We start from the raw sequence: 72,089 nt of genomic DNA on the forward strand, positions 1-72,089 counted from the left end.
TTATTATTATTTTATTATTTTTCTCTCTGCTAGATTATGTATTGCATTGAATTACTGCTGCTAAGTTAACAAATTTCACATCAGATGCCGGTGCTAATAAACCTGATTCTGTTTCTGAAATGTGACTATTTTATATGTGCGATATAAGTGGAACTTTTTTGCTGCTGAATTTCTAAGAGTTAACTCGCTAAATCTGATTCAATTCCCTGTTGTCCAGGTTAAAACAACACATGCGGCTTTGTGTGCAATTCTTTCCTTGGTCAGGATGACTTCTCCCTCACTAGTGGGCCACCGTACTGTCCGTGATTAAGTCTGACAGCTGGAATAACAGCCTGTGCCCAAGTGATTAATCAGCCAGAACAAAAGAGCAAATCAGACCTCACTAGCCACACAGTGCGGTCTCCGTGGATCATTCTGACAATGCTCTGTTTTCTTTTCCTGAACTTCCACAGCTGTTTTGTGGACTTCAGTAGGATGCTGCTCATCGCTGGGTATTGAGTGGAGTGGGTGTACGAGCAATGCCTTACGTTTGATCATTAAGGAACTGATGCTTGCATTACTGACCAAGTAGCAAAATTAACATCAAAGCAAATTTATTATCAAAGTACATATATGTCTTAATAGAGGTGTACAAGATATTAGGAACATAGATCGAGGGGATAGCCAGAGAATCTTTCTATGGTGAAAATTACTAATACATGGGGACTTAATTTTAAGGTGATTGGAGGAAACTATAGAGGGGATGTCAGAGTTAAGATTTTACACAGAGAGTGTTGGGTACGTGGAACGCCCTGCCACAGGTGATGGTCGGGACAGATACAGTACATTAGGGACATTTAAGAAACGCTTGGATAGGCACATGGATGATAGAATAATGGAGGGGTATGTGGGAGGGAAGGGTTAGATTGACCCTGGAGTAGGTTAAAATTGTGAACTGGAGGGCCTATACTGTTCTGTGTTCCATATGTCATCAAATACCTCACTGAGGATCATTTCCTTGCAGCTATTTACAGGAATATATACAATAGAATTTATGGAAAAAATCTATACATAAATTGGGTGGAGGGGTGGAGATGCATCTCTACCAAAGGAGGTGTGAGGTGCTCCTTCCCTCTGCTAGCCTGCAGGTCACCCTTGGGTAAGGTGCAGCACCTGCTTAGCCCCCCTGATCAGGGTCATGTGAAGCCATGGGAGTGTTAAGGAATATTCTGGAGTTAGGTTATATAACAAAGTATTCACTCCTCAATACCTGAAGCCTGGACTGACACCTTGCCCTATTGTCCTGTTTATTATTTATTGTAATGCCTGCACTGTTTTTGTGCACTCTATGCAGTCCAGTGTAGGTCCGTAGTCTAGTGTAGCTTTCTCTGTGTTGTTATTTTTTATTACGTAGTTCAGTCTAGTTTTTGTACTGTGTCATGTAACACCATGGTCCTGAAAAAACGGCAGTTATGGTCGAAATGACAATAAAAGTGACTTGACTTGACTTGGCTTCAGTGACCAATCTTTCGACCTGAACATGGACTGAGGATTAAATTTAAAATGCAGCCCCAGACAATAGGTTTCTAGAGATGTGAGCAACAGATAATTGAAAAAACAGACAGTGCTGATTAATATTCATTTTGGGTGTCTGGAGTGTGGGTGCGAAGAAGGGGGTGTGGCAGTTATATGTAATTCAAAGGTAGCACTGTAGATACATCGTAAATATAGAATTGTCCTTTGATCTTTAGCATATAAAATGCCATGTATTATTGAGGTGAACAGACCTCTTCCTCTGAAAGGGTCTCAACAAGATGCCTACTGATTGTTTTTTGTTGAATAAACCACTTCTGCATCCACTAGCTTCAGTCTCTCTGTTGACTTTGTTCACGTTGCAACAGGAGCAGGTGGTGGATGGTCTTATGAGCAGCCAGTGCATATGGTTAGGCAACCACTGACACCAGGCAGACAATCTCTGAAGAGTATTGATAATGGCTGGGGTCACCCGTCTTGTAAAGACACTGTCCAGAAGAAGGCAATGGCAAACCACTTCTGTAGAAAAACTTGCCAAGAACAGTCATGGTCATGCGAAGACCTTGATCGGCCACATCATACGAACACGGCACATAATGATAACGATACATATACAAAAACTGAAAGATAACCAATGTGCAAAAAGAGGACAAATTGTGCAAATAGAAAAATAAATAAATAATGCTGAGAATATGAGTTGTAGAGCCCTTGAACGTGACTCTGTAGGTTGTGGAATCAGTTTGGAGCTGAGGTGCTTGAAGCTATCCAAGCCAGATCAAGAGGCTGATGGTTGAAGAGTTTAACTGCTCCTGAAGATGGTGGTGTGGGAAAACAGGTGAACACAGCAGGAGACGCTCTTGGGGGTGACCATTAGACCACAGACATAGGAGCAGAATTAGGCCATACGGCCCATCGAGTCTGCTCTGCTATTTCATCATGGCTGATCCAAATTTCCTCTCAGTTGCAATATCCTGCTTCCCCCCCCCACATATCCCTTCATGCCCTGACTAATCAAGAATATATCAACCTCTGCCTTAAATATACATAAAGACTTGAATTCCACAGCTGCCTGTGGCAAAGAATTGCACAGATTCATCACTCTCTGGCTAAAGAAATTCCTCCTGATCTCCGTTTTAACAGGACACCCTTCTATTCCGAGGTCTTTGGTCTTAGACTCTCCCACCATAGGAAACATCCACTCTGTCAAAACCTTTCACAATTCGATGCTTCAATGAGGTCATCCCTCATTTTTCTAAATTCCATTGAATACAGGCCCAGAGCCATCAAATGCTCATCATATGACAAGCCATTTAATCCTGGAATCATTTCTGTGAACCTCCTTTGAACCCTCTCCAGTTTCAGCGCATCCTTCCTAAGATAAAGGGCCCAAAGCTGCTCACAATACTCCCAAGTGAGGCCTCACTAGTTTTCTACTGAAGCCTCCTGGCTAGTTGAAGGGGCACTTCCAATAGCAATCACACCCCCATTTCCTAGCAACATCACCCTAACATGCTGTATCACTGCATGGTGGGGAAACTGCACTGCAGCAGGCAGGAAGGCTCCACTACAGGTAGTCAAAACTGCCCAACCCAGCACTGGAACCAGCCGACCCGCAATCAAGGACATGTATGCAGAAAGGTGCTGGCAAAGGACCAGTAACATCCCACCCACTCTACTCATCGTCTGTTTGTCCCACCCCCATCAGGGTGGAGGCTACATAGCATCCATGCCAGCACCACCAGACTCAAAAGCAGTTGCAGAACTTTCCCTAAGCTGTAAGGCTCCACCACTACTTTATTATTTCCCATCACTCACCTTATGTACAGCCTAGCATCACTTTACGGAAATACAATCACTCTACGTGTATAAGCAATCTCTGTATTTATACTTATTGTGTTTTATTATTATTATTATTGTATTCTTCATCTTTTGTGGGTTTTTTTATGCTGTATCAGATCCAGATTAACAATGATATCATTCTCCTTTACACTTGTGTACAAGAAATGACATTGAACAATCTTGAATCACGTCTTTGTGGGGGTCAACCGTAGGACGTGGCATGGTCTAATCAAATCTGGGTATTTGTCCTAAAGTGGAGTTACTCCAACATTTTGCGGTACGGCATGAAAGCTACACCATAAGTGTACCGTCTTAAGGTAGTTTCCTTTCTCATCCTGAGTTCCAAGTGGATCGATCGGGGAGCTGACGAGAGTCATTGCACTGAGCTTGCTTGATGAGTAGTCTCGGGGCACCATGGCAGCGTACCGGTTGGCACAACGCTTTGCAGCACCAGCGGTCACCCGCTGGGTTTCAGTTCCCACCGCTGTCTGCAAAGAGTTTGCTCATTATCCCTGTGACTGTGTGACTTTCCTCCGGGCCTTCCGGTTTCCACCCACATTCCAAAGACATACAGCTTAGGGTAAGTAAGTTGCGGGTGCGTTGCGTTGGTGCCAGAAGCGTGGAGACACTCGCGGGCTGCCCCCCCAGTGCATCCGCGGACTGGTTCAGTCGTCGACGCAAACAATGCATTTCACTGTCCGTTTCGATGTTACAGTGTGCATGTGACAACTAAAGCTAATCTCTCTCCAAAGCTGGATACGGAGTAGCTGAGCTGAAATGCCCTCTCCAAGGATGCTGCCTGGTTTGCAGAATATCTGAGACGGCAGCTCATCTATATATACCTTTGTTGTTTATTTACTTATTTATAAAGATACTGCACGGAATAGGCTGTTTGAGTCACTCAGCCCAGCAACCTTAGATCTAACCTTAGCTCAATCATTGGGACAATTTACAATGACCAATTAACCTGCTAATCAGTACGCCTTTCGACTGTGGGAGGAAACCGGAGCTCCCAGAGAAAACCCACAGGGGATGAAGTATAGACACTCCTTGCAGGTGAATGATAACTTGGCACGGACTAGATGTACCAGAAGTCCTCTTTCTGTGCTGGAGTGCTCTCTACTCTATGATGAAGTGACCCAGCCCTGGAATTTTCTCCTTTCCAGATGCTGCCTGACCTGCTGAATGTTCCCAGCATTCTCTGCTTTCAGTTCAGACTTCTGGTAGTGTTTCAGACTCCTGAACAAGAGCTTACTCACCACAAAACTGAACTGATTCTACAACCAATGGACTCACTTTCAACCGCAATTTACAACTCGAGTCCTTTGTATTTTTTTATTTGCACAGTTCATCCTCTTCTGCACTTTGATTGATTGTCAGTCCTTATTCATGCATCATCATCATTATGTGCTGTGTCGTGTGACATCATCATTATGTGCTGTGTCGTGTGACATCATCATTATGTGCTGTGTTGTGTGACATCATCATTATGTGCCATGTTGTATGATGTGGATGAGCTTGTTCTGTCCGTGACCATAATTGTTCTTGGCAAATTTTTCTACAGAAGTGGTTTGCCATTGCCTTCTTCTGGGCAGAGTCTTTACAAGACGGGTGACCCAGCCATTATCAATATTCTCTGGAGATTGTCTGCCTGGCGTCAGTGGTCGCACAACCAGGACTTGTGATATGCACCAGCAGCTCGTACGACCATCACCAGGACTTGTGATGTTCACCACCTGCTCCCATGGCTTCACATGACCCTGATCGGGGGCAAAGCAGGTGCTACACCTTCCCCGGGGTGACCCGCAGGCTAGCAGAGGGAGGAAGCGCCTTACACCTCCTTTGGTAGAGATGTATCTCCACCCCGCCACCCACTGTTTATGTGTAGTTTTTCTTAAACTCTTGTATTTCATTATTTTCAGGTAAATCCCTGCAAGAAAATTAATCTCAGGATAATACCTACTTTGATAAACTTGGTATATAGATGACAGGGGCTTAGATGGACAAAGGCCAAGTGTTAGGAAATGGAATTGTCTTGAAAATATGTCTTGGTCAGCATGGACATGTTTGCGCTGTAGGGCATTTTTCTGTATCTCCATAACTTTAAACGTTAAGCATTCCCTGCTTTTATTTCAGCTTTCCAGTATCTGCAGTATTTTTTAACAAATGGCGAAGAGCACACAAGGAGACAACTTTTTTCCAGCTCTTGTCTGATTGTGATCATGTTGTTATTTGCATTTTCAAATCGCTGCCAGCTTGTTCCCATGGCATGTGGAGAGCGCAAGTGTCTCTCTGATTTTCTCAATGGAGCTGCTGTACCACCGTTGCCCACTTGAGGACAGCAGTGAGCCAAGACCCAGAGCAGCAGTCAAGGGCAAATGGGTAATTTAGAAATGAATGAAATTGCGGTGCTAACTTCACTGGAATGAAAGTGGGAGCAATAGAAACTCAAATCAAATTTCGGTAATTATGCAAATGTTGCAGAGATAAATACAGACCAGGGAATTAATTAGGCATATCTTTATTAATGATAATGACGATTAAACCATTGAATGGAAAACATAAACTATATTGAGGGCTAGGAGTCATCAATTTTAAATTAGGATTAAATTAAATAAAGACATCAAATAACTTAGAATGATAAGAAAAGAGATACAGGGGTTGGCCATTCTCCATGATCATGGTGATCCCCCCAGTCATTGCTCACATATTTTTCATCACCCTCAAATGATAAAAAAGATCAGCTTTGTTTCAAAGTTCAAAGTAAGTTTATTATTGGAATCTGTACTATATACGTCAACATATCCTATCCTGAGATTCATTTTCTTGCAGGCATTGACAGTAGAACAAAGAAATGAAATAGGTTAAATTAAAAACCTCAAAGCTAACAAGCAACCAATGTGGAAAAGAAGGCAAATTGTGCAAGTAAAAAGTGAATGATAAAATATAAAATAAAATATACTAAACATTTGTAGATCTATAGAGAGAAGTAGCAGGAGGAGTTTAACCCGGTTAAGTGTGCTGTGTTGCACTTTGGGGAATAAAATGTAGAGAGACAGCAAACTAGTCCTGCCGAAGGGTCTCGGCCCGAAATGCCATCTGTTTACTCTTTTCCATGGATGCTGCCTGGCCTGCTGAGTTCCTCCAGCATTTTTGTGTGTTGCTCGGATTTCCAGCATCTGCAGATTTTCTCTTGTTAATAAACTACGGTTTCCCAGCCTGGGATCCACAGACCCTTCGTTTAATGGTATTGGGCCATGGCATAAAAACGGTTGGGAACACCTGCGGTATACTGCTAATGGGAAGACTCTTATTAGCAGTGTTGATGAACAGAGAGATCTTGGGGTCCAAGTCCATAGCTCAGGTTACCACACTATCAAGTGAGGTGGTAGTAAAGGCAGATGACATGCTCACCTTTCTAGCAAGTTAAAGAATTGAGTTCAAGAGCAGGAAGTAAGGTTGCAGATTTAGGAAACCCTATTAGGCTGCATCTGGAGTTTTGGATGTGGAGGCTTCAGAGAGGGTGCAGAAGAGGTTTAAGAAACATAGAAACACAGAAAACCTACAGCACAGTACAGGCTCTTCGGCCCACAAAGTTGTGCCGAACATGTCCCTACCTCAGAAATTACTAGGCTTACCCATAGCCCTCTATTTTACTAAGTTCCATGTATCTATCCAAAAGGTAGGATAGGTATCTTCCATGTATCTTATCTGCCTCCACCACTGACACTGGCAGCCCATTCAACGCACTCACCACTCTCTGTATAAAAAACTTACCCCTGACATCTCCTCTGTACCTACTCCCCAGCACCTTAAACCTGTGTCTTCTTGTGGCAACCATTTCAGCCCTGGGAAAAAGCCTCTGACTATCCACACAATCAATGCCTCTCATCATCTTATACACCTCTATCAGGTCACCTCTCATCCTTCATTGGTCCAAGGAGAAAAGGCCGAGTTCACTCAACCTATTCTCATAAGGCATGCTCCCCAATCCAGGCAACATCCTTGTAAATCTCCTCTGCACCCTTTCTATGGTTTCCACGTCCTTCCTGTAGTGAGGCGACCAGAACTGAGCACAGTACTCCAAGTGGGGTCTGACCAGGGTCCTATAAAGCTGTAATATTACCTCTCAGCTCCTAAATTCAATTCCACGATTGATGAAGGCCAATACACCGTACGCCTTATTAACCACAGAGTCAACCTGCGCAGCTGCTTTGAAAGTGGCAGACATGATAGGGGCATATAAGGAGTTCTTATATAGACGCATGATTGTACAGGGTACACAAGAATATGGACCTTGTGTAGGTGAAAGGATTAGTTTAATTAGGCATTTGATAACTAACATTTAATTAATTCAGTACAACATTATGGGTCAAAGGGCTTGTTCCTATGCTCTGCTGGTCTATGTTGCAGTAGGAAAGGCATTGCATTTCTCTGATTTGCTGTCAAGCTGAAAGCTTCCAGTGTTTTATATTTTTATTTCAGATTTCCAGCTTCTGTAATTTTTTTTAAAAAAGCAAACCAATTGATTGACAGGGTATTCAATCCAATCAATCGACACATTTAGTTTGATTGGCAGAGACTAAATAAACATAATAAAAGAGGCTGGGTAAAAGTTGGCAATGGTGATGAGGCTGACCAATCGAGACACAGTGCGCTCTGATTGACGGAATTTTAACTAATCATAATGAAGAAAGGCTTTGATCGACAGCATTACTTCCTATTAAAATATAGACTAGGGAATAACTATTCGACTAGGATATAGGATATATATTCGACTGGACCGACTAGGCTTATACTCGCTGGAATTTAGAAGACTGAGGGGGGTGAGATCTTATTGAAATGTATAAAATTCTAAAGGGATTGGACAGGCTAGATGCAGGAAGATTGTTTCCGATGTTGGGGAGGTCCAGAACGAGGGGTCACAGTTTAAGGATAAAGGGGAAGCCTTTTAGGACCGAGATGAGGGAAAACTTCTTCACACAGAGAGTGGTGAATCTGTGGAATTCTCTGCCACAGGAAACAGTTGAGGCCGGTTCATTGGCTATATTTAAGAGGAAGTTAGATATGGCCCTTGTGGCTAAAGGGATCAGGGGGTATGGAGAGAAAGCAGGTACAGGATTCTGAGTTGGATGATCAGCCATGATCATACTGAATGGCGGTGCAGGCTCGAAGGGCCGAATGGCCTACTCCTGCTCCTATTTTCTATGTTTCTATAATACGGAAGGTTAAGCCAATAACAGTGAAATGAAGATTTGATCGACAACAGCTCTTCCTATTAAAATATGGAATAAGGAATACTGAAGGTTGAACCAATAATACTTCAATGACATCAGTTTATCCTATTAAAGAATGGAATGAAAAAGTCTATCGCCCATTGGTTTAAAGAAAACCACTCACAGTAAGAAGGGAAAATTAACCAATCAGAGAACAATCTTAATGACTGGCATCAAAATCCCCAATCGCACTAGGAAAGGCGGGCTGAATAGTTGGACCAATAGAGTGGGGACAGCTGACGTAGAACCAATGAGAGGCGCGGGATTTGAAATGGTGGCGGTTAGCGGGCGGCGCGCGGTGCGGGGCGGCGGAGAGCGAGCGGCGACGGCGGCATGAAGGCGGCGTGAGTACCGAGTCCTCTCGGGGATCCTGGGCCTGTCATCACCCCCTTGTGTAGTCCCCGACCCCGGGGCAAAGTTAGCTGGTTAAAGTAGTCAGTGGCTGGCTGGCCGGCCGGATCACCTTGTGGTCAGCATTGCCGCCCTTGACCATCGGTCCATAAAGTTAACTTCTTCAACCATTAGGGCTCCTTTATCGAGAGTCTCTGCTGGTTTTAAAAAGTTAACTATCAATTATCAGTGGTTAAAAATGTTAAGATTGCTATTCTTAAAAATTAATTTTAATGTAGTTAATTGTTTAAGCAGGTGCTCGCTAACCTTTTATTCTGATTGCTTGAGATAACTTGTGCTGGTTTTGGTTAAACCAGTGGTCGCAAACTTTTAAAAGATAATCACTTTGGATAACTTGTTAGTTTTAGTTAACTGCTTAATCCAGTCACTAACTATTTAAACCATGATTGTTTTGGTTAATTAAATTTGCAGATGAAATATTATTTGAAATATCGAAATGTTTTTTGAATGGGTTCCATAGTGTTTCTTTGTTTTGTGGCTGTTACAGGAAGGCTAATCACAGACTTGTACAGTGATACATACTTTGATAATAAATATACTTTGATCTTTAAATTCCTAGTAAAAGTCTGTGCCATCCTTATAGTTCCCAATTCCCTCAAAATCCACAAAAATACTGATCTTGGATTTAAATGTAATCAACAAAGGGTGGAAGTTCCAACAATCCACTGTCCTTTGTGTGCCATTCTGGATAATGGTGTGATAAGAGGTGGATAATGCCTTAGGGGCGATGGCACAGGAGGGCTTTATCAGTTTATTGAAAACAAATACTTTTTTAACTGGTTTCAAATAGTGATACCCTATCTTTAATTCCAATTCCCATTTCCATTCTGACACGTTGGTTCATGACCTCCTCTTGTACCATGATGAGGCCACCCTCAGGGTTGCGGAGCATCACCTTGTATTCCATCTGGGTAGCCTCCAATTTAATGGCATGAATATAAATTTCCCTTTCTAGTTTTTAAAAAAAAATTCCCTCTCTTTCTTCTCCTCCCCCCCCCCCCCCTCTATTCCTCACTCTGGCCTCTTACCTTTTCTCACCTGCCTATAAACCCCCTTACCTTTCACCCACGTGACTTCATCTGTCACCTAACTATCCTACTGTCCTCCACCTTTTTATTCTGGCGTCTCTCCCTTCCTTTCCAGTCTTGATGAAAGCTCTCGGCTGGCAACATTGACTGTTTACTCTTTTCCATAGATGCTGCCTGACTGCTGAGTTTAGTTCAGGGGTTCCCAACCTGGGGTGCGAGATGGAATTTCAGGGGGTGCGACAAAGAGTGGCTTGTGTCCTTGAGTGACGAGTCACGAATCATCACTCAGCCAGCTGCCAGTGTGCCTTGAGAAGCGGTAGTAACGTTTGTCCCAAGCACACTCCAGTCTCCCACTGCCCGAATCAGCATTGAGGATTCTCATCAGTGTTACCTGGGAGTTACACCTCAGAGTTGAGGAGTCTCATCAGTGTTACCTGGGAGTTACACCTCAGAGTTGAGGAGTCTCATCAGTGTTACCCGGGAGTTACACCTCAGAGTTGAGGAGTCTCATCAGTGTTACCTGGGAGTTACATCTCAGCGTTGAGGAGTCTCATCAGTGTTACCTGGGAGTTACACCTCAGAGTTGAGGAGTCTCATCAATGTTGCCTGGGAGTTACACCTCAGAGTTGAGGAGTCTCATCAGTGTTACCTGGGAGTTACACCTCAGCGTTGAGGAGTCTCATCAGTGTTACCTGGGAGTTACACCTCAGAGTTAAAGAGTCTCATCAGTGTTACCTGGGAGTTACACCTCAGAGTTGAGGAGTCTCATCAATTTTAGCTAGGTTACATCTCAGAGTTAAAAATCATCTCATAATGCCAAAATGTTAATACATTCCGAATCAACCATCGAGCAACGACTTCGCATTAAAACCAAACCTGCAGACAGTAGGTAAATTATTCAATTATAAAATTTTAAAAAGCCACATTTTGATAAAAAGCAGCTGAAGTCATTCATTCGTATTTGTCTCAATGCATTAAAGAAGTTTTTGAATTTCAAAGGTTTTTTTCCCTTGTAAAAGGTTTTTTTCTTAAATCATTGATAATTTTGAATTATGCTAGTTGAGGAGGTATCATGGTTAACACTGAGGACTTTGAATCGTGATGGGAGTTCATATCTCCGGTTATTATTGGAAATAGGTGTGTAAATTCAGTAGAGAGTAGCCTAAAAAGTCACGTCGCGTCCCCATAGCATTAACACCTGACGATTTATCTTGGCATAACCGCAGATAATATCATAATATAATATTCAAAAGCGTATTTCTCACGATACTTTGCTATAGCCATGTCTGGTTGAGTAAAGCGGTCATCCCTGACTTAGTCAGATAGATTTTCACATATTAGCTCATATTTCTCTCTTTACCCTTAACTCTTCATCATGTCAAAAAGAAGGAAATGGAATGATGACTATGTGTGCTTTGGTTTCACTTGCACAACAGGAAATGATGGCTTGCAAAAACCCAGTGCATTTTTTGTAGCGTTGTGTTTTCCAACTCAAACCTGAAGCCATCCAAGCTTCAAAAGCACTTCAAGCACAAGAATGGTGGAGCTGATGTTGAAGGACATGATGTTGGGCCATTGAAAATCAAAATAGCTCGTTTTGATTCACAAGGAACCCTTCCAAAATTAGGTTTTGTTTCTGTTGAGAAACCACTACTTCTTGCTTCATACCAAGTGGCATATAAAGTGGCCAAATCCAAGAAGCCCCATACAATTGTGGAAGATCTCATCAAGCCATGTGCACTGGAATAGGCAACAATTATCCTGGGCAAAGAAGCAAGAAAAGAATTTGAACAGGTGCACCTATCAAATAATGTCATTCATAACCGAATCAGTGATTTGAGTGAAGATATCTTGGACCAAGTCATCTCAGATGTCAGAGCTAGCCCTCTTGAAATCTCTGTTCAGTTGGATGAGTCAACTGATGTCTCCAGTTGTAGTCAACTCATCACATTAGTGAGGTATGTCAATGATGGTGCTGTGAGGGAAGATTTCCTGTTTTGTAAAGATCTGAAAACAAACACAACTGCAAAGAATGTGATGCAGCTGGTGAAAGACTTCTTTGCCAAACATGATTTAGATATCAAAGACATTGGTTCTGTGTGTACTGATGGGGCACCTGCAATGCTTGGAAATAAATCTGGCTTTTCTGCATTGATGAAAAAGGAGGTTCCAGACTTGCAAGTTACCCATTGTTTTCTTCATTGGCATGCTTTGGCATCAAAAACATTGCCTCCAAATTTGAAGAAAGTCCTTGATACTTGTGTGAAGATCATCAACTGGATCAGGGGGCATGCTTTGAACCATCGCATCTTCAAATCATTTTGTGAGGATCTGGGAAGTGAGCATTCAGAAGTCCGTTGGTTGTCACGAGGACAAGCTTTAACCTGCTTCTTTGAAATGCGGGAACAAATCAAAGTTTTTCTGGAGGAGCGTGAATGTGATCTGGTTGGGGCAATGGAATCACAGGAATTCATCCAAATGCTGGCTTACTTAGCTGACATTTTCACTCGTATGAATGACCTGAGTGTTTCTCTTCAAGGAAAAGGGATAAACATATTGAAGGCTTGTGAAAAGTTGAATGCCTTCAAAGAAAAGTTATGTCTTTGGTGTCGAAGGATGGAAAGAGGCAGTCTCTTAAATTTTCCTTCACTAGAAGAGATGGTTGATGATGCTGGAACCATAACTCCTACTGTGCATGAAGAAATTGTGGCTCATTTGGAAATGCTGTCAGAATCGTTTGATGGATTTTTTGCTGCTGGAGACCTGAAGATTTCAGAAGAATGGATCATGAATCCATATTCCTACATTTTGGAGAAAATGTCAGATGTTGAAGAGCTGAAGGAAGATCTTATTGATTTGCGGACAAATCGAGCTCTTGAAATGCAATTTGAAAGCAAGACTTTGGAGGAAGTTTGGTGTGCAGCACTGGATATGTTCCCAAGGCTTGGTGGAAAAGCACTCCGTGTCCTCATTCCATTTGCAACAACATACTTGTGTGAATCTGGATTCAGTTCTCTTTGGTCAATCAAGACAAAATCTAGGAATTGCCTGAATCCACAGGCAGACCTGCGGATCGCAGTCAGCAAGAAAGTTCCACGTTTTGACAAAATTATGAATGAGAAGCAGGAGCAAAGAAGTCATTGAATTTTATGTTCACAATTGGGATTGATTTTACTGTTTACAATTTTTTCTGAATAAATTAGAATCAAATTGCTCAGTTTATATTTGCATTTTATGCACTGAGTTAAAAGCTTATTTTTTAAAGTTCAATTTGTTCACCTGCAGTATTGTATGTGGTTCAATTTGTGGTTCAAAAATTAGAAATTAGACTTCATCTTCAAATGTGATATTACTTTTGTAGGGGGTGCGAACATTAATCAAACATTTCCTAGGGGTGTGGGGCATAGAAAAGGTTGGGAACCACTGTTGTAGGGAAACGTGAAAGTATGTAGTTACATTCCCTTGTAGTCGTTATATGACCCTAACAAACTCACAGGTGAAGTGTTACCTCACCTGGAAGGACTGTTTGGGGCCCTGAATGGTAGTGAGGGAGGTGGTGTAGGGGCAGGTGTATTGTAGCACTTGTTCCACTTGCAACAATAAGTGCCAGGAGGGAGATCAGTGGGGAGAGATGAATGGACAAGGGAGTCACATAGGGAGTGACCCCTACAGAAAACAGAATGAGTCTGTATGCACGCTCACAGTGGAAAGTTGTGCTTCATGGAGGGATCCCGTTAAAGATGGCAGAAGTTACGGAGAGTTTGTGTTGGACGCAGAGCTTGATGGGTGGTAGGTGAGGACAAGAGGAACCCTATCTATCACTAGTGGGGTGGTGGGAGGATGGAGCAAGCACAGGCATGCATGAAATGGAAGAGATGAGGTTCAGGGCAGCTCCTGTATATCAGAGTAGATTGGGAGACCCTTTGCCAAGCATCTACGCTCTGTCCACTAGAAGAAGCGGGATTTTGCGGTGGCCACCCGTTTTAATTTCACTTCCCATTCCCATTCCGACTTGTCAGTCCATGGCCTCTACTGCCACGATGAGGCCACACTCACCTTATATTCCCTCTGGATAGCCTCCAGCCTGATGGAATGAACATCAGTTTCTCGCCCTTTAGGTAATCCACCTCTCACCATTGCCATCTCTCATCTTACCTTCTTACCTGCCCATCACCTCCCTTTGTGCTCCTCCCACTTCCCTTTCTTCTGTGGCCTTCTGTCCTCTTCTATTAAATTCCCCCTTTTCCAACCCTTTCTTTCACTAATCAACTTCTTAGCTTTTAATTTTACCTCTCTCCCCACTCCCCACACTTCCGGTTTCACCAATCACCTTCTACTTGTACCTCTTCCTCCCCTCCCCCACCTTCTTACACTGACTTCTCATCTTTTCTCTCCAGTCTTGATGAAGAGTCTTGGCTGGAAACGTCATTTGTTTACTCTTTTTCATAAATGCTGCCTGGCCTGCAGAGTTCCTCCATTGTGTGTGTGTGTGTGTGTTGCTTGGATTTCCAGCATCTGCAGATTTTCTTTTTCACAATATAAATCATCTTGCTGTAATGAAGATTGGTGTTGCACATTATCTAGCTGCTGATTGTATCACTGTGGATTTGCTCAGATTCTCTTAAGATCGATTGCTGCTGCTGTACTGATTAGAACATATCACCCCAATGTTGTCCTTAATGTTGGGCAAACCATTATGTGGTCAGTTGTCAAAGGGTGCTTCTCCAGCACCGTTTGTCCTTGAGCATGACGACACAGTCTTGTATTGTTTTTTTATTAAACTTTTTTTATTGTGTTTTCAAGTAATTACAGAATAAAAGTGTATGGGGGAAAAAAATGTATATTACCCATCCCCCCCAACCCCTCCCCCTAACATCCCTATAGAAAAAAAAGAAGAAAGAAAAAAAAAAGAAAGAATGCCTGGATATTGGAAGATCCCCACATGCTCCATGGAGTTCGTAATAACTTTAGTATATATATTTATTTATTTCCCCAAATAACCAATTATTTCATCTTCGGAGCACCTATATATTTAATTCTATCTTTTGTAAATAAGGGCGCCAAATTTTCAAAAATGTTTCATATTTATCTCTTAAATTATAAGTAATTTTTTCAAGTGGAATACAGCCATAAATTTCTTTCTTCCAACGATCTATACTTAAATATGTATCCGATTTCCAAGTAACTGCAATAGCCTTTTTGGCTACTGCCAATGCAATTTTTATAAATTCTTTCTGATATTTATTCAATTTGGGTATCGGTTTTATCCCTTCAATATCACATAGTAAAAGTAATATTGGATTATGTGGAAGTTGTATTCCAATAATTTGTTCCAATAAAACTCTTAAATTTGTCCAAAAAGGTTGAATTTTAGAACAAGACCAAGTAGAATGTAAAAAGCAGTCTTGTATTGTTGTAATGTTTTATCTCACCTTTGCGTGTGGGGGCTTTCTGAGTATGCCTTTGTGCCGATATGGATTGTCTAATTCATGTTGAACAGCCTAATAAAGTCTGTCATTCCATAATTCCTCCTCATCCTTTCCCAAATTTGAGGAATGTCTCAAGAAATCCATTTAAATCAAAGTAATTGGGATTGAGTATGTAATAAATGCAATTATCACAAAGCTCATTAAAAAAACAACTGTAGGCAGAGTAATGTTCTTTAATGTGTCCTGTACATCATTAACTTATTTTGGGATCCAAGTACACCATTAATGCACCAATGCTGGCAAAGAATCCTGTCTCAAAATTAACCCGTTCTCCTTCAAGCCAGTGGCAGGAATATCCAGTATTCCCTGACCACAGCCACAAGAGATTGGTGTTAAAAGCCTCCATCTTCTTTTCCTGTCTTTTTTCTCTCTCTCCTCTTTCCCCTCCCTCACACCCCCTCCCTCCCCCCCCCCCCCCCCCCCCCGGCCTTTCCATATGTTTTTGGGAAGTGTGTATTGGTCACCTTCCTCATTTATAATTCCTTTGAGTAACTTGAGGGATATTTCAGAGGACAGTTAAGAGTCAACCATATCCCTTTGAATGTTGAACAGCCTGGCCACACTGGGTAAAGAAGGCAGCTTTTTAAAATGAGTCAGATAGGTTTTTGCAATAGTAAGGTTCCACTGTTCCAGAATTATTTGATTTAAGTTCCACAACTTCAAAAGCAGGTTTAGTTTCACTGTTGGTGAGATGTGCTTTGCATCAGCGGTCCATTGCAATACATAATGGGGAAAAACCTTTAAATTACAATAAGTATATGTTTAAAAAATTAAAAGTTGTTCAAAAAGAAGAAAAAATAGTGAGGAGGTGTTAACAGATATTGTCAATTCAGAAATCTGATGGCAGAAGGGAAGAAGTTGTCCCTGGAATGTTCAGTGTGTGTCTTAAGGCTCCTGTACCACCACCTTAATGATGGCAATGAGAAATGGGCATGTCCTGCTGATAGGGGTTCTTAATGTCAGATGCTGCCTTTTTGAGGCATTGCTTTTGGGGAGGTTAATGTCCATGATAGAGCTGGCTGAGTTCCCACTTTCTACAGCACTTACCAATCCCCTCCATACCAGATGCAACCAGTTAGAATGCTCTGAGTGTGTCATCAGTGACGTACCAAGTCTTGTGAAATATAGCCGCTGTTGTGCCTTCTTTGTAATTGCATCGATATGTTAGGCCCAGGATAGACCTTCAGAGATGTTGACACACAGGAGCTTTTGTATACTTGTCATCAAATTATTAATCCTAATCAATATGCTTCCATTTTAGTAATTGCTACAACGATGTTATTTTACTTAGGTTCATGACAGCTAATTTTGTGTTCACATACATTTTGTTTGAAAGATTTAGTATGTTCTTACTCTAGGTCTAATTTGCATTCAAATTACAACAGGTCTTAATGTGAAAATTTGTAGCCACTTGCCTGATAGAATTCTAAATTTAATTTAGTTTTTTCTTTTCATGTATATAGGAGGTTACAGACTCCTAGACGTCCAGTCAAGAAACCATCAAATAACCGCCCCAAGGATCCAGTTGGCGTAAGTTCCAGGAAAACCTTTGTTTCAAGATTTATTGATCTACTTACTATCAGAGAACATTTATGATTCTAGCTACTGTGATTAAGTTGTTACACCTTTCAATTCTTCATGTTTTTGTTGTAATGAATAAAGTTGCCTCCAGCTGATGTGTATATTGGTGTCCAAAGACATTTTGTTAGGACCACGTTACAATTGCAATTGGGGATACTGGGCATAATCATAAAAATTGAAATTTGAAAATGGTGAAGAAGATTGAATTGACAGAAGACAGGTTGATGGCTGGACAGACCTGCGCTAGATGAAAATGAAAGTGCTTTAACTTTGGAAAGAAAAATGAGGTGATACCATAATGAATTGCAGACAACTAGTGCTTGCACTAATCTGAATATGGGAGAAAAAGTACATGGTGCAGTCAGGACAAAAGGGCCTTGGTTTTTCTCGGGTATAAATTCTAGAAGGACGTGCTAATAGATATGTATGCTAGATCAGCAGACTCTTGAATATTGTGTCCATTTCTGCTCTCTGCATTATATATGTATTATGGCAAGTGTACAGAAGAAATCTTGGGTGATTAGACAGATTTTAAAATCATAAACAATTTGCATAATTAATGAAAAATAGTTGTTCTCATGGCCAGTTGGCCACTTAGAAGTGAATGGCAAAAGGTGGTAAGTCTTGGAATGCCCTGCTTTGTAGAGTTGAGATTCAGTACTAGCCATCAGAAGCAAGTTGGATAAATAGTTGAAGGGAAAAAAAACTTTGCAGAAGAGGAATGAAGTAGGTTCACCTTGGTTGAACTTTGAAGAAATGTAATGCCTCTGGTCAGAACAGCCTCCTGTACAATATGACTGATTCTTTTTCAGGCCCACCGACATGCAGTGAATAGCGAATATTTTATTTTCTAAACTTGTACCTGCATTTTTGAATGCTTATGTTGTACAGTTCACAATTCAGCCAATTGTTTCTCCTGATCATCCTATTTAGTGCATCAGTTTCATAGTGTAATACATTAAATTAGAACTTTACCTTTAATGATATAAAATAATTCTTGGCATTCATGTTGGCTGACAGGTGTATTGCCGTGTTCGACCACTGACTGCAAGTGATAATGCATGTTGTGTTGATGTCATCAGTAATACGATAATTCAGCTTCATCCACCTGATGGGATTAGAGTCAACCGAAATGGGGAATTTAAAGAGGTAACTTGAAATTTAGAGCCATATACTATCATCACTTGTTTGTGGCAATTTCAGCAATCTAAATTTGAATTCTCTGATTGCATTTTTAGATGCAGTATTGTTTTAAAGAAGTGTTTGGTGCCTTTACAACTCAGAAAGAACTATTCAATGTTGTTGCTCAACCTCTAGTAGAAGATCTGATTCATGGCAAAAATGGTATGTCAGATGCTAAAAATTGTGGCTTCAGTTCTAATTCCAGGAGCAATACCATCATTTCCTTGATATAAGCAAATTTGCACAGTTTGTTTTCAAAAATGTTTTAAAACTTATTCCAATATTAACATACCTGCTTAAGTTCAAAAATATATGAGGAATTTACCAGACGATCTAAAACTGGATGTTGAAAGAAGATATGTTAATGTTATCTGGGTTCAAGCTGTTTATAATTTTGCTGTACTGTAACAATAATATCCAGAGTAGAAAGCTGTACCTTCGAATATAGTTATGGGATGGGGGGAGGGGGTCAGAGCATAAGAATATTCCTGTAAATGAGCTATGTGTTGATTGCCCATCAGGTTTGCTGTTTACATATGGTGTTACTGGAAGTGGTAAAACACATACAATGACTGGATCTCCTGGAGATGGCGGTCTTCTGCCCAGGTGCTTGGACATGATCTTTTGTAGTATTGGGCCATTTCAGGCAAAGCGTTACGTAAGTATTATTGTTCAGCAATGTTGTCGTATAGAACATAGAAATAGGCACTTCAGCTTGCCATCATCATTATGTGTCGTGTTGTATGACAAGGGCAGCCATGGTCTTATCCATGACCTTGATTGCTCTTGGCAATTTTTTTCTACAGAAGTGGTTTGCTGTTGCCTCCTTCTGGACAGTGATTTTTGCAAGTCTGATGACCCCAGCCATTATCAATACTCTTCAGAGATTGTCTGCCTGGCATTGGTGGTTGCATAACCAGGACTGTGATGTGCACCAGCTGCTCATATGACCATCCAGCACCTGCTCCCATGACTTTACATGATCCTGATCGTGGGACTAAGTGGTTGCTATACCTTGCCCAAGGGTGAACTGCAGGCTAGCAGAGCGTTGGAGAGCTTTGTCTCCTTTGGTAGAGATGTATCTCCACCCCGCTGAGTGTTACACTGACTGTTAACTACCTCTAAACTAATACTTTGCTTTTATTCTCTCCACATTCTCATCATTTCTTCCTAGACCATACCACTAATCTGCTCACTAGGGGGAATTTCTAGTAACCAATTATCCTAGAAACCAGCTAGTCCTTGAGATATTGGAGGAAACCCATGTAGTTGAGAGGAGAAAGTACAGATTTCATACAGACAGATCCCTAGGTCAGGAATGAACACAACTCTGGCACTGTGAGCCACCAGTTCTACTAACTGTGGCACTGCTTCCTCTTTGTATACAACAATATTAATAAGATGGATACCTTTCTTTGGGATGGGAGGTGTGAGATGCCTATATTTGGTTTAATTATCTGTTTTGCTTAATTTTCTTTTTGTTGTTTGTTGAATAGCTGCCTTTCCCAGTGTTGAAATATTAGTTGCTTGGTGCAAGTGCCAATTCCGCTGTTCAGGAAGCCAGCACCCTGATGCAGCATTCTGTATCTACTGATTGATTCCTATTGGAATGCCTGAACCATAAACATGCATCTACCAATTGCCATTAGTTTAGGATATGATTTCCGCAAGCCATCTGGTATATGTCACCTATACCCATTTGGATTTTAACAGATTGATGCAAATGAATTTTTACAAAAATAAAAGTGAATTAAAAGCATGTTAGAATAAATTACTTTCTATGCTGAATTTCAAATGTAAATAATTTGAATCCATTATTGCAGTTAATAGACATTAGATGCTGAGAAAAGGAATGCGCCATGTAGAGCAGGTTTATCAGATGAGATGTGGACTGAATGGCCTTGTGTGTATACAGATTTAACATTTTATTAAGTTAATGCTTATTTTATAAAAAAAGCTATGTTTTAATTCACTGCTGTGAAGTTTCCTTTGTTTACAAAAATGCTTTGACTTGAGTGATAAATATTACAATAGTGTCATTAGATCATTTCTGTCTTTTGGTTCTTTTAAAGTGCAAAAGAATGCATGGATTTCCTTCCCCCATTGTGTCTATAGTTTTCCCCCCATATAAATGATCTAACGTTTTTCTGAGATTCATTTTACATTTTCTCCTGCCCTGAACACCATGTTGCAATATGATTGTGTCATGGACTGGCCTGGTAGGCATACAATTTATGGATTTAAAAGTGGGCAGTGCTGTAGGATCTTTCTATTTACTTTATCAGGTTCCCTCAATTTTATACAGTATTTCAAACTGATTCTTGGTATTTATGCCAGAGGCAAAGAAAGATTTGGCTAAAATATGCTGATCCTGGCATCATTGTAATTGTCATTTGCATCCTTTCTCAGTGCTAATGCACCCTTTCTGTAAATTGATCAGAATTGTGTGCAATTATACCTTTGGTCTAACATTTGTTTTAAAACAAGTCTAACATGATCTCTAATCTCTTTCTATAGTGTGTTGCACAGCTAAAGCAAAGAAGTTAGTATGACATCTGAATAGTTATCTTCAGAAATCTGTGGATGTAGCTTTTGTTCTCTATCTGAATTGCTATCCTATCATTTATTGTGCATTGCCTTGTTTAATCTTAACGTTTTATCTTGTATTTATCAGATTTGAATTCCATTTTGTACGCCTCCTCAGTCTGTTGATAGGTTCTACAGTCTACAAATTGTCTTATTAGTATTGTCCTGCTTATTTTCATATTATCAACCAGATAGGCAATCATCAGCAAACTTCTTTAATCATGGCCTCAGCATCTTGTGTGTAACACTATTGCATGCCAACAAAAGCGGGGTCCTGGCTCTCGGTGCTGAGTAACAAAACTGCTGGTTAAATCAACTGCTATTCAATCTTACATTTAGTGATAAACAGCTGGTTGAGTGTTCATTCATGAATTATGATCTGTCCAAAAACTTTGACAGTGTGTACAGATTTAATAAGCTGAGTTAACTGCAATTTTGAATGATGTGTCTATCTAATGTGTAGGTTTTCAAGCCGGATGATAAGAATGCAATGGAAGTGCAGAATGAAGTTGATGCTCTGTTGGAACGTCAGAAAAGAGATGCCCAGCCATCTGCAACTCCAAAGATATCCAGGTACTTAAAATCCATGCTTGAGTCTCTGTTCAACACTTTTGGTGAGTAATGTCATGGAGCAATACAGCATGAAACAGGCTTATTGGTCCACTGAGTCTGATCGAGCCATCAACCAGTCATTTACACTAATCCTATATTAATCCTGTTCTTCCTACATTCTATTAACCCATTACCCTAACCCTCCCTCCTCCTCCACAACACCCCCCTCCCCCCCAGATGCTACCATTTGCCGGCACACTAGATGACAACTAACTTATTGGGATTTGGGAGGAAGTGTAGAGGAAACTTGCTTCCACTTTATATTTTCCTTTTAAATTACAGTAGGGAGCAAAGGCAAATAATTTAATCTTTCTAGCATTGTAATAGCTTAAACTGAATTCTTTCAAGTGCAGCTCATTGTATATTTTTTATTAAGCTATCGTAGTTTCTACTTTTGGACTGCTCACTTTGTTTCTTGCATTATTATAGCAAGTATTGATTTCTGTCTACTGAGTGCATTGGTCTTGGATTAGTCTCACCACCACTGCACTTGCTATCATGTAGACAGCTCGCCAAAGAATCAGGTGGAAAATTAAATAACATCGTCCCATTTGGATGATGTGGTAGTTTGGAAATATGGAAACCAAGTTGGAGAAAATCTAGAACACAAGGAATAGTGCTGAACTTCATATTTATAGTATTGTAGCGATGTACTACATACAGAGCTAGAGACAACGACACGCAGTCGGTAAGTCGTTTCGAGACTAGTTTATTCAAACTTCGCGGCGCTGGCATTTAATCCCTAGCGCCCGCCCTCTCTGGGCGGAAATAACATCAGAGGTGCATAACCAAAGTCTCTCCCCACGCGCTGACTATTTGTGAGCCGGTTCACCTGCGCAGAAAGTGGGTCGCCACAGTATATTGATTGAGATTTATGCATTATTGAAATAACAATTAATTAAATAATATTTGCATATTTTTAAAACTTTTATGTTGCCTTTACTCATCGTTGCACTAAATATTATTTTTATTCTGACAGGCAGAGAATGGATCCTGAATTTGCAGATATGATTACAGTGCCCGAACATTGCAAGGCTGAGGGAGTGGATGAGGACAGCGTGTACAGTGTGTTTGTTTCATATATCGAAATCTACAACAACTACCTTTATGATCTGTTGGAAGAAATACCACCAGACTCAATTAAACCAAAGTAGGTTTTGTTAATGCTTTTATTGTTGTTACTTTTGACTGTCTACACTTAGAAAATGATTTTTTTTTGCCTGGTTAATAATGACAAGGATGTTTTATAGAACCCAGCTGCTTCTCCTAAGAAATTAAATGTGCTTTTGGGAACTAGGCACTACAGGGGTGGGTAGCTGGTTTAGCATTTCTAGCTTATTAAATATGACCTGATGTTAGATTTAGAAGTGCTACCAACAGGAATGAGGGATGATCTGGTTTCCCTGCATCGTGCAACTTGAAATAGCAGACTTCAAAAAAGTGAGGGATGTTAATGTATTACAATACTGTACAGAAATGTAAGTGTGAGATCATTTTAACCCAGAGCTATTTCTGTCCATCTGCAGCAGCAACCTCTACATTCTAGAATTGCACCAATCACATTGACTTGGCTAGAGCTGCAGATTATCTTTGTAGAGGATATAAATTTTAGTTTTTTCATTGTTGTCTCATTTGCTGTTCACATTACTTTCAATTCAATTTCTAATTTCTTGTTAGTAATTTGTTGTTTTCTACTGATGATGTGCTTTTTGGTTTGATGAAATGCGACTAGCACATTGGATCTGTCTTTGCACAAAAAGAATTTCAAGATGTATATTGTATACATTTTTCTGACAGTAAGTGTCCCTACTGAAACCTATTAAAGTAATTTTTGTGTGAGTGTGTGATTTTTATTGCCATTAGTAAAAACTTATTTTCAGATTGATTAATTCTTGAATTTTAACTTGCCAGTTGCCATTATGGAATTTGAAATTGTCTGCAGATTAATGTTCTAGGAACTTAATAAATATATTATTATACCACTGCAGATATATTTATAAAAAAATGTGGAAGTTAATGTTTTTCTGAATTCTTGCCGACTTTGCATCTTGAAATGTTATTACTTAAATAGTTACACTTTATACTGGGGAAAAAATGTATGTTTCTTGTCTTTGTTTTAATTGTTCTTGAAAAACAAATCCAGTCTTTAACAATTCTTTAATCATATCATTTGCAAGTTTTTACCTTTTATAGATTTATCTTTAAATATCCTATTAATGTTTTGAAATTCTTTGTGGCTTAGTTAGGATTTGTTTGAAATCAGGGTGGCTATAGCAGAAAATTCAACATTATAGTTTTAAGAGTTTATTTAAATTGTGCTTCACGTACTGTGTTTTGCTTGTGTTCGGTTTGATTTGTGAGCGACCTTTTTGAATATGTATTTTTCTAGTTGTATTGTGTGTGTATGTGTTTTGACTGTCAGTGACGTAATTTCTGTTTAGTTTTTCGGGCATCATGCCTGATGCCAACCTTAAACATGTCCATTTGGTTGATCCAATGAAACCATTTGGTGAGATGCACAATGTTAAAATCTAATCCACCATGAAGCAGGAAAAAAGGGGAAGTCACCTATGATTTCTGCTCTTGGTGTCTTGTTCTCCGCTGCGGTGCAACACAAACTTGTATAATTTTTTTAAACTTTAGTCTGTGACTCTTCTATTTGAAACCTTTATGCCTAATGTTTAAAATATGAAGAAATGAGCCATTCCATTCCCTAATACTGTTCAAAGAGATTCTATTTCTTGGATTTAAGTTATGAGTGTTTATGACTTGCTTCTCCAGAATACCTTTGGAAGTGAATTATTTTCTGCACCTTGTTTCTCATTGAAGTTGGGGAAGAGAGAATCGAGGTTATTTACATTATCCACTTAAATGCCAGGGGTAAGAGCGGTGGGGGAGTGGGAAGAAAGACAGACTTGGTAATGATGGTCAATTTTCACAATGGCAAGGCCTGAGGTACCAATGTAATGTTAGTGAAGGATTAAGTACTAGCCAGGATAGTAGCAGAAAAAAAAATTAATTGTCTTTGGCTGAGGTTTTTGACTGAATATTGTAAGTAAATTATTCTCATAAAGTTGTTTATTATAGTATGCATATTTCAGAATACTCCAACTGACCTTAAAAATTGTTTTTTAACAGTTTTTCTAAATGAAAATCATTTCTCAAAGCTTCCCCTTCCCAACATGCAGGTTTGAATTTTTAAATTTTCCCAATATAGAGCACATTTCACTTGTGCTGCTTGGTCATACATCAGTCAATACAACACGTGTTTACTTTTCCATACATCATCTGAAAGATGTATTGCATCAGACCTTTATAACTGTTGCCATATTTCTTTTTAAGGTGGATCAGTAATGCCACTCCTGTGCGGACCGTTGAGTTCATGTACGTCTCTTTGATGTGCACGCTCTGGATAATCAGTATAGTCGTTGGGTAAAAATAGCCGGTTGCGAGTTTGTGCTAGTTCATATTGTTCCGTTGGCTAACAGTCCTTACTGACAACTTATCCCTGAGCTTTCTAGTTATTGTGACCAACAAAAGTCTCAAGCATGCAATAGAGGCTTTACTGCTTGCATTAGTGCTTAGGCTGTAGCACAAAACACAATGCTAGTTTATAATTTCATGGCTGTTACCTTGCTTTGTTTTATGTCACAGTAGTAAGCAATTAGTTTTGTCTTGTCTGTTTAAACTTTTGAGCATTTTCCCTTTCTGTTTGTGCATTATTTATGCTGTAACAAAAATTTGTAAGAGCTTTGTGGTCATCCATTTGCTAAGTCATTGCGCCCTGAAAATATGTATCGGTTCCTATCAGCTAGTATTTCTGTAACCTGTTGTAGTTGCTGATTAGGTGACTGAGAACCAACACTGCAGCATTTGTAGTTCATTTAGCCCCTTAGGCTTAATCATTCATTATGTCCAAATTTATTAGGCACCACTGATATGTTTACATGAGGGAGGTTGGATTTGTGATGTGCCTTTGTGGAGCATATTGTGGCAAAATGTGAGGTTATAAAATCAAAAGGCAAACCATAGCAAATGAATGATCTGTTGTCTTGTGGATGAATTGCAAAGAGTTAGCATCCAAACTACTGCCTACTAGGTTGCATATTGGACTTTTTATTACAGAGGAATTAGTATTGTTAGACTTGTACAGGATGTTGATGAGGTCACTTCTGAAGTACTCTGTACGGTTTTGGTTTCTCTTTGAGAAAGGATAAGCAAGCCCAAAGAAGATTTGCTAGGTTTGACAATGTTGGTCTAAAACAAGAAACTAAAGAAATTAGATCTGTATTGTTTGCACTTCAGAATATTGAGGAGCGAGCTTAAGGTTGTTAACATTCAATCATAATGTCCTAAGGGGGTGTGACAGGATCAAGGTTATGGTATTTCCACCAGTGGGAGAGTCTAGAATGAAGGGACATAGTTGCAAGATAAAAAGAGTGATTGTTTGAAACTGAGGTGTGCATGAAATGCTTCTGGAGGGTGGTGGATCTATGGAATTCAATTGTAGAGCCTAGGTCATTAGAAATATTCAAAGAGGAGGTAGAGAACTGAGGACTGGGGAATTAGTACAGAGAGGTTGAGGCCTGTAACAGATCGGGCTTACAGATTACAGTGGCCTATCCCTGCTCCTGTTTCTATTTTCTTGTTTTTTTTTAATAACCTGTAGTGGTTCAGATGATGTATGTAGCATGAAACGTAGGAACCTGTAAAGTGGGAATACATAACAATCAATTTACACTTAGTACGTCCCAACTTCAATCTGTGTTGTTTAATGAGGCCAGTACAAAGAAATACTTGAAGTTTATTGTAGCTAATGTTTAGGGTCGGGCATTGTCATTTTCTAAAACTAGTATTCTGGTTTGTATCTTGAACTTCTCATTGTTTGATTTAGATTTGCAAGTGCATTTTAGAAATACTTGTATATATTAGTCATCTACATTTTGGAAAGGTAGTTCCAAATTTTAATATGCTGAAAACAAAATACTATAAACACTGACAATCTGAAATAATACACAATGTTGGAAATGCTCTGCTTGTCAATCAAAAGGTCTTTCACAGTAATTAAATGCTGGCTAACATTTTCTTTCAATGTATTCAGGATGAAAAGTAGACTCCATCTGTGATGTGGTTTTAATTTAGTTGTCTTTTAAGTTATCCTAACCTTGTAGCACTGTTCTCCTTGCCAGCCAACTGCTGGCAAACAATCTCAGCTTAGTAAATTTAGTTGCTGGTTGGAAAAGGCTACCTTAACTTGGAAAGTGCTGTTTAGATTAAATAGATTAAAGCTTCTCGGAGTTAGATAATTACTACAGATGGCTCCAGTTGCGAAATGCTGCTTGATGTAACTCCTGATCTTAATCTAGATCAGTGATACTGATTTAACATGCAGAATTCTGCTATTTGCCTCATGTATTTACAACCTAAAAGTTGTTATGGCAATGCCACTAAATTCTGTCTTTGCTTCTAACTTTTTTTTGTATATAAGGTATCAAAATCATTGTAGTTGTTGAAATTAAAGTGTATTTTTCTTAGTGCTGGTTTAGCTAGAACATCTCAAGATATGTTATGGGGCTGGAAGAAATACTGAACTTTTTTTTAAATGGGTGTGATCTTTTGTGGCAAATGTGATTTTGTACCTGGGTCCCCTTATTTGCATGGTGGTGATTGGGAAAAGTACTGAATTTTGCTTATGTTTTTAACTAAAGTTGGACAGCATAGTCCCTTCATTGCTGCCTGTATGCACATCTACTCAGTTTGGATGTTTATAATTATATTAATGTAAAAGACATTTGAATCTTTTAACTTTGACCAATATGTTTCTGGGATGAAGGTTTAAGATATTTGCATATTTTCTTCTACTAGTTTGAAGTTTAACCATCGATGTTCATTTACAGACCTCCACAATCTAAAAATCTTCGAGAGGATTCTAACCATAACATGTATGTGTCTGGTTGCACTGAAGTAGAAGTGAAATCAACAGAAGAAGCTTTTGAAGTCTTTTGGAAAGGTATGTAGTATTGGATTTGTAGACATTTTCTATGCAAGGTTTGTTTTCCTTTTTCTACCTTTGATCACAACTAAAGTAAGATGTCGGTTCATCCAAATTAATCCAATGCAAAGGTCTTTGATTTGTGGATAAGACAGTGTGGTACTTCAGCCTTTGCTTTATATTTCAACTGCTTTTCCGAAACTTCAAGTTGCAGATGTAAAACTTTTAAAAATTGGGTATACTTTATCTTCAGAAATCCATTCAACTCAAGGTCCTCGCTATTGCCCATCACCTGGTAGCACTCACATCTACTGAGAAGTGGTAGATGTGAGTTCAGTTATAACGTTTAGGATTTGATGGGACATGAATGGGAGAGACTATATTCTGGGTGCAGGCAGGTGGGACTAGGCAGGAATCCAGGTGGGCATGGATTAAGTATGCCAAAGGGCCTGTTTCTGTGCTGTAGTGCTCTGATTCTACTGTCATGAAGTGCTTTAAGAAGATTGGTCATGGCTAGAATTAGTTGCTGCCTGAGCAAGGACCTTGATCAGCTGCAGTTTGTCTGCTGTCACAATAGGTTTACAGTGGGCACAATCTCACTGGCTCTCCACTTTGCCTTGAACCTCCTGGATAACAGCAAAAGCAGGCTGCAGTTTATTCATTATAATTCGGTATTCAATGCCATCATCCCATCAGTGACAATCAAACTACAAAACCTGGGACCCTGTACCTCCCTCTACAAATGGGAGGTTTTTGGGAGACCACAGTCAGCGTGGATTGGTAATAACATCTCCTCGCTGACGATTAGCACACACGCACCTCAAGGGTGCATGCTTAGCCCACTGTTTTCTCTCTACACTCCCGACTGTGTGGATAAATTTGCTGATAACACCTCTGTTGTTGGCAGAATATCAGATGCATATGAGGAGGCATATTGGAGTAAGACTGGCTGATTGAGTTGTGGTGCAACAATAAATTTGCACTCAATGTTAGCAAGAACTAGGGTTTGTGAACGTAAGGCTGGGGATGTCAGGAGAACATGCACCAGTCCTCATTGAGGGGTTGATGGTGGGAAGGGTGGGTAGCTTCAAATCCCTGTGTGTCAGTATCTCAGAGGATCCATCCTGGGCCCGACATATTAATGCAATCATGAAAGCACACTAGTGTGTCTACTTCAGTCGGAGTTGGAGGAGACATGATTCTAGCAAGTTTCTGCAGCTGTACAATGGAGAATATTTTGACTGTTTGCATCACTGTCTGCTTTGGAGGCTCCAGTGCACAGGATCCCAGAAGGCTGCAGAAGGTTGTAGACTCAGCCAGCACAACCCTCCGCACTGTCAAGGACAGCTTCAAAATGCAGTGCCTCAAGAAGACACACATATATCACTAAGGGCCCTCACTACCTGGGCCATGCTCTCTTCTCATTACTGACACCAGGGGCAGCCTGAAGACACTCAACATTTTGGGAACAATTTCTTCCCCTCTGCTATCAGATTTTGAATGGTTCATGAACACTACCTTGCTATTCCTCTTTTGCACTATCTTTTCATTGTGATTTGTAATTTTTTTTGACTTGCACTCCTCTGCTGCCCCAAAACAAAATTCACAAATATGTCAGTGATGATAAACCTGATTCTGTCTTCTGTTCACTGGAATGACTGATGTTGCTGTAGGCTGGTTTCCTTCATTGTTGTATAGAACTGCAGCACTCCTTTGTTTCTTGCCATATCTTGTCTGAATTTTGTTGTGCATTCATTACAGCAACCTGACAGATGTAACGTGAGACTTACACCACCTATCTACCTTTTATTTCCGTTTTCACAGGCCAGAAGAAACGACGTATTGCTAACACAACATTAAATCGAGAATCGAGCCGTTCACACAGTGTTTTTATTATCAAGTTAGCACAGGCTCCCTTGGATGCTGATGGGGACAATGTCCTTCAGGTATATTGTGCCATTAAAGATATTTTAATTGCCAGTTAAGTCATTGAATGTGAGTAGGGTATTACATAGAACATAACTTTGTATATTACCATTGTTGGTAATATTTTGTTCAACCTTGAGTATATGATCAAGAAAGAATGTCACGATCACATCTGAACCATTACTTTCCCCACTTTGGTTTCAAGTTTGTCATTTCTTTGGCCTTGAACCCTGTGTTTAGTTTCCTCCTTCCTTCCTTTGCCCGGTCTGGGAAAGTATGTGTTGGTATGGCTATTGTGCAGCAATCACTTCACTGCTGCCTTTCACATAGGTGCCTCAAGTTACAGCCATTCGGATAATAGAGATTTGCTCTTATGGAATTTGCAGATCACTATCCAAAAGTCATATCTGGAATGCTATTTGCTCCAACAGAGTTTATGTGGGGATAAAATTAACTAAGTATAAATGCAAAGGAAACAACTTTAGTCTATTTTTAGTTTGTCAACTTTCAAGATTGATGTTTCCATAACTAATTGGTGCTAGGTCAACTTTTAAATTTCTAAATCTGAGATTTAAGCCAAAGCTATTGAGGACATGGTGGATACGTAGTCTGGAAATCGTCCATGATCCTAGAGAATAGTGGAGTCTTGATTGTCTAAATCACCATCTATTCCCGTGTCTGTAATTATCTCAACTAGTTTGAGGATGGGTTCATATTATCCAAGCTCCAAGATGATTTCGTCACTCAGGTATTCATTTTATCTTAGGCAAAGGATCAGACAAATGTAAGCCAGCTATCCCTGGTGGACTTGGCAGGAAGTGAGAGAACTACAAGGACAAAAGCTGAAGGCAGCAGGTTGCGAGAGGCAGGTAAGGATGGATGCACAAACCAAAGTTACTTGCTGTTGGAGTAAATCTCTGATTTTTTTTTTCCCCCCCCCCCAATTCTTTGCGGTGTGTTGCTAGCTGGAATTTGTCTAGTGCAAGGAATTGACAATTCCAGAGAATGCAAGCTAAGAAATACTTTGAACTGTCTTTAAAAGCTGCTTATCTAAATGTCCCTGCTGTTTGCACAACTGTTTGTGCAATGACAGGGTAGAAGATCAAAAGCTGTACAGACTACATTCTTTTGGAAAATGGTGGAGGCCACAACAGCACTTTCTTGCTTGATATTTGGAAGGCTTCAAGCTACAAAGTTCCTTCATTGTTGGCTATTCAAAGCTATGGTCTACCTCTTCAGCATTACTTCGTATTTGACCTAATTAAAATGAAATGTGGGTTCAATTTTGTTTTTCTTTTGATGTAACCCCAAGTTTTATATAGGTTTAGTGTGGAAATACCCTTCCAAGTAGAATTTTTGTCATTAGCAATAATTGTGATTTCCATTTTAAAGTTAAAATTTGAGTTGTTTTACTAAAAACGTTTATATTTAAGGCTGTCTAACTGTGCAACTGGTCTTTCTTATCATTTAACTTGTGTATGTTAACAAATGTTACATTTCTTTCCCTCAACTGAACATGGGTCCATATTGACCCATTGTGTATGTAATATTTTGACAAGCAATTGCATCTGTTGAATAGCTCTTGTGTAGGTGCAACACATTCCATAGTCACTATTTCTACCTCAGCTACTTCAAAATTCCATTATGCTGACAAACTCAGCATTAAGCTCATGATAATGTTGTTTATCTTGCATATTCTTGTTGAAATATTAAGGTTTTTACAAGAGTATGATGATTATAAAGTTGTTATAATAGTAACTAACATAAATGCAATTATCAGACTTCAAATAATTTTTCAATTCCTCCTCGCAGGTAATATTAATCAGTCACTGATGACTCTAAGAACTTGTATTGAAGTGCTGAGAGAAAACCAAATGTATGGAACAAATAAGGTAATTCTTATATCATTGGCATACGTTGTGGATTTTGTTGTTTATGGTAGCAGTTCATTGCAATACATAGTAAAACTATAAATTATAAATGTATACAAAAACCTAAATTAAGTAGTGTAAAAAGAACAAAAGGAAAAAATAATAGTGTACTTGAGTTCATTGTCCATTCAGAAATTGATGGCAAAGCTGTCCCTGAAATATTGAGTGTGTGTCTTCATGCTCTTGAAACACATCTATAGCAATGAGAAGAGGGGTTGTTCTGGGTGATGTGGGTCCTTAATGACAGATGCCACCTTATTTATTTATTTATTTTGAGGACTCGCCTTTTGAAGATGCCCTCACAAAAAAACACAAATACCTCAAAGTGGCATTCATCAGTAAGCAACTGTTTAGACTTCAACTATTTAAACAAAAGTGTACCAATTAGAGCAGTTTAGTGGCTGTAGCAAAAAAAATCAAGCTAAATCTGAAAAAGGATCTTTGAACTGAAATGTTAATTCTGCTTTGGTTCTGACAGAGATGGCTTGACCTGCTGAGTATTTCCAGATTTTTGTTGTCCTTTTTTAGTACTGCAACATATTTAGGATGTCTTGAGATGAGCACGAAAGAGTACTTTATGTTTAGGATTTTGCACAAATTGAATAGAAAGCATGATGTAAAACTAATGATTTTTAAAAAAAGAACATCGTGTTTTGATCATCTGCTTTGGTTTTTCCATAGATGGTTCCATACAGAGATTCAAAGCTGACTCATCTCTTCAAAAACTATTTTGATGGTGAGGGTAAAGTTCGGATGATTGTGTGTGTCAATCCCAAAGCAGATGATTACGAGGAAACACTGGTAAGTGTTGTCTTGAGGCTAGATGTAACATTGGAACTACATTCCGGTTCTTTATGGGGAGGAGACAGGAGAATGGGATCGAGAGGGATTATAAAATAGCCACGATGGAATGGTGGAGCAGACTTGATGGGCCAAATAACCTAATTCTGCTCTTTGTCTTGTGGTTTTTAGTCTTGCTTAGTTTTGTTATTTAGCAGGTTGGTGAATGTCTAAGGCATTTATTTTGAACTTTGATAAAAAGGTTATTAGTTATTTATTTAGTATTTTATGCTACTATGTCTGGTAAATGGAGATCTTGATGACATTTTAAGTTCACATTGAATGTCGTAATTCAAACTATTTTATATGCAGTTGGTCATGCGGTTTGCTGAAATGACTCAAGAAGTGGAAGTAGCCAGACCTGTCGATAAACCTATCTGCGGTCTCACTCCAGGACGCAGATACAGAAATCATGCTTTCAAAGAAGAATTGACAAGAAAATTAGAACTGCGAGGAGGCCCCATTGACGGAGGTACGGTGAAAGGTTCAAAGGTCAAATTTAATGTCAGAGAAATGTATACAATATACATCCTGAAATGCTTTTTCTTCACAAATATCCACGAAAACAGAAAAGTGCCCCAAAAGAATGAACGACAGTTAAATGTGAGAACCTCAAAGTCCCCCCACCAGCTCCCCCCTCCCGCCACTGACAAAAAAAAGCAAGCATCGCACTCAAGCACGAGCAAAGCAATAGCAAAGACACAGACTTGCAGTTACTCCAAAGACTTCACGTTTCATCCGGCATTCGACATATCACACATTCTCTCTCCCCCTAATGAGGGAGAGGAAGGTGTCTCCATTTTCCCAGTGAGCAGGGAGAGATGACAAATAATTCTCTGGTTTATGATGTTAAAAGCCTGTTGCATCGCTTTTTCCGTGCTCTGTGCCTGAAGATCAAAGATCTCAGGTCTTTGGGCACACAGCAGTGGATTTCCCAACTTACCCCAATGACGCAAAGGTCTCCTGCCGCGACACCGACCCTCGATTTCTCCCCCCCGTCTCCAGAACCCTGAGATCTTAGGCTTCCAAGTACAAGCCAGACTCTCAGGCTGAACCCTTGGCATGCGGAACAACGGCCAGTCCTGAAACCCAGAGAACAGGTCCCATGCATTCAGAGAACCAAAGTCAGCGTGTAACTCCAGGTCAGGGTCTTGAAACGAACCCTGAAAAGGAAAAATAAAGATATTAAAGATGAAAACAGAGCTGTTTCCAAAGATACAAGCACAGGACTCACCGTTTAGTGCCATCTTACTCTGCCTCTGTCTCCGAGTGAAGAAAATAATTGTAGATTGTATAGTCTATATTTGTTTTTGTTTTTTTAAACAAAGCATTCAAACTTTCTCAAACTGGTACAGATCAAACTTGCTATTTTATTTTGTAAAAAGTGGGAGCATCACTGACCTCTATTTAAAATGGACAACATCTTTGAAATGAGTTCTCTGTTGTACCCAAATGGATTTTTCATTACATGAGGCTTTTTCTGGTTAACTTTTTACAGACTGTTGCTAATGGGAACATCACATCTCCTTCATGCAAATCCCATTCAATTTATTATGCACACATATGTAATGGTTTGGATAACAATTGATGTTAGTCTGATACTTTGTCAGTTTTTGTAGATCGTTTTCATGATGCATCCGTCAATAAATAATTGATGTGCTTCTGAGATGGGTGGAGTATTTGGGCTTATTTAACTTATTTCTATGCTTTAGACTTATGTATAAATGCATACCAATAGCCCCAATAGTTTGTAAAAACATCTTGATTCGGCTGACTTTCTGGTCAGTGGCAGCCCTCCGCACCCCCACATTTTGTTGAAGGAGTACTTATTGCAAGTAAGGCCATTGAATATTAAGGACTAGTCCATGAATGAAGTGGAATGTCTTTTTTAAAAATATTCTGATAGTTCCAACCCTGTCTCAGTATTGAATGTTTTTTTCAGATGATCTTATTAGTGATTCACAGGCTATACCCAAGCATCCCAACATAAAAATTAGCTTAAATAATATTAATAAATCCAAGATTCTGATGTATATGCATACAATATGTTTATTCTTATGAGGTGGAAAACTAGTTTGCTTATTATTCTTTATTATCAATCTTGTTGTTTTAATGCCGTTCATTACAATACTATGCAGATATGGTTGTCATATAGAATGATATTTGTCTTTTTTAACCTGTAGACAAAACCATTTTCTACATTCCTGACTTGACAAGTGCCTATTGTTTATTGCATCTCAATGATACCCATCTGTTTTATTTTCAGAGTACTGCTAAGTGTTTATGTCCTTTTGCAATTTCTAAAACACTCCAGTGATTTTAAAAACAATAATGTTTACAATTTTTTTCCCACTGAAGGCTTTTCCTGCTTTTTTAACAGACACCAACTTTACAGAAGATTTTCTACTACGTTTTCCACCATTGCCCTCAGTTGAGTTAATGGATGCCAGTGATGAGCATACATTACCGCGACTTATAGAATGTTTAGAGCAGCGCCAAAGAGAACGTCAACTGGCGATTGAGGAGGTGCAGAAACTTGGTATGTAATGGAAGGTGAAAGGATTTGAACCCTTGTGCTTGCTCTGTCATTCAATAAGATTGTTATTTAACCTTCTACTGGTGTACCTTTTCCTTCATTTGCTCCTTTCTCCATTCCCCCCCCCCCATATGTCTAGATTCCCTTAATATCCAAACATCTAATGATGTTTGCATTAAATATGCTGAGTCTTGAGTGGAAATTTCTTAAGATTTTATATTCTTTAGATGGAGAGCAATGCTTAACCCTTTAACAATGCAACCCATGCAGGGGAATCAACCTCCCTGCAGTTATCCTGGCAGTATCTCAGCTCCATTTTCTCCAGCATTGGGATCAGTGCCCTGTGAATTTCTCCCATATAACCTATGAGCCACAAATTTAAAATCTCTGATCTTATTTATCTTTTACCAGCATTTTACAGTATGGTTGACATGTAAATTGGCAAAGTCTCAAATAAAACTTTGCATGTGAGCATTGAGGTGGCTGGATTTTATTTGAATGTTGCCTGTGAGATCTATTAACAGGTCATGGTTAAAAGACCATTGGAAAGACCTGAGCTATTGAGGAAGTATGGGTGGTTAATAAAGGGGAAAAGCTGTTTTTAAGGCTTCCCTATCAGAGCCTGGAGAAGGATCTTTCTTCTTGTGCAAGAAGACAAATTTGTTGACCCAAGACCTCCTTTTGGTCCATGAACTCCATTTGATTTGGTCTGGAGGGAATGCAACTTTTGTTCCCTGCTTGAGTCTTCAACTAATATAGGTCGCATTGATATCAAAAATATTTGTATTTATTTTAATTTCCTCTTGTCATCCTCATTGATCAAGCAGCATTGGAAGACTGTATCAAAGGACTTGAGCATCAGCAGCATAAAATGGAGTACATGTTCATTTCTGGTCACCTCATTATAGGAAGGATGAGGAAGTTTTAGAGAGGGTGCAGAGGAAATTTACCAGGATGCCTCCTCTAGATTGGAGAGCGTCCTATGAGGATAGAAGTGCTTCTCTCCTTGGAGAGGAGGATGATAGGTGATTTGATAGAGGTGTACAATTTGATGAGAAGCATAGATCAAGTGGATAGCCAGAGACATTCACAGGGTGGGAAATGGCTAGTACAAATGGGTAAACTTTAAGGTGTTTGGAGAAAAGTATAGAGGAGATGTCAGGGGCTTTTTTATTTTTTTAAAAAAAGAGGCTGATATATTAGGGAGATTTAAGAGACTCTTAAATATGCACTTGGATAAAGCAAAATGGGGGGGGGGGGCTATGTCAGAGGGAAAGGTTGGATTAATGATTGGAGTATGTTAAAGGGTTGGCACAACATTGTGAGCCGAAGGGCCTGTACTTTGAAGTACCATTCTATGTACAAATTTGGGCAATGATATTTGAGATGAGTGATATTAGAAAAAAGTGTAGCTTTAGCAAGTGCATCTTTTTATGTCCTTCCTATCCTCTGTTGCTCTTGTGTTTTGGACTCTGATATAGCTTCTCACACAGGCACAACATTTTGTTCTTTTGTTGATCAGCAAACACTATCAGGGGAATGCTTCAAAACTGGGACAGCAGTTGCTCAGCAATGGAAAACTGCGTACAAGATCAGCAAAAAAAGCTGCTGGAAAAAGATCAGATTATAACTGGCCACAAATCAGAGGTTGAGCGGTTGGAGAAGAAAATCAAAACTTTGGAATACAAGGTAATTCTGTGTTTCAAGTATTATTGAATACTGCATGCACAAGAGACTATGGCATTTAATTATTAAGAGATGCTGGAATATGGTGCAATACAAAAGGTGCTAGAGGAACTCGGCAGGTCAGGAAGAATCTGGGGTGGGGGAGTACTGGGCTGTCAGTGTTTTCGGTTCAGACTCTCCATCCAGACTAAGATCTGGACAGGGTCCAGATGAAGGATTTCAACCCGAACATTGGTTGTCCATTTTCCTTCAAAAATGCTGCATGTCTTGCTGGGTTCCTCTTGTGTCTTTTGTGTTATTAAATACTGTCTTGACTTTTTTTTGGGAAACAAATTACAAATTTTAAATTTTGTTCCCAGATTGAAATATTACAAAAAACAGCAAATATCTATGAAGAAGACAAACGGACTTTGCAGCAAGAGTTGGATGAAAGAGATCAAAAACTGCATAGAGAACTATCAGACAAACGACGCTTAGAGCAGAGAATGCAAGGAGTGGTGACTGATACAAAGATGAAATGGGAGAAAGAATGCGTGAGTGCATCATTCTGGATTCCAAATGCCAAGAACAATTTGGTTATGGCTTAATTGTTGAATGTGTTTAAACCTCCAGTCTTGTGTTCAGTACAGCTCTTTGGATATATTTTTTTTATTGTTACGTACCCCGTAACTGGGTCACTTACCAGCAAAGATAGAGAGGTCCACTGAAGTCTGATGGTACTATTTTTAACGGTATTTATTGATAAAAATACACAAAAATAATATCAATGCAAACATACATATAATATACGTCGTCAATACTAAATCTAAAAGCGCTGGTATAATAATAATCAATAAGAAATAGCTCTATCGTTGTCTAGGGGATAATGTATTGTCCGATGGAAATATAAAAGTCACTTTAGTTTATTCAAGCTGTAGGCTGCAGCCTTTGGTTGGAGTCAAGAGAGAGAGTTAAACTTGCCCATTCCTTTTATGAGGTCAATCCTTCGAGAATCGGTGGGGGCTGAATTTTCCTTTGTTGTTAGCTAAAACCGTTCTTCCGTGGCAAGACCCACCAATTCCGAGGCAAATGGAAAAGGATGCACGTGGGCTGTTTCCACCGGCTTTCGCTATTACGCTGTTACAGGAGTTCTAGCGTTTCTTCTGGTGCGTCTGAGGGGCTGTTCCCACAGACCCTCTTTTATCCTGACTCACAGGGTCTCAGATGTCAATCAGGTTGGGATGATGCAATCCCTCCACCAACCCCCCTCGGTTCATTGCCTGGGGGGGCTTCGATGAATCGTACAGTACTTAATACACAATTATGTCTCCAAAAGACAATGACCTGTTCCGTGGCTTTGTATCGCCGGGGCCAGGACATTCCAAAAGTCTCTCTCGCATTTCCTGGGCCTCCTGACCTGAATTAATAGCGATCTTGCGATTCTCAAAAAGGAGGGGGCTCAGGCGTAACATTATGAATGCTGCTAGATATTAATAATCCAGTGATGAAAATTCCAGTGGAACAAGGTTTGGTGGGCTGTGTAGCCAGTGCCGGTGGGTTTTTAAGCCGGGAAGATTTCTGGGAAGCCGGGAAGTAAATAGCCATAATTTATTGACAATATAAGAAGATTAATCCTTTTTGTTCCATTTTGTTTTCTTCACCTGTGGGATGTGCTTAAACAACATTAATCAACAGGAACGTCGCGTTCAAGCCAAGCAACTCGAGATGCAAAACAAGCTTTGGGTGAAAGATGAGAAACTTAAACAGCTGAAAGCAATTGTTGCTGAGACAAGGCTGGAGAGGCCTGAGAAACCAGAAAAGACGCCAAGGGAAAGGGAGCAGAAAGTGCAAACACGCTCAGCATCCCCACCTTCAGTTCCTGTATGTACTAGTGAGATTCTGCTTAATGTCATACACGCAATTTAAATTGTTTCCTTTAGGAGAACTAAGAGCCTGTATAAACTTCACATATTTCATCCTTTGGGTAGACACTGGTGTGTCAATTTAAATTTAAAAAATCTACATAATTGTAGGAATCTTTGAAATGTAATATTAACAAGCTTTGTTAAAATGCCAATTTGCTTTGCCTTCCAGGTTCTTTGAAAATTAATTCATATTGTACAAAATTGTTTGTAGCAAAAGGAATTATAAAATAGGATATTTTTATATTGCGTAGTGCTATCTGGTGCTACAATGGCGATCCAGTAGTGCTGTCTGGCGCTGTAGTGGCAATTCAATAGCTTTGTTGCATTAAATTGGATGAGATTGTGAGTGTATTCTAACATGGAGCCTTTTGCATGGTATATGGCTCTGTTCAATGACAATTAATGTTTGCCTATTAGCAAACTTAATGTGACTTAATGTTGCGTGCCTTTTCAACTCACTATAATTGGAGTTTTGATTTGTGAAATTCTGTACAGATCCTAAACCAATTTAATTTTGGTTTGTGGATTTTTCCCCGTTCACAGAGATCCATGTTTTCTTCTCTTCTCCCCCATCCCCAGCCCCTGGACGGTTAAAATCAGAATCCTTCTGAGAGTCCCGTTTTCCTGAAGATTAACATTCAAAGCCTTTATTTTAAACTAGTAGAGAGAAAGAAAAGGAATATAACTAACCGTGTGTTGTTTGAGAGGGCTTAGAGTTCTCCTGGATGTACCATATGAATTTTTAGATCCTGTAATCAAATGTAGAGGGTTCTCAATGGACAAATGCAATAGATTTAAGTAACTCCCCTTACTTGCAGCCAATCCTGTAAATCTGAAATCTCTTTACTTGTTACTTGGGCTTGTACTGCTAAAACATGCATCTGTGACTTGGAGCACAAATTTCTGACTTATCTTTGAAAATTGGTTCTTTGCTTTAATGTCCTTAATTTGCCCCAAGGAGTCAATTTTATTATAAGCATGTGATCTGTATTCAGGACGTTCTCTGCAATATTTACCTTCATTAGTTTTTAATTATCATGCATAATTTTATATTAGTAAAATTTTCCACCTAAGTGAATTAAGATCTAAGTTCTAAAGCTGTTCTTAAATGTTGCACTAATTATAAACTCCATACTCATTGTTAGCAATCGTTGGTAGATGTGTTAGTGCATGAAAACTTCACCCTATGCAGTTCTGTGGAAGTAATTACCGGAGAACTCTAGAGGAATGATGTCATTGCGATGATTGTACTTTATTAAACAAACGTCATTCTACACAAATTGTGAATTGTAATCTAGGAAGGTAAACTGGCAAGATGAATTGCGCAATTTTAGCAAAGCTGTCTCAAATTTGTAGATGGTAGTACATGAGGATTGATTCTTCATTCACTTCCAAAATTTCTAACATTGTATTTACAAAACCAGTATGTTGTGCAAAGTTTGTCTGCTTTCTAAATTGTGACTAGGAAAACCCAGGATTCCTGGAATGAATGTGGGGTGGTTGAAAGTTTGGCAGTGATGCCTTTCTGGGTAAAATAATTTGACACCTTTGTTAATGAACCATCTATGAAGAATAGTACTTAAAGTGAGTGATTTGATATTGTTTGAGTGAAAACTCAGAATTGGCAAAAAATGATTGAAGATAGTTACTGTTAGCTCTTGCAGCTTTACCTCACTATTTAATGTACAGTTAAGAATTTTTAATTTCTCTATGCATTGCATGTTCTTTCTAACTTTTCATCCTATTTCCATAGTTTTCTGGTAACACTGCACCACCCCTAGCCACTACAAAGTGCTACCCAGCATCTAGGTCACAACTACATAGGCGCTCTAATTCCTGCAGCAGCTTCTCTGTGGCTTCCTGCATCCAGGAATGGGAGCAGAAGACTCCAGAACGGAAAATGGATGGTAACGCACCATCTAAGAATAAGCATAGACCACCGGATTCTCATCAAGTTAGGGACTCCAGTTTCCAAGGGAAATGGCAGGGAGTGAACCAGCTGAGCGGCTACAATTTCGGCAACCGTAGAAGAGAGATCGCAGTAGACCAAGATGCACGCTGGAGGGTTAGTGAAGCAAGTTATTAAGGGAGAAAAAAGCTTTGGGTATAGATTGAGAAAGTTTTTTTAAAAAAAATAGTTTTAGCAGGTGAATGCTCTTATTGTTGCATGTATTTCCCATCACATCTTTCGCAGCCATTTTAACACTAATTTGGTAAAATTTGCCTATATTAGAAATGTATTTAATTTCTTGTAAAACCACTTACCGGTAATTCATTTATAATGGACAGTTTTCATGGTCAAGAGCCAGTTAACTTCAATACTAGCCAGTGCTATTTGCAGAATATGTATTCATTCTAGCTTGCCATTCTGCTTGTGTAGTTTCTTGCTGAGAAGAATTGTGTGCACTTGCTTTTGTTGGTCTGAGGGTTTCAGTCTTGAAAATAAATAATTGGGCACATTAATTTACAGATTAATTGACATGAATTGGTGATGTAGATATTTAAAGATTGCTGAAAGATACAACAAGGTACAGATAAGTTGCAGATATGGGTGATAAAATGGCAGATGGATTTTAAGTGTTCTAGGCTATGTATGGAGAACTGCAACACAGAAAATGGTGGTGGAATTCAGCAAGTCATGTTGAAGAGTCGCATCCCAAAATATTCACTGTTTATCCCCCTGCATAGATACAAACATTTGTACTATCTGACCTGCTGATTTCCTCCAGAATTGTGTGTATTGCTCAAGATTTCCAGCATGTGCAGGATCTCTTGTGTTGTAGAGTATTGCATTCATTTCAGGTTGTCCCATTATAGGAAGGATGTGGAAGCTCTGGAGAGAATGCAGAAGTAGTTTACCAGGATGCGGACAGTATTAGAGAATATGTGGTAAAGGAGATGCATAGATAGACAGCCGGAAATGTTTTTTAAATCATGGTTGAAATGTCTAATTTCTAGAAGATGGCATTTAAGTTGAAAGTGGGGAAAGTTCAAAAGAAATATATGGGGCAAGTGTATTTTTACATAGTGGGTGCCGGGACTGTGCTGCCCGGAATGGTGGTGACAACAGGTATGATAGAGGTGTTTTAGAGGCTCCAGATGAATCTTCACAAACTCCTAAGGCGCCTTCTTCATCATTGCACTTGCGTGTGGGGCCCAGGAAAGGTCCTCAAATAATAACAGTTGCTGACCCTCTGGTCCGCTGACTGTTTATTCCCCATTGCCTGAACTGCTGAGTTCCTCCAGCATTTTGTGTAAAAGGGACAAATGCTTTTTATAGGATCAGTGCCAGAAATGGCAAGTTAGGAATGAGTTTCATTGTGGGTAAAGTGCTAAGTGTTTCACAGAGAATGTCTGTGCATTTTTGTGCAAACTGCAGGCAATGTGCTGCTGTTCTTTTTGTTCGTGTTTGGTGTTGCAGTTTTAATTACCATAATTATCAGATTCACAGTTGTACTTCACCTGTACAACTGATTGAATGCTCCAAGCAAGGCACATTAAATTCAAGGCCACAGCAGTCTAATTGGTTACGGTGCTTGAATTGCAAATGCCTTGAAGTTTTGTTTTTTAGCAAATGCTATAAATGTACTGTACTGGATGCAATGTAAGTTGCATCGAGCTGATACTTGTAGCATCTGCTATATGAATGTGTATCTTGTTTGCATCACTTCTAAGTGGATTCCAGCTACTGCTGAAGCTGTATAGAAAATATTTTGCTGCTTTGCCATTTTTGTATAGCCACACATTTTAAGATGTTGTAATAATTTATCACTTGCTTATCCTAATGTTAAAGTATTATCTGTGCTGAGTGGAGATTTCACTAATGAAACAGTGTAATGTCTGAGCTCTTCTTGGGTCAGTGACTACCCCTGAGCACTGGTGTTATGATTGGTACACTGTTCTTGGAAGGTTGCATCCTAGATCTTTCTATCCATGGGGAAGCACATTGTGGCTATTCTAAGAAAACTTTTTTTAAATAGCTCACTTTTCTGTATTCAGTTATTGTTAGAAGTTGGAGTGTTTTTCTCAAGAATGATCAAGGTAATTTTTTCAAATTTTAGTGCCCATCTACCTTGTAGTGTAATGAGAAGGTTATTTGGGCATATGATTGGTTCTGTACAGTGGATGCTTTCCCTCATAGTCATTGCCATCAGAGCTCTTTATCCAAAATGGCAATCGCATTTTAACTCTCATTCCCACACCTCGGTCTTCTCCAGTGCTGGTGATATATCTTGTCAATCCAAAACATAAAAACTAATTAAAAGGAAAACAAGTTGGGAGGTGAGTCATGTACTTCATTTTTACTTTAAGTGAGGCACGCACATATCCTATGGTAGCGTCATGATATATGCAATTCACTTATTTTTACATAACCAGTAATGAATTATTTAAACAAGAATGCTTAATGAAACAATATTACTCAAATACTACTGAAATATTAAATACACAACAGGGTAAGACTAAAATCACCTCATTATGCCTGGGTGGTCTATATTCCAATGTATGCACATAGTTTTCCCGTTTCAGATAACCTCCACTTCCTGTGCTCCCTTCTTTCTCCTCCTGTTTTCATTCCCCTTGCTGACCTGGTTCCATCCGCCTATTGCCCACGCACTATACATTCTAGATTTCCTATCTGCCGTCATTCCTACCTTCTCTAATTCTACTTATTGCCTTCCTTTCTTATCAGATTCCAACATCTGCAGCCTTTTGTCTTCCCCACATTACTTTCCATCTTCTGCTCTATCCTTCTCTCTACCTACCACCCACCAGCCACTGTCTCTCATCTCCACACCTCTCCCTCCCCACCTGGTTTCATTTGCCTGTCATCTCTCTCCTCTATTTTCGCCAATTGCCTGCCTGCACTTGCTTCACCCCTTGCTCTGACCTCTTTATAGTGACCCTGTCTCATCTACATTCAGCCTTTCCCTATTTGAAAATGAGTGAAAAAGCATCAGATGAGAACAGGCTTACACATTGGTCTACCATGGTGACCGCTTATTGTCCAATATTCCACCAAAGTTCTACACTTTTCAAATGGGAGGAAGAGAAATTAATAAAGAAAATATTGCGCTGTACTTGGAATCCTTGCTGCACTAGTGTGGAGTGTGCTTGTGTTTTTCCCCAAAGTAGAAATACCCAGTGTTAGGCAATTCTCTGCTGCTTAAGATGTGTGGATATATAACTTTGTATTTACAGGCTTCAGCTGCTGATTAGAAGTCAGTAACTTGCATTTCTCTTCAAACAGGATAGCAATCACGGGCTAGTACACGTTATTGACATTGTATTTTCTGCATATGTTATTGACATTGATGTATTTAACTGGTATTTTGTCACTTAAAAAAAATAGATTTATGAGTAAAGCTAAGCTGGTGCCCAAATGGGCAGAATACTGCAGTGTGTGACACTAAAGAAGATAATATTTAGTGTTCTGAATAATACTGACAGCTAATTATTTACTCAAATTAGTAAATATTTGTGGATAAAGCTATGTGCACTTTATAATTTAAGATGTATGCTGACATGTAGAGCAATAGACAAGCTGTACTTTTGAGTGACTGATCATAATCACCTGTTGAATATGTATGAATCTGCAGAGATGCTTTCTAATGCATGTTTAATATGATGAATGCTAGGAAGAGAAATCTCTGCCTGCTTTTCTTCTTGTGTGAAAGCCAATACTTGCAGTCAGGATTTAACAGAAATGAAATTTGACAATTTAATGTGTAGAGCGTGCTTCCTGGCACTTACTGGTAACCCAATCTGCTTTAAATTTGCTCTTTAAGTATTATTACTCTAACAATTTGAGTATGTGCGTAGTTTCTCATGTATCTAAAATGGACTACTTTTGGCCCAGTTGTACTTGGGGATGTAAAATTCGGTAACAGATACATTGTGCGTGCACTAAATGTCTTAAGGTCTTCTAGCATTGTTCCTCTCCTGAGATCTGCTTGTTCATGTGGTTGCATGAGAGTTCTGCTCTGCTTTTGGTGCGTGGGGGCTTGCTTTGCATAACTGCTAAGGGTCTTTTTCCTAGCCTGCAGGAGGCTACTTAACATAATCATCAGTTAATCAAAACATTGATTTGGGGTTTTATTCTAAATTCAATAATTTTATGTTGATTATTTGTTATATATTTTGGAGTTTTCAAATGAAATTCAAAACAATGGTTAAAACCTGCCCATTTGTTTTCAAGAAATCTGGATCTTGCTAGATTTGCTTCCTAGCAAGGCTATGGTTTTTTAATTCAATAAGTGTACAGTTTTGTTCTTCCCATTGAGACCAGAGTAATTTCGGAGAAAGAACTGTTGCTGATTTTAACTGTCTTTTATTTTTTTTACTCAATCAAATTTGTTCTGTAAGGGATCCTTTAATCAGGAATTTCTGATTACAATTTCTGTTGATTACTGTTTCAATCTGCTTAGAATGCACCACCTGTTCATCTACGCCACAGACGGTCACGCTCAGCAGGTGGGGAACGATGGGTAGACCATAAGCCAGTTGGTAGCATCGAGATAGACACTGTTCTCCAGCCACATATACCCAATGCCATCACAGTGGCTGTGCCAAATGAAAAAGCTCTGGCTAAATGTGACAAGTACATTTTGACACATCAGGAGCTTGCATCAGATGGGGAGATTGAAACCAAACTCATCAAGGTAATGACCTGTGTAACAAACTAATAAAAGTTACTGTCATATTGTTTGCTGACTAGCACAACTATGTTAATGAATCTTTCCAGTCTTTGCTTCAAAAAAGTTTGTAGTTGAAAGTGATCATGGTATTTATATTAATATTGGTAGTTGGATTCAATCTTAAATTATAAAGCATGCCTTTTTCAATGCATTTTCTTGAAGTAAATGTAATTTATTTTGATAGTGTTCACTCCAATTTTTTTTCCTCAGGGAGAGGTGTTCAAAACCAGGGGTGGTGGCCAATCGGTCCAGTTCACAGATGTTGAGAAGCTGAAGCAAGAATCTCCTGCTGGTACAAGGTGTGTATTGTGTGAAGATTAAACAGTATATTCACCCTTCAAAACTGGTTTTAATTTAGAGCTATCAATATAAACTTGTGCGCAAAATTTGGAAGTGAATAAGGTGGTGTCAATCACTGTTATAAATCTAGCATTCAGCATATTAAATACCTGTAGTACAAAATGTGTATGAATAATAGGAATTGTTTACATTGCCTTTAATATTTCAGTGGTTGAATATGTAACTTAGTGCAGCAAAGTGTGCATATGTGATGTATTAATCTACTGCTTATCTTAAAGAAAATTAACTTGTGTCTTAAACACTTGAAGCCCATTTCATTACTTATTTTGTAAAGGTAGTAGGGTTAATTATTTTATTTGTCAGTATTTTATTTTAATGTTTTCAACACCTTAATTAGGAAACGCAGATCTTCTCCGTCAGCACGTCCTCCAGAGGATACGACAGAATCTGAATGGACAGATGTGGAAACAAGGGTAAATGTACTTCTGACACTGGATTGAATAGAGGGAAGAGGAACTTCTCAAATGTTTCAATTGCTTTTTGTTTCTGTTAGATTCTCTTCAATGCTGATGAGAAAAAGACCACTAACAGTGCTCCATTGCTGTTTTTCAGTGTTCCGTTGCTGTAGAAATGAAAGCGGGCAGCAACCTGGGGCCTGGATACCAGCATCATGCTCAACCAAAGTAGGTGTCCTAATCACCTTACCTTTTACAGCAAATTTTTATTAACGCTCTCTTGGCATCCAATATTTAATGGTCTGTAAACCAACAGTTTACGTGGCTGCTGAAATGCAATTTTGGTTTAAAATGATCAATAAAGTATCACATTAGGTTGAGTTGTTGACCCTCTGGGTGACTGCAGAATAACCCTAGTAGACCTTGCGCCTCTCTGTGCAAGGAGTGGTCCACGTGCACTTCCTTCCATTGCATTTTGCAGTGGCTATTACCTGCTACGGCAGGACTTAGCAGGTCTTTGAGGCTAAGTTGGTAAAGTGAGCTAGGAGGAAAGCCCCAGGTAATAGTTCTCCAAGATGGTAATAGTACCCGCCCACACACATGTGCACAAAAACTCCTTATTCATTTTATAATAGCAAGCTAATTCTTAATGTTTACCCTTTTTTTTTTTATAGACGCAGAAAGCCGTAAATGCCATATAACTTCATTTTGTGGAACACCTCGAGCAATATTGGAAAATTAACACTTCAGGCTAGATGCTATGCAAAATTTGGGTGCTTGTTACGCCAACAATGATGTAAAACATTTTGAATTGGAGCTATAGTGATCTTGCTGATACGTATATTATATGGGTGTCTTCCTTTGTCTTTCAAATTATGCATTTTACTATATGGGCCTTGCCCCACTTGAGGATACAACTTTATACCTCTCCCAAGTCAAATAATCATGATCTTTTGTTTTGAAATGTTTTCAACAATTGATGTGTAAATTAAAATATGCATTTTGAGATTGGCTATATTTACAGAAGAACATTTGAGGAAATTCAGCTTTTAAACAGCATTATTCTATTATGGCACTTTTTATGGCCTATTTTTATAAAAATTGGATAATGCCTGTACTATATAGTTTAAGAAAAAATCTGCTTGCAACCCCCATCACTGAATAAATCCTTATCTCATGTTTGGAGCTGCTGCTATTCAGTTGAGATGATGCACTTTAGAACAGTCACCTTTTTGTATAAACACATCTAGTCAACTTCAAGCAACATCTTTCTATGCTGTTGTACAGTAAGCTTTTCCTTAGACTAATAATTTTGTTAGAACTTACTATATGTTTTACCCAGTTAAGGTATAGATTTTTGTAATAACATCTTTTTATCTGAAATGGCACTTTTGTAAGTGAATATTTACATGTATTTTCCACCATCCAAAATATAAATATTAAGTTCATTTTTCATTAAAATTGTTCCTGTTATAAAATGTTGAATTTTGTCTCTGAAGTTATTTCTCATCTACTCTGAAGGCGGTCTGAAGAGGGAAAATTATAGCAATATCTTCATATAAGAAAAAGTAAGGAATAAAACAGAGGAATTACAAAATAGGCTGAAGGAACTAGAGAAAAAACACAAATTGAATTTGGCACAGGATACATTAGGGGAAATTAAAAGAATTAGGAATGAAATAAATAATTTGGCTACGCAAGAAATCAGAAAAAACTTGATGTTTCTGAAACAGACAATATGAAAGTGGATTGAAATCTATGAAAATACTGGAATGGAAACTGAAAAAAAAGATAGCAGAAAATACAATTCATAGAACTAGGGACCCAAGAACGAAAATGATAAAAAAAAATAAGCTAAGTGAAATTCAAGAAGCTTTTGAAGTGTTTTACAAAACTCTATATTCCAAAGTTCCAGGGGGAAACATAATCCAAATTGACACCTTCTTGAATTCTCTAGAGTTACCCACTTTAAGCGAAGAACAAAGTAGAACGATGACTGCTGACATAACTGAAATTGAATTAAAAGCTGCAATCAGTAGGCTTAAATTAAGCAAGTCACCAGGGTCAGATGGGTTATATGGCAGAGTGGTACAAAGAATTTAAAAATAAGTTACGGTAATTCTTGTTTTACTCCCCGCACTGAACTGGGCTCTAAAAAAGGTACATGCCACCCAGTTGGAAGGAAGCGATAATCTCAGCTATACTGAAAGAAGGCAAGCATAAAATGGAATGCGGGTCATTTAGACCAATATCTGTTCTTAATGTAGATTATAAGTTATTTACCTCCATCATGGCCAAACGATTAGAGGAGTTTCTACCCATACTGATACATAATGATCAGACGGGTTTTATACAACAACGCCAGACTCAAGACAATATACGAAGGACACTTCACATTATGGATCATATACAAAAAAAAAATAAAATCGAAGCAATAGTGATAAGCGTGGATGCTGAGAAAGCATTTGATTCAGTTAATTGGAATTTTCTTTACAGAGTTTTACATAGACTTGGTTTCCAAGATACAATTATTAAAACTATACAGACACTATATGACAATCCTACTGCTAGGATTAAAATCAATGGATATTTATCAAATAGTCTTACTCTAGAAAGGGGCACGAGACAGGGTTGTGCATGGTCACCACTACTCTTCGCGCTATATCTGGAACCATTAGCTCAATACATCAGACAAAATGAAGATATCAGGGGAATTACTATTAAAGGGACAGAGCATAAACTGGCTTGTTATGTGGATGACATTTTGATCTATCTAGGGCAACTAACATACTCTTTACCTAAATTGATGCAATCCTTCGAACAATATGGTCAATTATCAGGATACAAGATCAACATAGATAAAACCCAATTATTTTCATATTACTATAGCCCACCAAGAGAAATTGAAAGTCGATACTCTTGGGCATGGCACACAGAGTCTTTCAAATATTTGGGCATCATTATGCCAAAAGATTTGGCAAAATTATCAGAATGTAATTATCAGCCTCTATATAAAAAAATTAAGGAAGATGTGGCAAGATGGAGCCTGATTCCTTTTTTCAGTCTCAGTTCAAGGATTGAGTCTATTAAAATGAATATACTGCCCAGACTGTTATATCTCTTTCAGACCCTACCAATAGAGATTAATCAAAATCAATTCAATGAATGGAACAAGATGCTATCAAGGTATATTTGGCAGGGTAAAAGGCCTAGAGTTCGTCTCAAAACTTTGCAATTAGCAAAGGAAAAGGGGGAGATGGGGCTTGCCTTCTCTTAGAGATTATTATCTTGCAGCACGGTTGAGAGCTGTGATATGTTGGTGCAACCCATCATATGATGCTCAATGGAAAAACATTGAGGAGCGGGTACTTCCCATCCCCATACAAGCAATTTTGGCTGATAACCTGCAAAGGTACATAAATACTATTGATAACCCATGGGTGAAATTGACTTAAAATATGGAAAACCACAATAAAAGAATATAATCTAGAGGGAGATATTGCTATTCTTGAATGGTGTGCATATGACTCTGATTTTACACCAAATAAATTGGATGCTAGATTTAAGGACTGGACAGCTAAAGGAATAACAGTTCTTTGCAACATAATGAAAGAAGGAACACTGTTCAGTTTTGAAATGCTTAAAGAGAAACACTTTTTAGAAAAACAAGATTTTTATCGGTATTTACAGATCACTCCCTACTTGTACATAGTTCTTCCCTTTTGCTTGTTTTTTCTTTCCACTCTTCTCTATAAGTGTATACCCCAGATAAATACTTTGTGGAGATTTGTGACATATATGATTATATGATATATATGTACAATGTCTGAAATACATCTTATGGAAATGTTTGATGAACTTCAATAAAAAAATAAATTACAAAAAAAAGAAATTATTTCTCATCAAATTGAATAGGAACAGTGAGCTATCGACCTCCACTTGAAAATTTATTTTGACAGGTAATATGTTTTTGGCTAATTAGTGGCTGTCTTGTGCAGGTTTTCGAACTTCCTGGTCTTTTTGCATTTTCAAATTTTGAACTAATTTCCCTGGCTAATGAAGTTTAACATGCTATAAAGCCACTTTAACCACACTATCAATTTGCGCAGCAACTTGAGGGATCCATGGACATGAACCCAAGATCTGTCTGTTCCTCCACACTGCTAAGAACCCTACCATTACTCCTGATCTCTGCCTTCAAGTTTGATCTTGTCGTGCACATCACTCACACTTCTCCAGATTGAACTCTATCTGCCACTTCTCAGCCCAGCTCTGCTTCCTGTCAATGTCCAGTGACTTACAACTACCTTCAACACTATGCATAATACTTTTTGTCATCTGATAGCTTCTCAATTAATAAAGGCATCAAAGCTTATAGGGAGAAGGCAAGAGAATGGGGTTGAAAGGAAAAATAAATCGAACAGGTTCGATGGACTGAAATGCCGAATTCTGTTTCTATGTCTTATGGTCTAATCCTTTACTGTCTTAATCTTTTGCCTGTAAGTGGGTCTTGAATTTGACTAACTGAAGCTTGAGTGTTACCAACTAAACCACAGTGCAGACGTACTATACATAATGCAGTGATTCTAGGCAGTAGCTTGAGTATTGTGAACAGTTTTGGGCTCTTTAAGAAAAGATGTGCTGGCATTGAAGAGGGTTCAGAGGAGGTTTACAAGGATGATTCTGGGAATGGGATACGAGGGACCGTTTGATATCTCTAAGTCTGTACTTGAATTTAGAAGGATGGGGAGATCTTATTGAAACAGTAGATGTGGAAAGGATGTTTCACAGGGTGGGGGAGTCTAGGACAAGAGGGCACAGCCTCAGGATAGAGGGGTTCCAGTTAAAACAGATGCAGAGAAATTTATTTAGCCAGATAGTGGTAAATCTGTGGAATTTGTTCCCACAGGTACCTGTGGAGGCCAGGTCGTTGGGTGTATTGAGACAGAGATTGATAGGTTCTTGATTGACCACAGCATTAAAGGTTAAGAGGAATGGGGTGGATTGAATGGTGGAGCAAACTAGATGGGCCAATGGCCATATTCTGCTCCTATGTCTAATGGTACCCAGGCCAATTAGATGTCATAGGGCACAGAAACAGACCCTTTGACCTATCTAGTCCAAGCTGAGCTGTTATTCATAGTACATTGTAGCACAGTACAGGCCCTTTTGGCCCACGATGTTGTGCCAGCCTTTTAACCTACTTGAAGATCAATCTAACCCTCTGTCCTCCGTAGGCCTCCATTTCGCTATCATCCATGTACCCATCTAAGAGTATCTTAAATCTCCCTAATGTACAGTATCTGTCACACTCGGCAGAGTGTTTTATGCACCAACCTTCTTCCTCTGGGTAAAAAAACTCACAGCCCTCTACTTTCTTCCAATCACCATTCAAATTATGCCCCCAAATATTCTGCCTATTCCCATCAACCCATGCTGGGAACATAGCTCTCTATACCCCTCCCTTATCCAAACTTCTCTTAAATGTTGTAATCAAACACTTAATTCTTCACAGACTCCAATAATGAATCCCAATGACCACAGTATTAAAACAAGATAGGGTACCTCTTCCTCCACCCCCACCATTGTTGAATGATCTGTTTTGATCAAAAGGACAGTTGGCAATTGACTCACTTTTATATGGGAGTCTGCAATAGCACACAAGAATTTCTGCTTATCTTCCTTTTCTCAGGAATGGAGTGATTCATGAATGGTTTCAGTCAGCTGCCAGAGTGAAAGGATCTTATTTTCCTCTTGATTTGACTTGCTGCCAGGGAGACAAGTTATATTTTCTATTTTTGGGCACTTTAACCTTGCCACTGTCAATTCCTGCACCATTTCTTCTGTTTATTTTACCACATTGAATCATTGCTTCTCACACAGAATGGATCATTTTAAGACTTGAGTACACAGGTTGTTCAGCCAATATATCTTGGCACTCTTGCAGCTGGAGTTGCCATTTATTCTTCTGAATTAATAGCTTGTTTTCCATTGACAAGGAATGCTGACATCAATGGCTATCACAGCAGACATTCACAGGTACACTGCACTCTGCCAAACATCAAATTTTCCTCTGGATTTAATTTTATGGGTTTACAAAGCTGGTTACAAATGTTTGGAGTGCAGGAAGGTAGGTGAAAATTGATGGCATTATACTTAATACAGAAAAAAGCTAGTTTGTAGTGGATAGACAATTAAATATCAATTTACAATTTACACTGATGTTGCCATGACTTGAGAATCTGAGTTATAAGGAAAGGTTCAATATGTTAAGACTTTATTCCCTGTAGTATAGGAGAATGACCATAATACATAGTAGAATAAGACCATTTGGCCCATTGAGTGTTCTGCCATTCCATCATGGCTGATTGATTATCCCTCTCAGCCCCATTCTCTTGCCTTCTACCTAAAGCCTTTGACAGCCTTAGTTTTCAAGTAACTATCAACCTCCACTTGAATATACCCAATGACCTGGCCTCCCTACCTGCTAGTGGCAAGGATTCGCCACCTGGTTGAAGAAATTCCTAATCTCGAAAGGGGTGTCCTTGTATTCTGAGGTTGTGTGCTCTCATATATCTTTCGGTTAATTGGGAAGTCGGTTAATCAGGTCAACCGCTTATTTGGGGCAATCTTAAAGAACAAAAACTAATTGAGAAAATAGCTGGAATTCCTTTCGTTTATTTGGGACATTGTGCAAGAGGGCAAGAATGTTGCTGAAGTTTCTATTTTGTGTCAGTCACATGCATTTCTGTGACCATTGGACATTACATCATGCTTAGAGCGAGCAGATTTTAAATAGTATCAGTTGTGTGTGTTTCTGTTCAAAAAGCAGCGATTTTTGTCACTGATAGTTGGCAAGAAATAAGCAGCAAGACAATTCAGAACCATTTTGCTCACTATGGTTTCAAGCATTGAGGCTTGGAGATGCCATAAATAGCCAGAAGTGAAAATGAAACTATTTCACTACTTAAAACAAGTTAGGAACTGCGAAGAATTTGAAGGTATCAGCAGTTGAATTTTACAATGAAAATTAAGACTCAAAGAATGCAATTGTCAAAATATAGAATGAATACAGTCTATTATTTGTGCTGATTTTGCTCAAAAGAGCACCTCAGCATAATTCCTCTTGATAGAGGTCATAGTTTAAGGGTGAAAGGTAAAATACCTACAGTGAACCTGAGGGGAAGCTTCAATCGGATTTTATGGTGTGGAATGAGCTGCCGGTGAATGCGGGTTCAATTGCAATATTTAAGGAAAGTTTAGGTAATTACATGGTTGGGAGGGCTATGATCCTTGTGTGGGTCAATGTGACAAGGCAGAATAACAATTTGGCACTGACTAGATGAGCTTAGGGCCTATTTTTGTGCTGTGTCTAAATGCTGGCTTAGCCTGCAAATCCCACATCCCTTGTATATAATAGAGTTTCGGGAAGCTGATGGAAGTGAGAGATCAATACTTTACTGCTCCAAGGACATTTTCTCTAGTCAGATTTATTACTCTTGTGTCATTTCATGGTTCCACTTCTCCTAGAACTGTCAACAGCATTTGCCCGTTGACCTAACACTTTTTATCGATGTTCCATAGAAAGCATTCTATTTAGATGCCTAACAGTACAGCAACTGTTCTATTATCTTTCCCACCAATGACTCTACTTTCTGCGGAGGCTGGACTTCGCACATCTATACTCACATCATTCTATAGAAAGCACCCTAAAACGCTGCATCACTGTTATGTGTTGTGGCAGCAGGAAGGCTCTACAACAGGTAGTCAAAACTGCCCAATGCTTCACTGGCACCAGCCTAGACCCCCATGAAGGACGTATATACAAACAAGAGAAAATCTGCAGATGCTGGAAATCCAAGCAAAACACACAAAATGCTGGAGGAACTCAACAAGCCAGGCAGCATCTATGGAAAATATATATAGAGAACTATCCCACACACCCTGTTTAGACTGTATGTCCCACTCCCATGTAGCATCCCTGCCAGGACCACCGGACTCAAAAAAGGTTACTTTCCCCAAGCAGTAAGGCTGATAAATCCCTCCAAACTCCACCACTACTTTATTATTTCCCATCAGTTACTTTATGTGCAGCCTAGCATCACTTAATGGACATACAATTAATCCATTGGTATAAGCTATCTTGTGTATTTATATGTATTATGTCTTTTTAAAAATTATTATTTATTTTGTTCTTTATCTTTTGTGCTGCATCAGATCCAGAGTAATTATTATTTTGTGCTTCTTACATTTGTGCACAGGAAATGACATTAATTAATCTTGAATGTGCAGGCAGAACAGATTAGTTTAATTAGGCACAATTAGCTTAATTAATTTGGCACAATTGGTGTTGAGGTTGAAAGCTTCAACTTCCTAGGAGTGATCACCACCAATAAATAGCCTATCCTTGTCCAAGCATGTTATTGCAACGGCCAAGGAAGCTCTCCAGTACCTCTACTTCCTCAGGAGACTAAAGAAATTTGCCGTGCCCCCGTTGTCTCTTGCCAACTTTTTATCACTGCTACATAGAAAGTCTGTACATTTAACAGCTTGGTATGGCAACTGCTCTGCACGTAACCACAGAAACTGCAGAGAGTTGTGGACACCACTCAGCATATCAAAGAAACCAGTCTCCCTTCCATGGACTCTGTTTACACTTCCCACTGCCTCAGTAAAACAGCCAGCACAATGAAAGACCCCACCAACCCGGACAACATCTTCTCCCCTCTCCCACTGGACAGAAGATGCAAAAGGCTGAAAGCGCATACCACAAGGCACAAGAACAGCTTCTACCCCACTGTTACCAGACTCTTGTACAATGAGACAGACTCCTAGCCTCGCAATCTACCTCGTAATGATTTTGCACTTCACTGTTTACCTGCACTGCACTTTTTCAGTAGCAGAGTCTAGCACTCGAGAGCACACATTTAATATCTGATGCACCATCAATAACTCACGCCAAGACTTAGGTAGTGAGATATCGGCTTTTATTGACTGAAGAACAACACTACATCCTGGGGAAAATGAGGGAGAGCAGCAGGCCACAGTCGCCTTTATACAGGGGTCTGTGGGAGGAGCCACAGGGGTAGTCAGCAGGGTCTTGGGAGGAGCCACAGGAGCAGTCAGACAGGTATATCTAGTTCACCACAATATCAGAGGAGAGAAATTTGAAGGAGGCCTGAGTGATGAATTTATCACACAGAGCAAGGCAAATATAAAAACAGATTTATTATCACTCTCGTATAATTTGCTGTTTTGTGGCAGCAGTACCATGCAAGACAATAATTTTTAAAATGCTGCAAGTTACAATAACTTGCTTCACTATCAACCTCATTATGACCTTGCACTTTATGGCTTATCTGCACTGTACTTTGTTGTAACATGAACAAAGTCACCCGAGAGACACCGAAGCTAACAGATTTAGAAGTGTTTTGTTAACAAAAACAAGAAACGGGCTTTATATTGAGATACTGTTGGAAGCAGAGGCCTCTCAACCCAATATCATGTGATATTTTATATGCTGAAGATCAAAGGAAACAGCGGGACATTTCTTTAGTTACCATGTATCTACAGTGCTTCCTTTGAATTATATATAGTTTTCAAACACCTCCTTCTTCACACCCACACTCCAGACGCCTGAAATTAATGTTAATCAGCATTTTCTGGTTTGCAACCAGCTCCAAGGAAACTATTGTTCAGGGCTGCATTTTAAATTCAGTGAACAAGTCTGAAGATTGGTTGCCGTAGACCCTAACTCCAAAATGCACCCTAACAACTTTTTACGCCTTATTCAGCATTGTTATTGCTTTACCTTATTTAATTATTTATTGAGATAGTGCAGAGTAGAACCTTCCGGCCCTTTGAGCCATACTGCCCTGAGCTAATCCTGGCCTAATCTTGGGACAATTTACAATGTCCAATTAATCTACCAACCTGCATGTCTTTGGACTGTGCGAGGAACCCAGAGCACCAGGAGGAAACCCACGTGCTCTTGAGGAGAATGTACAAACTCCTTACAGGCAGTGGCAGGAATTCTAGCTCGACGCATTGTGTAAAGATTTGATCTGTATCTTAGCACGTAATAAATCCGCACGAATACCAGACTGCTTCATCCAGTGCAGTACTGACAGGGTGCTGCTCTGTTGTTGTCAGTGTTCTTATATGAAGTGCTTCCAGTTAAGCAAAATCCCCCAGTGGAGCGGGGAAGTTCTCCCAAGTGTGACAGAATAAAATTAAATTGTTACCACAAAACATGGAAACAGAATCAGTTTTAGTTTAGTGGCTGTGTGGTGAAAGCTGATCTATTTCCAGCACCCTGCAGAGAGCATTACTCAAAGATTCAGCTCAGTAATCTGACTTTCACCCTTCTTTCAAATTTCCAGCATTTCGGCTGCCCTCCAATTCTTCAACCATGCACCAGCTTACCAGATGTACTCCTCCCCACCTTCTTATTCCTGCTCTGCCCTCTTCCTATCCGGATCTGATGAAGGGCCTCAGCCTGGAAAATCGCCTGTCTACTCCTCTTCATCGATGCTGCCTGACCTGCTGAGTTCCTCCAGCATTTTGTGTGTGTTACTTTGTTCTTTCTTGTGAAGTTGCATTTTATTTGTCTAATCCATTTTGCTTGGGAACGCTGTCTACCTGATGCTCTGTTTTCTCTTGCACATGTCAATATGTGTGCATATGACAATCAACTTTGACAGTTCCTTTCCTCCCACTGGTTCTGCTCGATCTGCTGCGTTCCTCCAGCAGATTGTTGGGCGGCACAGTTAATGCAATCGCATTACAATGCTAGGAATCGCTGATCAGGGTTCGATTCCCACTGCTCACTGGAGGGAGGTTGTCCATTCTCCTCGTGACCGCATGTGTTTCCTCCCACAGCCCAAAGTCATGCAGTTAGGGTTTGTAGGTTGTGGGTATCTTATGTTGCCACGGGAAGCTTAGCAACATTTGTGAGCATCTCGGACTATGACATAAATGACTGTATATTTCAATGTGCATGTGGGGATTAAAAACATCTTTATCTTCATCCCAGGAGATGAAGTACTAAGATGTAGATGGAGTTTTTGATATCTATGCAAATACAAGCAATGTGGATTTTGTAAAGACCATAAGATGCAGGAGCAGGAGTAGGCCATTCAGCCCATCGAGTCTGCTCCACAATTCAGTCATGGGCTGATCCAATTCCTCCAGTCATCCCCACTCCCCTGCCTTCTCCCCATACCCCTTGTTGCCCTGGCTAATCAAGAACCTACCTATCTCTGCCTTAAATGGACCCAATGACTTGGCCTCCACAGCCGCTCGTGGCAACAAATTCCACAGATTTGCCACCCTCTGACTAAAGTAATTTCTCCGCAGCTCTGTTCTAAATGGACGTCCTTCAATCCTGAAGTCGTGCCCTCTTGTCCTAGACTCCCCTACCATGGGAAATAACTTTGCCATATCTAATCTGTTCAGGTCTTTTAACATTCAGAATGTTTCTATGAGATCCCCCTCATTCTCCTGAACTCCAGGGAATACAGCCCAAGAGCTGCCAGACGTTCCTCATACGGTAACCCTTTCATTCCTGGAATCATTCTCACGAATCTTCTCTGAACCCTCTCCAATGTCAGTATATCCTTTCTAAAATAAGGAACCCCATTCCAAGTGTAGTCTCATGAGTGCTTTATAGAGCCTCACATCCCTGCTCTTATATTCTATTCCTCTAGAAATGAATGGCAACATTGCATTTACCTTCTTCACCACCGACTCAACCTGGAGGTTAACCTTTAGGGTATCCTGCACAAGGACTCCCAAGTCCCTTTGCATCTCTGCATTCTGAATTCTCTCCCCATCTAAATAATAGTCTGTCCATTTATTTCTTCCACCAAAGTAAAATATGGGACAATAGGAGAGCAAGACTTCATTTATCTTTATTGTATTTGCCATTTGATCGAGGGGGTCTAAAATGTCCGAACGTCATGTGGTATTATTGGGCTGTACAGCTGAGAACTATTACGTTCTATTTTTCAACAAATGATTCTCCTCATTGGATAGAAATGGAATCTCACGGTCTAAAACTACCTCTTCCTTTATACATATACTCAGATATGGTTAATGTTGACATATGTCACACCAGTGGAATTAAACTGATACAACAAAAGCTTATCAGACATATGCACAAAATGTACGGAAACTAGAGGTACATTGTTTCATTGTATGTGGCAATGTAGAGAGACTGGAGCATTCTGGGAAGAGGTACGAGCTATAATCGAGAAAATTATTTCAAAACAAGTTTCACAGGACCCTAAACTCTTTCTGTTGGGTTTGTACCTAGAGAAACAGAATTACAGTAAAAATGAACAAGCATTTATAGATTTCAGCTTACTTCATGATAAAAAATGTATTGCACAATTATGGAAAAGTACTCGTAGACCAAGCACTACTCAATGGATAAGGCAGATGTTATCAAGTCTCTCATTGGAAAGGATAACCTATATATTAAGGTCTAAACAGCAGATATTTGAGAATATATGGAGACCCTTCATTAATTATGTCAAGGATTTGAACGTAACAGAAGATTAAAAGAGTATTACCTTCTGTAGACAATGCAGCTTCCAAACTTGTAGAAATTTTATATTATTTATTTATTGATTTTTGAATTGTATTATAAATACCTGTTAAATTTTACACATTTTTTATATATAGATTACCACCTGTTGAAATAGGAGAAGCATTTTTTTTTGTTTCTTTTGTGCGTGTTGTCTTGTTTGTTGTGTTAATACAGTAACTTCTGTATCTTTTGAATAATATCAGGAAGTATAGGAAGGTTAAAGCTGTATTTTATGGTATTAAAATGCAAATAAACATATTGTGGCAAAAAAAAAGTAAAATATGGGACAAGTGGGGTAAAAGTTCAGATGTGTGGTTAACCCTTCGTGGTTTAAACTGTGTGGTTCAGTCATTGATTCGAACACTTTCCTCTACATCCATCAGACTCCTCAACCAGCACTCACTTCGACACTGAACTGATCCCACTTTTAAGGACTCTACAACTTATGTTCTTAGCATTGTTTATTTATCTGTTTATCTGTTTATTTGTTTGTTTATTATTTGTTTTTTATTTGTCTTCTTTTGCACATTGGCTGTGTGTAGTGTGTCATTGATTCTATTGTATTTATTTGCTCTACTGTGAATGCCTGCAAGAAAATTTATCTCAGGGTAGTGCATGGTGACATCTTCATACTTTGATCATCATTGTGCTTTGAACTTTGAATATAGCAAAGCAGAGGGTTCGTGCAACGCAGACTATGTACAGCAGGTGTCACTGTTGCGCCGTGGAAAACAAGGTCCTTTCCGCTCACTTCTCCGTTCACTGCGATCGCAGTTCAAGTTTATATTGCTGTCGAAGGCAAACATACCCAGGGTGTGAATGCCATGAAAATTAGCTTTTTGCAGCAGCGCAGTACATTACAAACATAAATTAATACACTTAAATTAACATCAATTACACATAACGTTCGCACATGCTCAAATTTAAAAATCAAAATAAACATAGAGATACTCCGCTTACCCCAAAATCTTTAGTTATCTTTGGTTCCCAAAATACTGAAAATCTCAAACTTAGTTAAGAATTGCCCTAACCTGAATTAGCAAAAGCCTGATTGCCCGTACCTCTAGGCTCAAGGTGAGATTCCATCCCGCTGTAATACAACTATTGAACTGTCCCCTTGTATAAAATGGACCCTTGACCTCATGATCTGCCACTATACTGTCTGCCCGCCCTGCACTTTCTCTGTAGCTGTTACACTTCACGCTGTATTCTGTTAGTGATTTCCCTTGTACTGGAGGAATCAATGAGAAACCACACACAAGAAAGATGGGGAAACAACCAGTGTGCAAAAGATTACAAATTAGACAAATCAAAATAGAAAAAACAATAATAAATAATATTGAGATCATGAGAAGTACAGTTATTGAAAGTGAGTTGTGGAATCAGTTCAGTGATGGGGTGAGTGAAGTTATCCACGTTGGTTCAGGAGCCTGATGGTTAAATAGCAGACATCCCACCTCTCCCGGAAGTTCCGGGAGTCTCCCACATATTGATAGAGGCTCCCTGATGCCCGCAGATTATATACAATATCCCTGAAATCGATTTTTTTGAGAGCGAGTGAGCAAGAGGGAGAGAGAGAGACAGAGAGCGCGAGTGACAGGCGTAGCCCGCGAGTGACAGACAGAGCATCCTGATTGGTCTCTCTTTGTGCTAAGTAGACCTATCAGTTTTCTCTGTGGGCGGGCTTTACAGTCGACCTCTCTCTCTCTTTTGTTGTCCGTCAGTTCAGAGTGGTGTCCTGCAGCGCCATGGCAGTGTTCCAAAGATAGAAAATATAAAACGTACTTCACCCCAGACTACATTAAAGTCAAAACTAATGACAGTGTTGCTCGCCGCACTGTTTGCAACTATTGCCCACGGTGGGTTAAATAACTGTAAAAGACGTGTTGAGATGAGTTTAACAGGTGTCATTCGTTCATTAGCAAACCCAAGTTCTAATTGTGATGTAGAAAGGGCATTCAGCACGGTGTGTCACGTTAAGACAGAATTCAGAAGTCAGCTGTCTCACAAAACACTTGTGAACCTGATGTCTTGTAAAATTAACAAATTCACTGACACAGACTGCTATGAGGTTGAGACTTCCAGCAAAATGCTCAAATCTGCCAAGCAAGCCACGTCACAGTACAAGGAAAGTTTGCAAAAGAAATAGAAAAGCTATCTGTATTAGCATTTAGCTATTAGCACTGAGACTGCCGACAAAATAGTCAACAAGGAGCGTGTGCGTATAGTTTCAATATGTGATCAAATAAATTGTTGTGTTCTTTCATAATAAAATGTCCTGTATACATACACCCTTGTAGGTCGACCGGGGGGCAAGAGTGGTGGTGCTACCTCCCTGAAATGAGTTTTTGCAGGGTAGGATGTCTGAAAGAGTAATAACTGTTCCTGAAGCTGGTGGTGTGGGACCTGAGGCTCCTGACCCTCCATTGTAATGGCAGCAGCAAGAGGAGAGAAGGCCTGGGTGGTGGGGATCCCTGGTGGTTGATGTGACAGGGCTCCTTATAGATGTACATCACAGGGGAGGGCTTCACCTGGGTACTGGGCTGTACCCATTGCTGTTTATAGGCTTTTCCATTCAAGGGTTTTATTGTTCCATACCAGGCCCTGATGCTGTTAGTAGACTCTCTACTGTGCCTCTGTAGAAGTTTGTCAAAGTTTTAGATGGCATGCTTAATCTTTGCAAACTAGGAAGTAGAGGTGCAGCCTTGTCTTCTTTGGAACATGCTGGACCCAGGACTGACCCGATGCTCTGAAACGATAACACCGAGGAGTTTAAAATTACTGACCCTCTCCACCTCTGATCCCCTGATAAGAACCGGATCTTAGACCTCCAGTTCCCCCCCTCCTGAAATCAATAATCTTTTCATTGGTCTTGCTGACTTTGAGTAAGAGGTTACCATGGCACCACTCGGCCAGATCTTTAATCTCCCCCCTACATGCTGATTCTTCACCAGCTTTGATTCGGCCTAGACAGTGATGTCATCAGCAAGCTTAAATACGGCATTGGAGCTGTGCTTAGCCACACTGGCACAGGGTAAAGAGAGCCGAGCGGGGCTAAGCAAACAGCCTTGTGCTTCACCTGTGCCGATGGAGATCGTGGATGAGGTGTCGTTATCAATCCAGCCTGACTGGGGTCTCAATTGAGGAAATCGAGAATCGGATTGCATCGGGAGCTCTGCCGGCTTCAATTCAAGTCACAATGGTGCAAATAGTTTAGCCAGTGTTTGACGTATGCCAACTAACATAACACATTGTCTTACGTTTGGATGAAGCACAATGGAACGCCTCATGGCCACTTCACTTTGCAAACCAGATCTCGTAGCAGCCAGGACACACTGTGGACCAACAGCCTGAGCTCTGTTACACTGTTTGTAAAGCTGAACTTGTCTCTTCAAACTGATTACTACTTGCAATTTACAGCTTACATTAAAAAACTGAAGACTGGTGCTCAGTTGGATTAATATCTGTTATATTCACAAAACTCCAGAGTTCTCCTTAACGATCAATAACTACCACACTGGCCTTGAAACCATAGTTTGTTCATTTGTTATGTACCATGTCATTAGACATGGGCGATCACGGTCTTTCCATGAACATGATTGTTCTTGGCAAATTTTTCTGCGAAATGGTTTGCCATTCCCTTCTTCCGGGCCGTGTCTTCACAAGACGGGTGACCCCAGCCATTATCAATACTCTTCAGAGATTGTCTGCCTGGCGTCAGTGGTCGCATAACCAGGATGTGGTATGCACCGGCTGCTCGTACGACCGTCCACCACCAGCTCCCATGACTAAGAGGAAAGGAGAACCTTACACTTCCTTTGGTAGGGACCTATCTCCACCCTGTCGTCCCCAAACCATAGTACTCGAGAGAAGACCGGTCATCCTTGACCGGAAAGGACTGTCGAAGAGGAAGATACCTTGTGTAAGATTATGTAAATGTTAACCTGCAGCTTGAGTCAGTGGGGAGGAAGGCAAGTATAATGTTAGCACTCATTTCAAGAGGACTAGAATATAAAAACAGGAATGCAGTGCTGGGGCTGCCTAAGGCACTGGTCAGAACGCACTTGGAGTATTGCTTATCTAAGGAAAGATGTGTTGACACTGGAGGGGGTCACGAGAATGATTCTGGGAATGAAAAGATTCATGTATGAGGAGCATTTGATAGTTCTGGAGTCATTGAAGGTGGGCATGTGATGACAGCAAGCAGTGAAAAAGGCAAATGGTATGTTGGCGTTCATAGCAAGAGGATTTGAGTACAGGAGCAGGGAGGTTCTACTGCAGTTGTACAAGGCCTTGGTGAGACCACAGCTGGAGTATTGTGTGCAGTTTTGGTCCCCTAATCTGAGGAAAGACATTCTTGCCATAGAGGGAGTACAGAGAAGGTTCACCAGATTGATTCCTGGGATGGCAGGACTTTCATATGAAGAAAGACTGGATCGACTAGGCTTATACTTGCTGGAATTTAGAAGAATGAGGGGGGATCTTATTGAAACGTATAAAATTCTAAAGGGATTGGACAGGCTAGATGCAGGAAGATTGTTTCCGATGTTGGGGAAGTCCAGAACGAGGGGTCACAGTTTAAGGATAAAAGGGAAGCCTTTTAGGACCCAGATGAGGAGAAACTTCTTCACACAGAGAGTGGTGAATCTGTGGAATTCTCTGCCACAGGAAACAGTTGAGGCCGGTTCATTGGCTATATTTAAGAGGAAGTTAGATATGGCCCTTGTGGCTAAAGGGATCAGGGGGTATGGAGAGAAAGCAGGTACAGGGTTCTGAGTTGGATGATCAGCCATGATCATACTGAATGGTGGTGCAGGCTCAAAGGGCCGAATGGCCTACTCCTGCATCTATTTTCTATGTTTCGATGACCTGTATACACTGGAATTTAGAAGAATGAGAGAGAATCTCATTGAAATCTATTGGATATTGGAAGAATTAGACAGAATGGATGTGGAGAGGATGTTTCTTACAGTGGGAGAGTCAAGGACCAGAGGGTACAACCTTAGTATAGAGAGACATTTATTTAGAACAAAGATGAGAAGGAAGGAAGGAACGAGAGTGGCGAATATGTGGAATTCATTACCACAGGCAGCTGTGGAGGCAAACTCATTGGGTGTATTTAAAGTGGAGGTTGATAGGTTCTTGATTGGTAAGGGTGTCAAAGGTTACAGGGAGAAGACAGGAGAATGGGGTTGAGAGGGATAATTAATCAGTCATGATGGAATGGCAGGGTAGATTTAATGGGCCAAATGGCCCAATTCTGCTCCTATGTCTTTTGGTTTTGTTTATTTACACATACTGTAGTATTTCATAAATTCACACAAAATGCCAGAGGAACTTAGCAGGTCAAAGTTCAAAGTAAATGTTATTATCATGGTACATATATGTCACCATATACAACTCTGAGATACATTTTCTTGTGGGCACACTTAGCAAATCTATAAAATAGTAACTATAGCAGGATCTATGAAAGATCAACCAGAGTGCAGAAGACAGCAAACTGTGTAAGCGTAAATATAAATAAATAACGAGAACATGAGATGAAGAGTCCTTGAAAGTGAGCCCATTAGTTGTAGGAACATTTCAAGGATGGGGCTAGGGAAGTTGAGTGAAGTTATTCACTTTGGTTCAAGAACCTGATGGTTGAGGGGTAATAACTGTTCCTGAACCTGGTGGTGTGGGACCTGATGGTCGAGGGGTAATAACTGTTCCTGAACCTGGTGGTGTGGGACCTGATGGTCGAGGGGTAATAACTGTTCCTGAACCTGGTGGTGTGGGACCTGATGTTCGAGGGGTAATAACTGTTCCTGAACCTGCTGGTGTGGGACCTGAGGTTCCTGTACCTTCTTCCTGATGCCAGCAGTGAGGACAGAGCATGTCCTGGGTGGTGGAGGTCCCTGATGATGGATGCTGCTATCCTGCGACAGCGTTTCATGTAGATGTGCTCAAAGGTAGCATTGCTGGAGAGGAATAAACAGTCAATGACTTGGAACTGAGACTTCTCCTCTGGACCCTTCCGGATACAGATGTCAACCCAAAACATCAACTCTTTATTTGTCTCCGTAGATGCTGCCTGATCTGCTGAGTTCCTCCAGCATCTTGTGTGTGTTTTCCCCTGGATTTCCAGCATCTGCAGGATCTTTTCTGTTTTTCATAAATTCTATTTTATTTCTTTATTTTTCTACAAATGCCTGCAAAAGAATGAATAATGTACGGCAACATGGACATAGCTTCTTGATAAATTTACTCTGACTTTGACTTTAAGATTCTGCTGAAAACATCTCTCAAGAGCTGGACCCAACTGGGTAAACAACAGTTGAAACATTCTGACCCGAATGTGTTGCATCAGTAATTCTCTCATACGCGACATACAGCAAAATAAACAGGAGATTATGGGAGCTTTGTATAACTTTGAGAATAACTCCCGCACAAAGATAAGCTTTGTGTTTTCCATCTCTGCCCTGCCTTTGATTATACATGCAACGACTTGTGTAAATCACACAACGCCTTTATCTCTTACCCTCTACACCTGAGGCTTTTTACAAAAACGCTTTGTTCTTGGTAAACACCGGAGATAACTCGGCTCCTGAAGAATGGCTTCAAATGGCACGATTAACTCCGCTAGTCTGAGTGCCACCATCAGACCCGGCAGAAAGTGCGGAAGAGGCCGAGGGAGGACAATCCACTGAGCTCTCCGGTCAGTATAGCCAGAAGCGGGTTTAATATCGCCAGCACGCGTCGTGAACTCTGTTAACTTTGCGGCAGCAGTACAATGCAATACATTGTTGATTTGATAATCAAGTTTATTGTCACTTAACCACATACATGTATACCGTCAAACGAGACAACGTTTCTCCGCACCTGGGAGTAAAGCACAATAGTACACAAAGCACACAAATAATACACAGTAACATGAGAGTAAGGATAAAATCTACAGTTTATTTATGCATAAATTAAATATTGTCAGGATGCAGAACAGATTAACCGGTGACACTTCAAATGTGATGCCGCAGGGAGTTCACAAGCCTAATGTCCTGACGGAAGGAACTGTTTCCCACCCTGACCGTTCCTGTTTTTATGCATCGGAGTCTCCTGCCTGATGGTAGAAAGTCAAAGAGGATGCTGGATGGATGGGTGGGATCCTTGATAATACTAAGGGCCCTGCTACACAGCTCTCCCGATAAATGTCTCCAATAAACTGTGAATTACAGTAAGTTTATATATAAAATAGTTAAATTAAATAAGTAATGCAAAAATAGAAATTAAAATTGTAGTGAGGTAGTGTTTATGGGTTCAATGTCCATTCAGAAATCAGATGGCAGAGGGGAAGAAGCTGTTGCTGGATAGCTGAGTGTGTGTCTTCAGGCTTCTGTACCTCCTTCCTGATGCTAGCAATGGGAAAAGGATATGGCCTGGTGATGGGGGCTGCTTAATGATGGATGCCGCCTTTATGAGGCATCGCTCCTCGAAGATGTTCTGGATATTACGGAGGCCAGTGCCCAAGATGGAGTTGACTAAGTTTACAACTCTGCAGCTTAGTTTGATCCTATGCAATAGCCCCCCCCCCCCAATACCAGATGGTAGTGCAGCCAGTTAGAATGCCCTCAAAGGTGCAGCTCTGAAATTCGTCAGAAAGAACAGGAAAATCATTCAGAGAGAAACATCAACCTCCCCCGCTTCCCGCACAAAAGAATGGCATCCCAACCCCCAAAACCCAAAACCCCCTCTCTGCTCAAAACGGAACAAGAACATCGATTCCAAAAATCCCTCCCCCACACAAAAAAACTAACAGAACATCGATCCCCAAACCCCCTCCCCTCGCACAACAAAACGGCGAAAGAACAGGCTGTAAGAAACACAATATAAAAATTGAGTCTGAAAATGTCAGCAGTCCGTAATACAACAGTCCAATCCACGGTAGAAATTTGTGAGTGTTTTGGGTGACATCCTGAATCTCCTCAAACTCCTAACGTGCTGTCATGCCTTCATTGTAACTGCTTCAGTATGGTGGGTTCAGAATAGATCCTCAGAGATGTTGACACCCAGGAACCTGAAGTTGCTCACCCTTTCCACTCCTGATTCCCCTATGAGGACTGGTGTGCGTTCCCTCATCTGACCCTTTCCGAGGTCCACAGTCAACTCTTTGGTCTTACTGGCAATGAGTGCAGGGTTGTTGCTGAGACGCCGCTCAACTAGGTCATGTCAAGCGCTGAAGAACAGTGGTACAAGTACAATCGAAGCAGGTTTGTAGCAGTATCACAGGCACATCAGTACAGGCAAAAAAATCATATTTGGATTTATTTACCACACGTACATCGAAACTACAGTGACATGTGTTAACAACCTACACACCCAGGGATGGGCTGGTGGTAGTCCGGAAGTGTTTCCACACATTCCAGCGCCCACATAGCATGCCCACCATCTTCAGAATAAAAAAAACAGTAACAACAATAACAACAGATCAAAACAAGACAACACTACCAAAACCAAGCCCCCTTCCCACCCACCCAATCCATCACACAAGCACAGGCCTCCAACCCCAGAGCAGGCTGCCTCTGGGCCTCTGGATCTTGGACCCATGAATTCAGAATTGCTGACATTGGGCCTTCAAATCCCAGTCCTTGGTCCAGGACTCCCAGACCTGCTGATACTGGGCCTCCAAATCCCAGTCCTTGGCCCAGGACTCCCAGACCTGCTGATACTGGGCCTCCAAATCCCAGTCCTTGGCCCAGGACTCCCAGACCTGCTGACATCAGGCCTCCAAATCCCAGTCCTTGGCCCAGGACTCCCAGACCTGCTGATACTGGGCCTCCAAATCCCAGTCCTTGGCCCAGGATTCCCAGACCTGCTGACATTGGGCCTCCAAATCCCAGTCCTTGGCCCAGGACTCCCAGACCTGCTGATACTGGGCCTCCAAATCCCAGTCCTTGGCCCAGGATTCCCAGACCTGCTGACATTGGGCCTCCAAATCCCAGTCCTTGGCCCAGGACTCCCAGACCTGCTGATACTGGGCCTCCAAATCCCAGTCCTTGGCCCAGGATTCCCAGACCTGCTGACATCGGGCCTCTAAATCCCAGTCCTTGGCCCAGGATTCCCAGACCTGCTGACATTGGGCCTCCAAATCCCAGTCCTTGGCCCAGGACTCCCAGACCTGCTGATACTGGGCCTCCAAATCCCAGTCCTTGGCCCAGGATTCCCAGACCTGCTGACATTGGGCCTCCAAGCCCCAGTCCTTGGCCCAGACTCTTGGACTTGCAGACCTTGAGTCTCCAATCTCTAGTCTCCGGCCCGGACTCACCCTCACCCTCCGAACTCGATGCCTTTGGTGGTCAGCCTTTTGGGTTTTGTGCTCTCACTGAGCTCTGGACTTTCCAACCTTTAGCTTTGCCCTCTGGACTTTGCCATTCTCTGGGTGCTAGGTCAACTTTATCTCCTCCCCGCTGAACCCACCCAAGACTTTACAGAAATACCTTGTTCTCGGTGAACACTGATAACTCGGCTCCAGCTAACGACTATACACAAATTATACAAGACAGTGAACCAAAAGGTTGCGAAGCAAGGCATCGGTGCAAGAATAGGTCCATGAGATGTTGCGATTTTAGCAAGAGATGTTCTGTTGCTCAGGTGGTGATTCCGGTCGTTCAGGTCGATTCAAGATCTGATGGTTAATGAGAAAATTTCAAAGTTCGAAGTAAATTTATTATCTGTCACTTCGGAGTCATAGACTCACAGATACAGGCCCTTCGGCCCTTCTGGTACAGTACTGAGCAAAAGGCTTAGGCACCCTAGGTGTTTTATATGATTTCGGATGGTACGGCCTCCACAGAGCCCTGATCTCGACATCATCGAGGCTGTCTAGGATTATCTGGAGAGACAGAAGCAAGCGAGACAGCCAAAGTCTGCTGAAGAACTGTGGCAAGTTCTCCAAGATGCTGGGAACAACCTACCAGCTGATTTTCTTATAAAACTGCATGGCCACGTACCTAGAAGAATTGATGCTGTTCTAAAGACAAAGGGCGGTCAAACCAAATATAATTTGGTTTACTGTTTACGGCACTTCATAGTTTTTTTTTGATGTTTAGAAAATTCTCATTTCACGAGTGTGGAATCAGAAGGAAGTTTATTACCACTGACATACTGAGTCATAACAATGTAGTGCACAGAGACAGGCTATTTGGCCCATTTAAACTCCTAGTCCCATTGACCCTCACAGGACCTTAGCCCACTGTGCCCTTCCCAATCACACACCTATCCAAGCTTCTCTTAAATGTTAAAACTGGGCCCACATCCACCACTTGCTTTTGAAGCTCGTTCCACACTCTTACAGCCCTCTGAGTGAAGAAGTTTACCCTCATGTTCCCCTTCAACATTTCAACCCCAGTGGGTGTAGTCTTGTGGCAATATTTCGGCATTTCGGTCTGAGATCCTTCATCGGGAGGACATTTTGAAGATGTTGTAAGTGGGGAGGGTTGTGCCTGTGGTGGAGAGTTGAGTGAATCAAAGCAAAGAAGTTTCTTCAGCCCAAGGGTAATCGGGAGGGGGGTGGAGTGTGTGGAGGGAAGGAAATGCGACTTGTAGTCTTCTCTGGGTTTTAAAAAAAAGTGAGTGAAGTTTCACATTGAGTCCTGAAATTTCCAGAGTGGTTGAGTAATGTGCTTAGGCAAACAGTGAAAAGCTTAACAAGCCCTCTGATCTGTTCAGAAGGCTGTGGGAATGAGCCGGGAATTTAATCAGCGATTAATTTTATCATATTGACTCTGCAGTTCCTGACAAAATGTCAACATTAGCTCGGTCAACAATGAAAGAGTTGCTATTTGCACTCTCAACACAGACGCCAAAGGCACAAAGAGCTGGAGGTCACAGGGAGGGGGGAGAGTGGGAGTTTGTTACAGCTCCTCAGAACAAACGGAATACGGTGAGATGCGGGTAGACGGGAATCTCCTTCTTCCACATTCGACTCCAGATATTAGCAGACACAGTTTAGGGTAACAGCTGACATGTAATCAAGTTCCTGTTCTTGCTCAGAATCAGAACCAGGTTTATTATCACTGATCTATGTCATACGAAACCTATCAAATATTGAAAAGCCTGGATAGAGGGATGGGTATCAGGGTGGATATTTTTTAGTCCTCTCAGAATGAATACTATCATTGCTCTTCCCTTCCTTACCACTAACTCAACCTGCAAGTTGACCCTTAGGTACTTCTGCACAAGATATTCTGTTTGTAAGCAGTCCTTTGGGGTTAAATACTATGGTTTCAGGGTGACAAGGTGGAGATACATCTCTACCAGAGGAGGTGTAAGGTGCTCCTTCCCTCCACTAGACCCCAGGTCACCCTCGGGCAAAGTGTAGCACCTGCTTAGCCCCTGATCAGGGTCACGTGAAGCCACAGGAGCAGGTGGGGGATGGTCGTATAAGCAGCTGGTGCAGATCACAAGTCCTGGTTATGCGACCACTGACACCAGGCAGACAATCTCTGAAGAGTATTGATAATGGCTGGGGTCACTCGTCTTGTAAAGACACTGCCCAGAAGAAGGCAATGGCCAACCCCTTCTGTAGAAAAATGTGCATGAGATAAACAAATAAACCTGAGTCATCCTGAAGGCTGATTCTCTACTTTGAGGAGTCAGAGGGAATGCTGACTTTTTATCACAGATCTCCTGAAAACATCCATGAAACATTCACTCTCTCCACCTGACCAATAGGGAAAGGTTGAATAGGTTCTTTTTATTCCCTGGAGTGCAGGACAATGAGGGGAGATTTGATAGAGGTTTACAAAATTATGAGGGGTGTAGATAGCAGGCTGTTTCCACTAAGGTTGGGTGAGACTAGAACTAGAGGTCATAGGTGAAAGGTGAAATATTTAAGGGGAAACCGAGCGAGAGCTTCTTCACTCAGCTGGTGGTGTGAGCTGCCAGCGTGAGTGGCGGACACAGGTTCAATTGTAACATTTAGAAGTTTGGATAGGTACATGGATGGGAGAGATATAGAGGGCTATGGTCCAGGTGCAATTTGATAGCAAGAGATGGGCCAATACTAGATTCCAATACAAGAGGAACATACTAGATGGGCCAATGGGCCTGTTTCTGTTGTCGTACTCCAGGCAGCTACGACAGTGTGTTTTTTGTTGCACGTCGTGCCCTGACCTGACTCATGCAAATGTATATGAGTACAGTTGATCGTTCACTACCTCTCGCTGCGACAGAGAACGGTCTTTTTTTGGGAGTGTGGTGTTGTCCTTGTGAACAAAAGGCAGCTGGGTACAACGTAGTGTCTCAGTGCTGGTTAGGGAAAGGCTGGCATTCCTTACAGCAACTATTGAGTGTTTGTTGGCACGCTCACGAACACCACAGCCCCACGGCCTTGCCAGTGGAACCACCAGCTAATGAGAGATTAAAGGCCTCCTTATCAGTTTGCCTTTGTTCCTGCTGACGGAGGCTGTTCTATCAGGTCCTTGCAGCTCATATTTATCGTCTGGCAGCAGAGGCCTGCAGCAGTTTACTGCTGTTCAGCAGTTCGGGCCTACCTTTCCCTTCCAAAGCCCTGACATGTGAATTAGTACCCCTGCAGTCAGAGCTGCGGGCCTGCTCCAGGCTTCACTTGCGTTCTGAATGCTATTTGCTTACTTTCATTGTTTACACAATTTGTTTTTCCCTCTCTCTGCACATCGAGTGTTTATCATTTATTTACATACGTGGGTTCTTTTGGGTTTCCATGTTTTGTGGCTGCCTGTCAGGAGATGAATCTCAAGGTTGTATCACGTATACGTACTTCGATCATAAATGTACTTTTGAGTTCTCCCGTATCTCCTTATGACACAGGAGGAGGCCGTCCTGCCTCATCAAATCTGTGCTAGCTCACAGCGGTCGCACTTCCGGATGGCCAGCTATTTCAATTCAACTTCCCATTCCCATTCCAGCAAATCTGTCCGTGATCTCCTCTACAGCATGAAGAGGCCAAACAGAGGAACAACACCTCATATCAGAATTCAAAGTAGATTTATTATGAAGGTACATGTATATGTAACCATATACAACCCTACAACTCATTTTCTTGAGGGCATACTCAATAAATCCGTAGAATAATAACCATGATAGAATCAATGTAAGACCATACCAACTTGGGTGTTCAACTAATGTGCAAAAGACCACAAACTGTGCAAATACGAGAAGATATAAATAATTATCATAAATAAATAAACAATAAATATGAAGAAAGTGAGATGACGGGTCCTTGAAGATGAGTCCATTGGTTGTGGCAACAGTTCAGAGACGAGGCAAGTGAAGTTACCCCTTTGGTTCAAGACCCTGATGGTTGAGGGGTAATAGCTGTTCCTGAACCTGGTGGTGTGAGTCCTGAAGTTGCTGTACCCTCCTCCTGACGGCAGCAGCAGGGGACAGAGCATGTCCTGGATGGTGGGGGTCCTGCTTTCATGGAGGGGAGGGCTTTACTCATGATGGACTGGGCTGTATCCACTACTTGCTGTAGGATTTTCCATCCCTGAGCATTGATATCTCCATACCAGGCTGTGACGCAGCCAGACAATACACTCTCCACAATGCATCTATAGAAGTTTGTCAAAGTTTTAGATTTCATGCCAAATCTTAGCAAACTCCTAAGGAAGTAGAGGCACTGTCTTTTCCAGTCCTGATGAAGGGTCTCGGCCCAAAACGTCAACTGTTTATTCCCCTATTGGCTTGCTTGTTCTCACTGAC

At 40.4% G+C, this 72,089-nt stretch overlaps 1 protein-coding gene across 5 annotated transcripts; it reads left to right on the plus strand.

The window, feature by feature from the left end:
* Positions 1-8,887: 8,887 nt before the first annotated feature.
* kif23 (kinesin family member 23) lies at positions 8,888-47,262 on the plus strand. 5 transcript variants are annotated; one of them, XM_073032642.1, is made up of 24 exons: positions 8,888-8,971; positions 17,019-17,085; positions 18,157-18,285; positions 18,375-18,480; positions 18,840-18,976; positions 21,368-21,477; positions 22,496-22,666; positions 24,859-24,900; positions 27,414-27,526; positions 29,333-29,454; positions 30,201-30,303; positions 31,247-31,326; positions 32,047-32,166; positions 32,518-32,677; positions 34,586-34,744; positions 36,264-36,430; positions 36,787-36,960; positions 38,102-38,287; positions 40,085-40,396; positions 44,757-44,990; positions 45,237-45,325; positions 45,724-45,799; positions 45,939-46,009; positions 46,456-47,262. In XM_073032642.1, the coding sequence occupies exons 1-24, from the start codon at positions 8,961-8,963 to the stop codon at positions 46,469-46,471; spliced, it is 2,955 nt and encodes a 984-aa protein (XP_072888743.1). In that variant the 5' UTR covers positions 8,888-8,960; the 3' UTR covers positions 46,472-47,262. The 5 variants fall into 5 exon arrangements, with proteins under 5 accessions (XP_072888743.1, XP_072888745.1, XP_072888744.1 ...); XM_073032644.1 differs by lacking the exon at positions 40,085-40,396; XM_073032643.1 differs by lacking the exon at positions 24,859-24,900.
* The last annotated feature ends 24,827 nt before the right edge of the window (positions 47,263-72,089 follow it).

The sequence above is a fragment of the Hemitrygon akajei genome, chromosome 30 (genome assembly GCF_048418815.1).
Source record: "Hemitrygon akajei chromosome 30, sHemAka1.3, whole genome shotgun sequence".
Taxonomy (NCBI): Eukaryota; Metazoa; Chordata; class Chondrichthyes; order Myliobatiformes; family Dasyatidae; genus Hemitrygon; species Hemitrygon akajei.

Bases quoted from the DNA above. Each gene is read 5' to 3' on its own strand.
- kif23 (XM_073032642.1), top strand. The intron at 29,455-30,200 runs GTATATTGTGCC...ATTTTATCTTAG, and splicing joins ATGGGGACAATGTCCTTCAG to GCAAAGGATCAGACAAATGT. The intron at 32,678-34,585 runs GTACGGTGAAAG...CTTTTTTAACAG, and splicing joins AGGAGGCCCCATTGACGGAG to ACACCAACTTTACAGAAGAT.